At 39.6% G+C, this 72089-nt stretch overlaps 1 protein-coding gene across 1 annotated transcript; it reads right to left on the bottom strand.

Moving 5' to 3' along the window:
- Positions 1-28945: 28945 nt before the first annotated feature.
- CERK (ceramide kinase) lies at positions 28946-69095 on the bottom strand. Its single transcript, XM_071423855.1, has 13 exons — positions 68824-69095; positions 59797-59910; positions 58485-58607; positions 56427-56552; positions 55783-55846; positions 51496-51641; positions 42787-42861; positions 41170-41322; positions 40259-40364; positions 38377-38447; positions 34764-34969; positions 32581-32789; positions 28946-31671 (listed from the first exon to the last, which is right to left on the bottom strand). The coding sequence occupies exons 1-13, from the start codon at positions 68960-68962 to the stop codon at positions 31572-31574; spliced, it is 1632 nt and encodes a 543-aa protein (XP_071279956.1). The 5' UTR covers positions 68963-69095; the 3' UTR covers positions 28946-31571.
- Between the last annotated feature and the right edge of the window lie 2994 nt (positions 69096-72089).

Here is a 72089-nt window from a genome sequence, read left to right as displayed (position 1 = left end):
TTGTTGTGAATGTAAGAAAAGCTGGAAAGTGGACATGAACCTTCAAATAAAAACAGGTTTGAGATATGCAGCACTTAATGCAATTGATTTTCACAAAGCTGTGAAAAAATGTATAGGATTTTTTGCTACACAACTGAACAGTACCACAGCATGAAAATTTGATGATAGAGCAAAATAGCTGGGCAAAGTGTGGATCTGCCCCTGTTTGGTACATCACTGAGTGGTAATCACTTCACCCAGGCTGTTAGACCCAGGCTGCTAGACCCAGCCCTGCAGATTGTCAGATCTCAGAGTAGAGATTTGATCACTATTATTAACAGATAACATTTTTTTTTTTTTACAAATAAATTCCACATGAATGAACAGAGAATAGCAGGAAGGGAAGACAGTTGTTTCTACAGATGTAATTTTTAGAATGTACCTGCTGACATTTCAGTGAAAGTTTGAGGCAGTGCAGGCTTAATTTAAAGAAACAGGATGCTAAAATCCCTTTTGAGGTTGGAAGTGGTTTTGTTCATTTCATTAAGTACCAGAGCTTGTTTGGGAAGGAAGTGAAGTCTGTCCACAGTATCAGGTAATCAGGATTATCACATTCCTGGGGAGAGGATCCAGGCTGACCTGAAAGCTATTTTCCTGGTGTTTGTGTCTGCATGCACTTAAATACATATATTAGGTAGTAGGCTGGACCCGTGAGACAATCCCACAGATGTCAGTAATGAGAAGTACTTTATTGCTTTGCCACATGTCAGACCCAGCAGAGGAATCTCAGTTTTCCAAATCCCACCAGTTCCCCTGCAGGGCAGAGTTACTGCTGTGCTGGAGTCTCTGCACACTGCTGCCAATCACACGGGGGCACACAGCATGGCAGGGTTAAGCAGAGACAAAAGGCTTGAGGACCAGGGCTCCACAGCAGGGAGACACTCTGTACTCTGTAGTGAAGAGAGCCCAAAGGCTACTGGACTAGGCACTATTAGCTGCCCTACACCTGGTCCCCACCCCTGGGATGCTGCTCTGTGGTCAGTCAGCAGCTGGTCGAGTAAGGAAGATTTTACACTTCATATTTAGAGGTCTGGTTTCTCAGAGGGTGGCCAAACCCACAGAGGCTTCCTTGCCCTTCCTCTGACACCAAGTGGCTGTCACATTCTTAAGGCCAAACAAAGGCTGGACACAGGCTGGTGGACTGGGAGGAGGATGGCAAAGCCTCGTGAGGTACTGTCCTGTGCTGCTGTCCACTGCTGGGTCAGTGACATGGGCTGATCCACACTCACTGTGTGCCCATCTCACTGCAGGGGGGACACCACCACCCCTTCTGCAGGGGCTGGCAGGGCTCTCACCCACAGCAGATACCTTTCTGCAGCACAAAGAGATTACCTCTTGAAATGTTAAGCTACCAGGAAAGCACAGCTTGGACTATCCAGGCTGTATCCCATGACTCAAACAGAGACTATGGACTCCAGCACTTTGCCCTCTGCTCAGGGCAGCTCTTCTTGCCAGTGTTGACAGCATTATCTGTTGGGCATTTTTGCACCTATCTTCCCAAGCAACTGCAGCTCCAGAAGGAGGAGCTGTTTAAATGTGTGATAGCTTCATATTAGGTGCTGGGATGAGAAAGGTTACTCACAATCTAGCTGCATCCCACCCTTCTTGATCACTGCCACAACTCAGTGAAAGAGTAAATTTACATTAAAATGTAGGGTATTGATGCTGATTTCTCACCCACTGATGCTGATTTCTCTCAGCAACTTTGCCTGCTGTGTATATTTGAAATACATGGTGCATTTGATGAGATCTGGACCTTGCTCCTTGCTAGCAGCTCCAGACTCCCATGGAGTGTGGAGGGAAGCAGGGCAGTCTCAGGGTTATCAGTGCTGTGCTTGCTGGTGGAGAAGTGCACACATGGCAACAACACCAGTGATTCTGTGTGTGTGTCTGTTAATGGCTGTCACCAGCATGGTCCCTTCATAGAGTATGGAAAACTCATCTATACTGGGAAAACTGGCACAAAGAGGGCTTGCTTGCTCCCTGGTGTATTCATTCCTCGGCTTTATGGCAGGGTTGAACACTGAAAATCAAACACAGAATATTTTGAGGAGTCTTAGAAGCCTGGTAGCCAGGTTTTAACTAAAAAAATTACCCAAAAAACTAAGTTAAAGAGAAAACACTGTTAGGAAATTAATTTTTTTTGTCTCCATATCTGCAATAAGTGTGAATGAAGGCCACATCTCAGAATTAAAGGAAGATCAGTCAAGCATTCAAATTAAAATGCACAGTCAGACTACCAGAGCTAATTACAGGAAAGCTCCTGGTGGTTCCAGGTTACATGAGGAGCCTTATGAACAAAGTATTCTCCTTGCTAAACACAACCTGAAGTTTTAAAAGGGAAATAGAAGTGACTTTAATGAAAACAAAGAAGAGGAAAAAAAAGGGGGGAAGAGAGAGACTGAGAGTATAGAGTTCTCTTAAATTAATCTAGATTTGAGAAGTTACAGGTTTATTCATTTTCTGAATTAATGCTTATTATTTTCAGTATTCATCTCAGCGGATTATGAGGCTTTTCTCTACTGCTAATTTTTCTATGGTAAAGATTAGAAAGTAACCAGTATTAGAAAGAATACAAATTCCATATTAGACAAGATCTTCACAGTAGAGCAGTTTCATCCTAGTTCTCACCTGTACAGTCACCTTTTTCCCAACTTAAGACAATATTCATGTTTCTTTCATTCCAACCTTGCACAAAATGCAAGCAGTCAAACACTCACAGACTTTTCGGAGAAGGACATTTTCTTCTATTTCAAGTATTTGAACATTTTCAATGTTCATTTTAGGCACTTTTGAGTTGTAATTGATGCACTATCTTGAAGTATTTGTTCACTGATGACCACAATGCTCTTTCTGACCCATCTAGCATATAAATCTGTTTATGAAAATGTTGCTGTCAGCTGGTAATACCTGAGATTCAGTGGAAATGAGGAGTTGAGGTGCTGACAGAAGGTCTCTTCCTCCCAATGGGTGGGGAAGGGATGACACCCCTTCTCTGGGCCCTGTCACCCACAGCACACCCCATCAGTGGTGGGGATGTGTTGTGTGTGCAGCAGCATCACGTGCTGCACTGCAGACACCTACCCCTGGACACAGCAAATGTGACACAGACACAGTCATCAGATTACTTCATGCACTCTGAGAAAGAAAGCTTTTGAGTTTGATGCTGTGAAGCAACATAAAAGACTTGATATAGAACAAAACTGGTAGTGAAATGTACCCTCTCTGAACACCTGCACCAGATTTAATAACTGGGAAGTTAACAGAAAGCACAAGGAAGAGGGAATTCTGCCAAAGTAAATTCACTCAAATATGACATAAAGAAAAAAAATACTTCAATCTCTTTGATCTGTAGAAATGGTTGAATTTTTATCCCATTCAAATTAGCCAGCCCAAGTATTGAGGAACACCAGACCTTGCCAGAATGCAGCCTCACACCACATCTCTTAGGAAAAATGGTGGGGTTGCATTGCTATTGCTGCCAGCACTACATCAGCAATTGCCTGCAGTTTTCTGTCTATGGTTGTTACATACTGAGGGTGATTCTCATTAATAAGTTTATTTTGGCATTCAAAAGTAGTCAAACACCCAGAAAAAGGCTTCCTGGTAAACCCCATTCACAAGAGTCCCATTCAGGTGTTTGTCTTCTCATGTTTGGGTTCTGGCAGTTTGTGAGCAGGTATGACCCATGGGACAGTCGTGCAAAGGGCAGAGCTGTCACTGGGTTTGTTTAGTTTCAAATCTTGAAAACATGGCCTCTGTGAATCCCTCCTTTGTCTTATGAGTTATGGTCCCATGTCAACATTTTCCCCCTCTCTCTCCTTTAAAAAAAATAAAGTAAAATAAAATAAAAATTAAAGCATATTTTTATCCATTTGAGAGAATAAAAATATGTAAATCTTATTTTCCTCTTTAAACTTATCTTTATGTCCTGCCCTAGAGGTGCTTGGTTCTGTGTGGTCCAGATGCTTTCCAGAGCAGCCTGGTGCACTGTAATCTTAGAACAAGGATTCAAAATTAGCTGAAAGGCTTATGTGCTTTAATCAGACCATCTCCTGAAATTGCAGTCTCCATTCACAGTCTCACAGAAGCAGCTCAGGCCACAAGGTGACCTGCTTGCAGCTGCCATTGAGCAGCACATGGCTGATCTCAGGCACTGCTGAGGAAAGCTCCAGCCCTGCTCGCTGCCCTGACCCTGCTCATTCTGCTGGAGAAGGGCCCTGGTGGAAGAGGGAACATTGCTAACACACACAGCAGTTCTGAGGGAGCTGGAGTTTGCAGGCACTGTTTTATGTTTTGGACAGCCAATCAGCAGCTAGATGGAAACCAGGAAATAAACACTGAGGAAAGTAAAATTTTACTGAAAAGGTCTGAGGTGGAAATATTGTCAAGAGAAAGAATGGTAGGAAAAGTTAATAAAGTGATGTCTTTCAAAAGTTGGATTCTACCATGCTATTCATGAAAAGATATTATCTTTGGTTTTCATATATTTTTTCCTCACATGCTTGTTCATATTTTTTATCTCACTGCACTGAATGAAGCAAGAAGATGGATATGATACCAGCTGTGCTTAGACTACTTCAAAAAAGGCTGCTCACCTGAAGGGAAAAACAACTCTCCTTCTTTTTTGAGAACAATTTCAGTGCCCAGGTGATCCTGTGATAGGTATATGAGAATGATCTTGTATCTTTTTAGAACTCAGGTCCCAATTTGAATTTTTGCATAATTTAGTTCAAATTATTATTCTTTGTAATAATAGTAATATTATACATATTCATGAAAGTTGTTCTAATCAAAAATTACACAGAATCATCCCAGGTTATTTTTATCCTGACTGCTCTAAACCACACTGAAGTCCATAGGCTATTGGTGTGCTCACTTTTACCACCAATGTCCAGTTTTCATGCAGTTTCTCACATAGACCTATTAAGAAACTGAAATCAGACATTGGTATAAATTCATGCACATTTTTTTTTCCTGATAAAAGTGGCTTTTATTGATTGTCAGAAAAAAAATTTTCTATCAAAACATTACAAGTAGCTTCTATGGAGACCTTACTCATTTTGTTATGCAGAGAGAGCTCCTACCATGCAGTGACACTGAATGTGCTGAGTCCCAACAGAGAGACTCTTGTCTGTCACATCTGACTGTCACACAGCCATGAAAAATGTCTGGATGGTACTAGGAATATGTTTATGCATAGTTTATTTTAGGAGTGAGGGTGACAAATACATGTTCCTAAAGTGGCTGTGTGCTTTAAGGGAGGAAAATATTTCATTATCCCTTCTAACATTGCTTCTATTTTTTAAGCAAAGTGTGTGTATTTTTCATTGCAGTTGTATACATCCCAGGAAAATCTCTTAACCTTGCAGCTCTTTACAGCACTGCCCATTTAGGCTGTCAGAAACCAAACTAATTAAACTGAAAAGCTGCTCAGTTCTCTTTCTCTAGAAGGTTAGGGAAAAAGAGATACAATTACTGGTGAAAGTAGGACACTGAGCATAATTTAAAACTATGCGCAGCCTAGAAGCATTATGAATACGAAATCCTTGTTGCACAAATTACAGCTTGCATTCAGGCCTGGGCACCAGCCTTTCTAGGAAGATGATGACTAATTATAAAGAACTTTAAGAAGAATAAAATGCCTAACATGAGGGCTAGAGGGGATGATCCATGGAGAAAGCACCTACGAGCTAAAGATTTTAAGATGCCTCACATGGTATCCAAAACTGCTATAAGTGTTTACATGTGCTTGAAAAATACAAACAAGGAGGCATTAGGAGATTGTTTAGAGCACTTCTCGGGGGTATAATTGCATATAAAGGTAAGAAAGGGAGCAAAGGGAGATTTGAGTTGACTACCCAGCCAAAATTTTAACAAGGAAGTGTAATCGACTGTGAAATAGCTTCCCTAGAAAAAGTGTTACAAGTCACATCTCTGAAATGATTTAAGAGCAGACTGGACACATCACGTGGTAAGGTAATGGATGGAGAATAGAGGAGCAGCTCACAGTATATTTCCAACTTTTGGTTTAGGCAATGCCCAGTCTGGCTGCCCTCCTTGCTGCTGCTCACCACTGCTCCTGTGCAACCCTGCCCCTCCAGCTGGGAAAGGAACACACAGCCAGATATATGTAATGGTCAAAAAGGATGACTCTGTTGCTTAAATATGAGGTAGTGGAGTGCATATGGTAAGTGGTCTGCAAGGGGAACCTGTGTGCCTTGGCCAAGGCTGAGTGGTGGCAGCACAGGCCTTGCACTTCCACAAGGAGCAGTGCCCAAGAGGTGCTGAGGACCTGGTTCACCACTCACTCTGGGGCTGAGAGACATTTCCCAGCTGTGAGCTGCCCTGTTGTGCCTTCTGGTTTCTTCTTATGAACTCCCCCAGCTCTAAACATATTCATTTGGCATTACACATGCACAAAACAAACAACAAATGTGAGGAAATCAGTATAAAATTGTCAGTTTTCTGTGAATTCTCTGTGTTAATGCATTTTATGTTCCATTATGCAAAAATCTGCTGCACAGGAGGTTTCTAAGTGAAAATATATAATGAATTATCACATGGAATGCATGTTATAGAAATGCAGGTTTGTCCTTTTGAAAGGCCTGAAGAGTTTGTTACACCTGTTCTCAGCTTTTTCATCAAAAAAGCCCTTTGCACTGCAATATAGAGGACAGAAGGAGAAAAACTGGAGATTGAATGTTTTCCCCTATCAGTTCAACATGGCATTTCCAGAAACAGTGGTATTAGCAGCAGTAGGAATAAATGCATCCTTGAAATGAATGGTAATGATGGACCTAGGATTAAGACACAGAGTAAGGAGACCATGGGACAGACTTATGGCTTCCACACAGGTTGTCCAGTAAGGCAAATTTCCTATTTCCCTCCAATTTTGTGTTTTTCATCTATAGAGGAGAGATAGTAACAGACATTTGTTGTATTAGAGTGACACAAGTCACGATTCTCTAGTATTCACAATTCTTTAAAAGCCTCTGGCAATAAGGACCTCAGCAGCAAAGACTGAAGAGCAGAGGCAGCGTTGGTCAGTAGTACTGATGTGATGCTGGGCCTGTGAATCATGCTGGGAAGGAAATTTTCATCCTTGAAAGCAGCAGGATTCTCCTGGCAAGAGATGTTTAGGTGACAGAAATTTGTTCTGACTGAATTAGCTGACATGCAGCTAAAAAAGAAAAGAACAGAAAATATATTAAATACTTAGTCTTAGAATCTTAAAATAATCTTTGTCATACAAAGCAGTTATCTCCTTTCACACTAACTCTTTTGATCTGAGTATGATAAAAACATGATGTGCCAGATTTCAAACAGAACAGCCAAACAAATCAATGGCAGCCGTTGTGAAAAGCAGGCAGTATGACTGAGTTTTGTTACAAACCTGCAACCACAGAGCCTGATGAATTTTGTCTAAAGAAAGGAACACAAACCCAGCTTTCAATTCACTGATAAAAATGAACTTCCCCTCCAGCTGGCCAGCTGGAAAATATGAAGGAATGTTGAGACCTTCTCTACAGATGATCAATACTTGATTCCACTTGATAAATACGCCCAGACACTGGAAATAATTGCCTAAGCACTCCAGTGCTGTTACGTGTTTGAAAAATTAGCTATAGGAAATGTAAACCAGTGGAAGAACAAACTAGAGAGTACATTATCATTAAAAGCAGTATGTTCATGCAGATAAAGTAAAGACTGTGGGGGGGCTGGGCTGTATTTATATGTGCAAAAAGTCTGGAGACATGACTATTTAAATATTATATACTTACTTTCTACGTGTTTACTTTCCTGATATCATAACAACTTAGTAATCTTATTATCCAAAGTTAAAAACTTAGGTGCATTCTGTATGCATTTAGCACTCAAAAGCTAGCACAACAAAATAATTTCTCCCATTTCACTCTATCACTGGGAATCTGCATCAGCTGATGTTAAGAAAGCCCATATGTATTTTTGCCTCCCCCTCCCCAGAGGAAGCATGTAGGAGCAGGGTAAACAGCTAATCAATACAGCAAATGAGCTTTCTTGGGTGTGATTTGGGGCAGAGGTTGTGTTGTACAGTCTCACACAGTCCTGACCCAGGGAGACCCTTTTGGCACAGCTCTTAATGGTTCCTCAAACCCTTCCTGACTGATGAGGCTATTAGTAAAAATTAGCAAAGGGGCTGGAGGAAGAAAGTGGGTCTTGTGGAACTCCAGCCTTGTTTTTTGCTGAGTTCCCAGAGACTGATGTGCTGATGGGACAGGCAAAGCACTGGCCTGACCCCCAGGGTTCAGTATCACAGAGTGAGGCCTGGGGCCATGGGCTCCTTTCCAGGGTGGGGACATGGACACCGGGAAGCTGGACCTACCACTCAGCTGACGAGACCAATTGGCCTCTGCTGAGTTCTGTATTTGCTGCCTCTCAGTCCCTCAATACTCAATCACCAGGGCTCACACACAGATCTCATAGATGATTTATAGTGGCACATTCTGAGATGGGGAGCTGACCTACAGAGATACCTTATATTTGAATTTGTCATACACCTTCAACCATTTTATCTGCTTCTTAAACCTGACCACCTAGCTTCTACTTCAACAGCCCCCAAATAGGAACTACTCCATATAGCTAATATTTCTTCTTTTTTTATTTCAGACACAGAGTTTCTCATAAAATGGTACCTGTGTGGGCTATTAGAAAGGTAAGAATCAGTGCTACAACAGTGACAAATTTTCTTTGCCTAGGAATGTCAGAGCTTTAATGTCCCATATATACTACATTGTATATGGCTAGAAATAGAAACCTTTATGCCAATTGAAAGGAAAAATTCCCAGTCTCCCAATTCTAGAAGACTTAAAAAATCTGACCCTTAAAGTATGAATTATTTTCTAGCATATAAAACCCATTTTTGAAATGTTACAGCTAATTCTTGGCTCAAAATATCTGGACTAGTAATCATAAAAGCTCTTGGCTGTTGAAATTGGAAGATATGAAAAATATACTTTCTGGACTACCAAGGTTTCTCCTAAACTTTGTGAGTAGGTTGTTTTAATTTTGTTTTCTGGTTGATTGGTTGTTTCTCTGTAACAAGCTTATGGACTGGGTTAATTCTCTCAACTATCAGGAACGTCCTGATTTTTATCTGCCGCACATAAATAAGAGGACATTTTGCTCCTTCCCTAGAAGGCACAAAATAGCTCCACTGGATTTCCCAAATTCTTATTCTGTATAAAGCAGAATAAAAAACAGCCCATAATGCTCTTAATTCCAATTTAAATTTTTGCATTTTGAATATGGTTTGGGGTAGGCTTATCAGGAAGAAGGAGTAAAGGCAAGGGAATTTTGCTTCTCCATCAGCACCAGCACATGTCTCTTGCCCAGACAGATCACGGTGTATTTGTATTCATACAAAACTGGGCAAATGTGATCTATAGATCTGCATATCTCAATGCTTCCCAGAATTCATTAGTAAGCATTTGCAATAGGTAGCAGCTGGGATGAGTGGAAAATATTTCACAATTAGCTGATGAGGCATTGCTTGGGCATTTTCCAATGATGTGACATTTCAACTTGGCAAGGTTTCACTACCAACCTCCTTATCAGTGTGCAGCCATTTCTTGTTCTTATCGCCTTGCTCCACTTCAGGAATGCTGTTCCAGGATCTTTGAAATATGATATGTTTCCTTCCCCCACAGAACACCTTTATTGCTCTGCCCTCCTTGTGCCTGGCAGCAAAAATTAGGTCACTGTATTCTATACATTGAAGGCAAACTAATGTGACATTAAACAAAAATTCATACACAGATGAAGAAAAATGGGAGAAAATATCTGTGCACGCTGACAGAATGTTTTTGCTGTGATTTATCTGGAACAGAAACATCAAGCCAACATCAATTTACCTTGTGGTGTCATACCACAGCAGTCATCAGATCATCCTGTCTGCCTCCGCTACTTAATCAAGCATGAGTCTGAGAGAACACTGCAGTGGTGACGGCACAGACACGACTGTGTGGGGATCACAGGAGCACATCAGCCCAAGTGTGTGTGGGCAGGGATACACCCTGATACCTTTTTTGGGATGCAAACCCTTGACTGCCTCCGCTGCAGATCCATCACCTTGCCTTGGTGACAAGCATCTATCCCAGATCATTCCTCACTTCTGGAGGCAGTCTTCTGTGACAGAGGGAGGCTGTTTGCACTGGCACTCCTGCTGCACATTGCTACACTCTACATGTCTTGCCAGATATTTGTGATATGCCAAATGACAGGTGCATGTCTTAATAAGTTCTACCGGGGGCAGGAATTAGTAGATGAGGGAGCACACAGCAGTGGAAGCATCTGGTAGGAAGAAAAAAGATTGTCTTGTACTCTGTCAAGTGTAATTAGAGTTGCCAGTTGTCATTGCTGCTAGCGCTTACTTAAATAAGTTTCTCTGATGAGAAACTATCTGACAAAACTCAAACCCACGTAAACTTATGAACAACACAGTACCAAAATGGTCTTATTATTAAACTGTCATGCTGGAGTTCAATACTCTCTGAGCAGCTTCTTTTGGATATGCCATGGGTGAAGGGTGAGAGGCTTAATGCCAAAGTCACCCATTTGAAGATTTTATATAGGATTTCTAATTTAGCAGAGTGATATAAAATATACTGAAAACATAATACAAATGTAAATTACATTTACCATAATACAACAACAGTTCAGTCGCAGTTCGAATGTGATTTCCCATCACCATTCTCTTTAATATGCTCATTCCCACAATGGAGGAGGTTCCCAGTCACCAAGAAGGAATGTGTAGATAGAAGCCAGGGCCATTGCTCTCTTTGAAATGCTTTTGCTAGTTGTCTAGTTTAAATTCTGTGTGAGCCTTCTTCCATGGCTGAGCTCGACTGGTCAGTCTCAAGACACCAGCCTTACTAAAGAAGAGGTAAAGATTTCAGCAAGTTGTAAAACTGTTACATTAAAAATGCTTTCAAAATAATTTTCTTTTAACAGTAAGCTTTGGGGAGGTTGGTGATAAGTGTTCTACAGCCTAATTAAGAAGGATGAGCATTTGTTATTTTTAATTGTGTCTGACAACATATTTAATTTCCTCCTCCTGGAGTGCAGCACAGAGGGGCACTTGCAATCCACACCCCAGCATACTCTGAGGGCCTCATGCTGGGAGAGGAGCAGTGCACACCATCCAGCTGCTGCAAACAGCATCTCAGCTCTTGTTTTAGATTCTAATCCTTCCTTCTGTACTTTTAATTAATTATAAATATTTGTTACTTTGTTATTATAATAGTGTGTCATTATATAATTGCTTTGTTCCTGTCACCTGAAAGTATTTAGAAATTTTTAAAAAATGATGATGCATTTTTGTGTTTTCTTGGCTAATTTAAACTGTGCTTCTTACACAAAACAGCCCACAGCTAGGCACCTGTATGACCAATGCAGTCTATGTCCAGTCAGGAGTTTGACCTTATTTTGGGAACTATCTTATACAGTCAGTGGGACATGGAAAGCATAAATAGATACCTCTGAGCACAGGCTTTAAGGAAGGGGAACAAATGAAAAAGATGCTTTGAAAGTGATGGGGGTGGAGAAAATATGTATTAGCCAGACATGAACTCTAGTCAAGTAATAAACTCCCATAATAATCACGGAAAACAGCAGCCCTCCACTCCTCTCAATACACTTCAGGGAGCAATACTCACTGCTGGTTTGTGAGGTCAAAACATCCACATGAAATATTTTTCCAAGAACAGAAACAAAGTCATGAAAATTGATGAGCTAAAATAACATAATATACCCAAAACCAAGGAGTAAAGTCCTGACCCTTTTACCTTCAAATGGCGCAGTCCCCTCAAGACGTGGTTGAATGTGCAGGAAATAGAATTATTTGCCCAGTTTATACAAACTCACAGAATCAATGAAAGCCCATGATAATTGTAATATTTTTGAGAGAATATATTTCTGCTGTGTTCCTCCAAAGGGCAGATTTGTCCCCAGGCTAGGTAAAAGCCAGGTGGATGCTGGCATCTTCCTACAGCACGGCTGGGGCTGGCAGCACCATTGTCCAGGCTCCTGCTCTCTGAGCTGTGGGCAAGCTTTCATAGCCATTTTGTCAGGTATATTGGCAGTGAAGAAATATCACAAGCAATCTACTCTGTACGTGAATTACTTTTTAAGTAATACAAGCAAATTAATAAAATAATAAAGGTTGTCTCTTCTGGAATAAAAGACAAAGAGAAAAATGGCCTAAATGTATTGAGAGCATTATTAATTATCCATAAGCCCAGTGACTGAGTTTCATTTGCCCTAGTTAGGGCTCTCAAAGAGTGAACTTCCCCCTCTGGGTATGAGCTTACACTGAGTAATGATGCAATTGCCCCAGACAGCAGATCTAATTCCCCTGGATTGCTAATAACACCCCAGATGTCCAGACACTATTTCGAGCCACTCAGCCCCATTTAGGTCCATTTGCTGGCTCACACCCTCATGCCCGAGAGGTGACTGCAAGATGTGCCATCCATCAGCAGCAGCGCTCTCATCCCCTGCCTTTCCCAGAGGGATGCACACTCCTGCTCCCTGGTGCTGCAAGGGCACTGAATGTGCCCAGCTTGGAGGGGACAGGGGCTGGGCACACACCTGAGAGCTGTGTCACAGCCATCCCTCTCTCGGAAAGCCTGATCAAGGGATGGGGCTGCTTGACAAGCTGCCTTCCCCAGCCACAAGTGCTGCTCCAGCACGGGTCTCTGGAGAGGTCAGCAGTCCCTAGGGCACAACCCAGCCTGGGTTACTGGGATCCTGTCCATTATCCATGTTATCATTTCCATGTTTTCAGGCTTCCCCTATTTTTTGATGAGGACATGTGCACACTGTGAACTTTAACTCTCCTGGAATAAGGAGAGTTGTAAGGGAATAACTCTCCCTTTAACTCTCTTGGGGACAAGATAAGGAGAAAAATATGGAGGATATTCAGTGATTATAAAGGAAATAAAGAGTTTCCCAAACTCAGCTTCCCACTCCTCACACATACTCACCACAGAAGAGCCCAGAGAGGCAGAAATCCTCCTTGGAAGCATCCTCAGATGCATCAGAGTCACACAGGAGCTTCGTACCCCAACCCACATGCATGACTCACAAGCCTTCCCCCACTATGCTATATCATGAAATGTTCTGCCAGTACAGACCACGCTGGGCCTTTTCCCCATTTGGCAGAAGTTCCCATACATTCACCTTCCAAGACACACAAACAAGCCACCCACACAGATATGGGATCCCTCCAGGACAGAAGTTGTGGGAGATGGCTGGTTTGTCTTGCCTGCATGCATCCCCAGAAAGCAGTGAGAGCCATGCCAGAGAGTTTGGAGGAGGTGAAGAGCCAAGTACAGAGAGAGTTTATGTGGAGGGGGCTGATGGAGGAGAAGCAGTCACAGTTGTCACTCAGACTGAATCAGTGACAGTGGGCTGTGACTGACTGCCCCAGACAGGAGCCATGAGCAGAAATTTGGGTGTGTGTGCCCTACCACCAGTCACTGCAGCTGGCCAATGCTGTCAGAGTGTCCAAAGGTGGAAACAGCACCATGGGCTGGCTCACCAATCCTTTCACCCCTCAGCCTCAGGTTAATGGGATAGGAAGGAACTCAAGGTCTAATTTTGGCCTCATACTAGAGGGTATGCTAACAAATTAGTTTCTTGATGTTCTTGCAGGGCACGTTCACAATTTCCCTCAGAGAGCACACACTAACCAGTACTAGACATCAGCCTGGGCAGGCATAGAAAAGAGCCAGAGGCCAGAATAGTTCCAGCAGGTTTCACAGACATCTCAGGAGAGGTGGTGACAGCAATTCTGCTGACAGCCTGTCTAAAGGCCATTGCAAAGGCACTGCATAATGCACATGCCTTGCTTGACCTAAGATTTTTGATGCAGACCTTGTCCATGAGACCTGAAAACTAGATTGTAGATGAAAGTCATAGGATTTAACAGCCAAAGAGCCTCCTGCAATGCCCAAGTCTGCTCCTGTAGGTCCTCTGAGCAGGAACTAGTGGTAAATGCACCAGGCCAAGCATGGCAGCTTGCATTCAGGACCTGCTTCTGTCTCTGGCTCTGTGTGCCTCCAGGTCCCTCTCCTGCTCCCCAGCCCAGGTCTCCACCCTTTCCTGGCCAGCCCCACCATCGTCCTGCCCCGCATCCATAGTGCTTTCCCCACTGTAATGGATCCCTGGCTGCACTGTCAACCAGCTTATTTGCACCAATCTAATTTATTTTATTTGCCAAAAATATTTGTTGTCATTTTTATCTCAAATACTTTCTAACCCAGGTGACATAAACAAATGAGACAATGATGACTGAGATTTTAGCTGAGTACAAGATTCAAAGAAAGCAGGTGCTCTGGAAGGAGCTGTGAACCCCAGTGCTGTTGCTCTCATCTGGGTCTGAGTGGGCTCTGTGACACTGGGAGGCTCATGCTGGAGTGTGATACCATTAAAGGATGGGAGGACACAGCAACAAATGAATTTTTAGCAGAACACAAGCCATGAATGTTGACTCTAGCTGGTGACCATGTGTTTTATCTTAAACCTGTAAGAACTGAAGAAAGACCCAGATTACTACAAGTATCATTATTTTTGTTTTGTTATTGTTAACCATTCTGGATTTGGGAGTTGTTGCTTTTTTTTTCCTCCCAGATGCTGGAATGGGTAGATGGCAATAGCATGATCTTATGCATTTAATACAATTTTCTGGATTCTAGCACAAAGAATATATTAATTATTCAATAGGGCAAGAATTGAGTGTAAATGTGCCTCTGGTAATCCTGAACTATGGATTGATCTGTTTTTATACATGTTTTGCTCTTATGAGTTGCATTTTTAAGACTTTCCCTCAGTGAATCATTCATCAATATGATCCTGATTCATGACAGTAATCAGCTATCAGCACAGGGGTACACTGCCATTGATAAGGCATCTAAAGGCATCTAGCCTTCAGCTCTGTGGTCCTGTTCTCCTTGCTCCAACATCAGGGACTATACTCATTTTATATATAGATATAGATATAGATATACAAATATGTATGTGATACCTTGGCAGTGGCCACGGCCGTACATAACTTGGTCACCAAAGTTACTGACCTTACTGACCTCCTTGCTCTGGCAGGGCAGCACTGCAGCTCATGCTCCATGCCAGCTGCTGGCAGTCCTGCCAGCATTGTTACAGGTGGAGCCTACCCAAGTGCATGGGAAGCTGGCTGGTAGAAATTTGGCAGAAGGGGGAGATGGGAGTTGTGGTCTCTGGGAGATGCAAGCTGCTGGCAGTCAGTGGTGTCTCACCCCTGTACACAGCAGAAGCTCTCCACTTCCTTTGAGTTGGTAATTTCCCCATGTGCTGCTTTCCTGTCATGTCTGTGAATGCCCTAAGCACTTGTCAGCCATGCCTGAAGTACCATGTTCACTTCTGTCCCAATAATTCAAGAAAGACATGGAAAGAGGGTCCCAAGGAAGGCTATGAAGATGAGCAAAGAACTGGAGAACCTGCCCTTTGGGAAATGACTGGAGGAGTTATGTTTTTAATCCCCAGGGAAGAGAAGGCTCAGTGTGAACCTCATTAAGCATTCCAGTACTAAAAGGGTGGCTACAAAGAGGATGGATGTCCCCTTCTCTTTACAAGGCAGCTCCTGGAGTAGAGCAGAGGCAACAGGTACAAGCTGCGCCAGGAGAGCTTTTATCTCAACATAAGAAATTTTTTACAGTGAGAACACTCATTCACTGGAAAAAAAACCCCAAAGATGTGGTGAAGTCCCTGCTGCCAGAGGTTTTCAAGATGCAGTTGGGTAGGATGCCAGGTCATGTCATCCAGGCTCATTCTCCCACAAAAGGTGGACCAGATGGTCTTTTGAGGTCCCAAATCGGTGGTTATTGCCCTGTATGAAAACAGCTTTTCCAGTCAGAGTTCTCCTATCTTCATGATGGCATTGTAAGCCTGTACATCCATCTCCTGTTCCAGCTCTGAGTATAACCATGCCCCAGTTATGTATGTACTTCCTCACAAATGGCAAATGGTAGAGGAGCACTGGCCACGTGATAAGCAGCTATCTTCCTCTGAGACTGTGGGTCTGGTAAGGGCCATGGAGAATCTAGCTTAGGAGTCCTTAAGAGCAGGCATTTTTCAAACCCATGAAACCACAGACTTTTATACTTCAGGCACTTGATACAGCTGAAAGTAATTGCTCCAATGCTGAAAAACAAAATTGTTCTCTAGGGATGATAGTGTTCTTTAGTTAAAATCACAGGAAAATAAATAACTTACTTTTCTAAGAGAAAGCCAAAAATGTCATTTAGAGCAGAGCAATCATTCTTAAAAGGCAGCACTTGTCTGACACGACTACAGAAACAGCACTCTTCTCAGGAAGGAGCTTCTGTGGTTATTATTGTAATTCGTGCAGGTCCAGCTGCCTTGCCAGCAGCATGTGGAGCAGCTTTAATCACCATTTTAAACTAATGTGGCAGATATTTATGATAAAAACAGTGGTGTCAGCTGTGTCAGATGCTGTAAAAAAACCCTCAAAACAATCAGCTGTCAGATTGATTAAAAACCCACACATTTTCCTCTGAAAGTGCTGAGGTAATTTGGGGAAAAAAAATATAAAGAGCAAAATTAGTTTAATCAAACTATTTCAATGATAAATTGCAGCTGGAAAAGCCTCCTAGGGTTACAAAGAACGTGTTTATATTGTCAGGTGTGTCAAAAGGAAGATTAGACAGAGATATTTTACTGACAGGGGAGAAAAAGGGAAAATTGTTTCTCTCAGTTCTCTGCTGTTGGAGCATCCCAGAAGTGCCATATCCCACCCAACACAGCCAAGTGATGTCCCCTGACTGCTGCCTGCCCTCCTCAGACTTGCACCAATGAGAGCACTTGATTCCACAGAAAGAGTCAGGAACAGTAAGAAGTCACCCAATGTCACCTTACTCTTCTGAGCCCGCTCCTAAAACAACATCTTGGGGTGCAATGATGGGTCATGGTCTGGCACTGCCTGTCCTGCTGTGGGGCCTCACAACAGGGCCAGCCTGTGGCTGTGCCTTGCTGTGGTGTTGCATCAGCCCTCCTCTCACTGCCTTGGTCATGGCTGGCTAGGACCACACCTCTGTGCTGGGGCTGGCAGGAACAGCGAGTTTCTGAGGGCCACAGTTCCAGAGAATGCACCTCTGTGGGGAAATTAATCCTGCTGCTCTGTACTTGCTGGGCAAAATGATAAAGCCAATGTTCATCGGGTGAAGGTGGGGCTAAACCAGCTTTGTTTATGTGATGTATGCTGTCATAATCCATGCTAAAGAGTAAACACATTAGAAGGGACATGTATGAAAATGATCAGACAGCTCTGTGTATTAATCGTAAATTTGAGAAAAAAACACCTAAACTCATCTCCTTGGTTGTTTCTGTATTTTTAATGGGAAAATTAATATGGGGAAACAGAAAAATTTAACAAGCTGATCACTCAGTGCCATGTGTTAAATGTTATCATTCAGGAGTGTTGTACACAGAAGACAGCAAATATTGTAGATATGTCAGGGATGATTCAATGTTACTGAAATAACTTGAGAACATAAGCTCTCCTTACCACTGTCAGAATAGCTAGACGTGTTTGATTTAGTTCATTCTGCTGTGCCGTGTTGTTCTGCTTTTTCTGCTAACTCCACAATTCAACCTTACAATTGGGAATTCAGATAACACAGCCCTTCACTTCTGATCTTAGCTGAATACCAATGCCATAATTTTATGCTTCCTTGCTTTCTCTACTCCCTGACCTTTCATGTTTCTTGGGGGACATCTCATTTCCTCTAGCTTTCAAACACCTTAACACTTATTTCTTTATATTGGTGATACAATTAAGTACACATCCTTAATTGAGTTACAAGCAAATACATAGAATAATAACAGGGTGTTTATCTTTGTCAACCCTAGACAGGTAATTAAAAAGTCTCCTTCACACTCTTCTAGGCAAACAGAACCCTTTAAACTGATATGCCGCCTTTACATAATGTCAATAGACTGTCTTCTCCTCTCCTCTGTTTAGATGGCCTTGTGTATCCAATAGAAAATGCAAATTTGCCTTACTCAAAACTCAGCTGGAAATAAACCTAACACTCCTATTAGTCTAGTTCCTCTGGTTCGGAGTACACTGAATTAGAATAAAAAGTTACTTCATTGCTAGAGCTGACAGAGCACAATTTCAGAGGTCATACCTTGGCTGCAAAGTCTGCTCAGATTTTCAGTGCAATAATTCCTGGTATGTGCTTGGATTTAACATGTATATCAGCTAGGCAGAGCAGCAGGTTTTCATCTGTGGTAAACTGATGTGGCTCTATGAAAGGTCAAAGGAGATGATTTCCATCAGCTGAGGACATTGCTGACTGCCATTCATGTCTTGTCCCTTTGCCCTTCAGAAGAGGAGGAAACCCTCTGGCATTCAGCAAGGTACTGATGGCCAAAGGCTCTGTTGAGGAACAGCTGAATTTCAAAACATTTCTGTAAGGCTGTTGAAGAGGAATGGTCACATGCCAAAGGCTCCAAAGCACAGTCAGTTTGGATTTTGTAATCAGCATGCCACTGGCTGGGGCTTGGGCTCAGCCAGTAACCTGACCTGGGATACCTCAACTGGCAGAGGTCTGGCTTCAGCTTGGAGTTTGCTCTGCTCTCTATTCCTCCACTGCTCCCTCCAGGGACTGGCACTTCTCCTGCTACCTTTTCAGTAGATTTGTGTTCTGCTTTATCATTTTCCACTACAGGCCCCAGAGATCTTAATGCTCCTGAATTAAAAGGTGCCCATAGGAACACAGACTACACAGCCTTTTTGGCCATGGGAACAGCCATTTTCTGCTTATGGCTTCTGATGAAAGCCAGTTACAAGCATTAGGATGGATGCACTCCAATCCAATGTTGTGTGGATTATGGATTCCACTGTAAACAAGCCAGCTCATAGTAAGAAATGCAAGGAACATTTGCCCTGAAATCACTCCACCCTATTTTCTGCAAAATTGCTCTTACACATATATCATTGCTCTGCTATGGAGGAGAAAATGTGTAGAGCATAAATATTGACATTCATATTGTTCATACTTGTACATGCTAAAGAAATCATTATTTTTTTAAGGCTTTTTTTTAAGGAAAGTTAAGAGAGGGAACAAACACCTTAGCAGTGTCTCACAGCAGTTCTGTTTCCTTGGAGATATGTTTTTAATGTAGAAATAAATAAGAAAAGCTCACGGTTCACAGCAATGTGCTTCTTTTACCTAGTGTTTTAGACAGAAAAGAAGTGTGAACATGACAGTGCCTTACACCAGTGGTGACGTTATGTAGCCTCATATCAGTGGTACTTGGTTTTTAAATGCTCCCTTGGGGAACATGCACTTATTTGCAATTGAACTACACATAACAAATAATAATTTCCTATTGCTATTGTTACTCATTTATTATACATCAGTATTTCCCCTTGATAAAAGGAGTTTTGGAGAATTTTCAAATGCTCAGACAGAAAAACACTCACAAAGCCACAAACCCAAAGCTGATCAGTGAAAGCTGATAAGGTGAAAAACCCTCGGGTGCCCAAAGACATGTCCAGATGTCAAACATCTTTTCTCAGGGATGTACAAGTAAGTGAGTCCCTCATTCCAGATATATGTCTGCATCACAAAATCAAACAGAAAAGTTCTAGAAGAGAAACAACATAGAGAAGAACTTGACAGCCTGTGTGCTGGAGCAGCAGGCAGCCAGACTGAGGGAGTGCAAAGGTGGAGAAAATGAGGCCAAAGGAACAGAGAGCAGAATTATCAGGCCAGTAATACAGGTACTTGAACTCCAGAAAGGGCCAGTGAAACAAAGTAATGGGAATAGTGAAAAGTCAGGACAGCAATGAGGAAGTGGAAAAGCTGGGGGAGACCAGGAGTGCTCAGAAATACTGCTCTGGCCATAAAAGGAGCAAACAGGGCTGAGTCCAAGAGTCAGAAACTGGCAGGGAAAGAAAAACCACACCAGATCCAGTCAGGTTTGTTCCCACCTCCCATACACCACATGGTGCTGACTGGAAATGACAACATCTGGTCTGTCCTTGCAGGCTCTCTGCCTAACAGATATGGCAGCTGATTTTCTCTATTTATGACATTTGTCCACACTTGCTTGGGGCAGAGCAAAGTGAGAACTAGAACTACCTGAGACCTGGTGGAAACAAATATTTAAGCCATCTTTGATTGTGTGCCCAAGACACTTGGAACACAGGCAAATTCAGCTGAGTTGAGAAAGTTGGTATATGAACAAGGGTCCCAGATGCTAAAATTTATGATTGCACTTTTCCCCTGCTTGACGTGTTTCTATCCCTTTTTAAGGAAGACATTGTTCAAATTGTTCAGTTCCTTGAGACAAAAAGCAACTACATAGCATCTATCATTGTTTGATCACATTGGATCCTGTAAAGAAAATTAAAAGTAGAAATCACCGGTGTGAAGTGACATGCAATTTGAACCGAAATAATGTTACTGCAAATCTCATCTGTAGGAAGCCATAGGAAATGGAGTTGCCAGACTACCTTAAAAATGAGTGCTGTATTTTGAAATGTGGAGTTATTTTCAAGAGAACTAATTTTCAGTAGAGGGAGCTGCAGGATAAGGTCAGACTTAAAACTCTGAATAGCAGTCACTGCAGCAAGGTAGATTTAAAAGTATTTATGCTAACATGCAGAATTATTAAACAGTACCAGAAGGTTTTTTATCATAAAATTATTTAAACTTTAGAACTCTCCACTGCATCTTAGGGTGTGGAAAAACAAGTGACGTATATAACTGCATGTAATGGCATTGTTTGATGTTTTACTGAAAAATAATCTTCTGTTTTCCTGGATTATAGGCACTCATTTGTAATACAAAGACTCCAAAAGCAAAACAAAGCTATATTTCTTCCCTTATTGAAAGATAGTGGCAATATTTCCTATATGGTAACTGCAGACTGCACATTCAGAGATTCAATCAGTGCACATGGGAGAGCCATAGGCAGAGTTCTCTCTGCTGTCTCCATCCACTCATATTTGTATGCAAAATAATCTGCTCCTACCCAAAGGCAAAACTTGAGTGTGTGCAGTTTTCTGTGGATGTGTCATTTTCAAGGGTTATCCTTTAGACTCAGCACGCACTGAGCCTTTTTCCCCCGACACGTCTCTACCAAGGCAGGCCAGGCAGTGACATCTGAGCTCTGTGCTGTTCACAGATGTTTAGCATTGCTCAGGCTGGCAAGAGCCTTCTCTGTGCTGACACCACTGCGTCGGCAGTGTCAGCCAAGATGGAAAAACAAGATCTTGACAGGTCCTTGAACAGAGAAAAATGAGGTTACAGCAAAATATTTGATGCTATTTACAAGCCTCAAACTACATCCAAGAATGCAGGCATGTCTTCCAGTGGACTGGCATGAAGAGGCCTCAAAAATAAATACACTTTGTCACAATTATTTCAGCATGTCAAATTGCTCCCAAATATTCACAGTCAAAAATATGCTGTACCACAGGAGTGGCAGCAGTAGGGCTGCTCTTCAGTCACTCAATTCACTGTACCAGTCCTCTCCATGACACATCCGTGTCACCTGGCATATGACACAAACACAAATGACAAGGCTATGCTCTTCCACCTGAATTCTTATGCACCCCATAGGCCCTGCTGCCCTGTATAACAGGTCATGATGCAACAACCTTTCAGTGTCAGTATTTTTCCTGCTCATTAGAAGGTTTTAACAGGCTGGTACTCACAGAATCACAGAATATGCTGGGTTGGAAGGGACTCAAAAGGATCATCAAGTCCAACACCTGGCCCTGCACAGCACCATCCCTGCAAGTCACCCCATGTGCCCAAGAGCACTGTCCAAACACTACTTGAACTCTGTCAGGCTGGTGCTGTGACCACTGCCCTGGGGAGCCTGTTCCAGTGCCCAAATAACCTCTGGATGAAGAACCTCTTTCTAATATTCAACCTAAACCTCCCCCAACACAACTTCAGGCCACTCCCTCAGGTCCTGTCACTGGTCACCACAGAGAAGAGATCAGGGCCTCCTGATCCCCTCCTCTTCCCCTCGTGAGGAAGTTGTAGCTGCAGTGGGGTCTCCCCTCAGTCTCCTCCAGGCTGAACAGACCAAGTGACCTCAGCCACTCCTCATATGGCTTCCCCTCAAGGCCTAGCTGGCTGCGAGAAGAGAAAGGCAAATTAGCAAACAGGAGCTTGGAGAGAGCTTTGGGTAGGTAGAAAAGCCACCAGAGCATCTCAGAAGCCATGCTGCCCAAGCCATTACCTAAACAATGGAGCATCAGTAACCAGCTGGAGGCCACCACTCATGAGATCAGGCTTACTATGTCATCTAGGACTTGCTTCAGGACATTTCAGCCTTTGTAGTACAACATACCCACCTACAAATGCTTTCTTTGTAGATCAAGTCCTTACTTGCCAGTGCACTGGCTTCCAGGCCTCACTGCTTTCAATGAGCTGCCTGTGCTCAGCTCCTGCAGCTCCTGCAGCTCTGGTGATTGCAGTGCACAGTCACCAGTCCATTACAGACACTGTAATGTCTCTGTTGCACTGCAGTGCACAGTCACCACTCTCCATTACAGACACTGTAATGTCTGTGTTGCTCTGCAGTACACAGTCACCAGTCTCCATTACAGACATTGTAATGTCTCTGTTGTACTGCAGTGCACAGTCACCAGTCCATTACAGACATTGTAATGTGTGTGTTGCTCTGCAGTGCACAGTCACCAGTCTCCATTACAGACACTGTAATGTCTGTGTTGCTCTGCAGTGCACAGTCACCAGTCTCCATTACATTGTAATGTCTCTGTTGTACTGCAGTGCACAGTCACCAGTCCATTACAGACACTGTAATGTCTGTCTTGCACCGCAGTGCACAGTCACCTCACCAGTCCATTACAGACATTGTAATGTGTGTGTTGCTCTGCAGTGCACAGTCATCAGTCCATTACAGACACTGTAATGTCTCTGTTGCTCTGCAGTGCACAGTCATCAGTCCATTACAGACATTGTAATTAATGTCTCTGCTGCTCTGCAGTGCACAGTCACCAGTCCATTACAGACACTGTAATGTCTGTGTTGCTCTGCAGTGCACAGTCATCAGTCCATTACAGACATTGTAAATAATGTCTCTGTTGTACTGCAGTGCACAGTCACCAGTCCATTACAGACACTGTAATGTCTGTGTTGCTCTGCAGTGCACAGTCACCAGTCCATTACAGACACTGTAATGTCTGTGTTGCTCTGCAGTGCACAGTCACCAGTCCATTACAGACACTGTAATGTCTGTGTTGCTCTGCAGTGCACAGTCACCAGTCCATTACAGACACTGTAATTAATGTCTCTGCTGCTCTGCAGTGCACAGTCACCAGTCCATTAACACCATCTCTGCCCTCTGCTCTGTTTCCTAGGAGCTGTTCTGTCTGTCCCTGTTGGTTGTTGCTCCCAGTGTCACATCTGCATTCTAGAGGCAGAGCATGGCTTGTGTCAGAGCCACCAATGCTGTGCACATCCTAGCACGAGCTCCTTTGCCACCAATGCTCCACGTTGGTGCTCATGAGGGCCACAGGTCACCCCTGCTCACCCACAGCAGCTGCCCACCCATGGAGATACCCACCTCTTCCTCCTGGGTTCCCAGAACACATTTCAATGTGTATGAAAGACAACAACTGCATAGTCATCAACAATATGAACTCTTCTGCTAAAATGTCTGAGGCCCCAACTGAAATATAATACCCACCTCATTTCCTGATAGATGTCAGCTGATTACACCTTCACATGGCCCACAGCCTGTTGGTATTGTCTAAGGCATCAGTGGATGTCAGAAAGAAGGGCACAGCAGGGGTCATTATGGCCCAATGTGAGTTGCCCAATCTTTCTGAATACAGCAGAGATGCATTCCCACCTGGGTGGCTTCATGAAAAACACTAAAACCACAGTAACTGTAGTTCTTTCCACTGATACCTTGCATTAACAGCATAGGAAGGCATTTTCCACTCCACAGGCAGCTCTGGCTGTCATTACTGCAGGACGTATGCAGTGTCCTGGAACTGAAGAGAATTCAAATTCAAAAAGAGAATTTGTGCCTTTAAATGGGAATAACATTCACTCCCTTTACCACTGCCCATGCCAAGTGGAGAACACAACTCTGGTGTCTCAGTAGCTCTGTTGGAAGGTAGAAACCAGAACTCCTGGTAGAAACCAATGCAAGCAGCCACAGCCTCCCACTCCCCTTGCATGTGCAATGTGAGGTGCATTGTGTTGGGTTACTTCAGTAAGGGCAGCGTGAATCAACAACTCTTTCTTGGCCTCCTTTTTCCTCTATTTCAGCTCCAGTGAAAACACTGAACAGAGTCACTTTTGCTAATAAATTCCTGCTGTGCTTTCTTATAGCAGTGTTACAGGACAGATTTATCCCAAACCAGTGACATTTCCTCCAACAAATGAAGGCAGGGCAGGCAGCAATGGCCTTCAGTCCCAAACCTGAGCAATTGACACAGGAACAGTACAATGCTTTATTTACTGCATGGGTGAGTTTGGACTGCCAAGTCTGCATAGCCAGTGATCTTTGGATATTCCTGCTCACTGCATCCCTCTTCTGCACTGCTCCATGCATTAGTGCCTGGTGTTTCCACCACAAAAGCTTCAGGATGGACTCCCTGAGCACAGGAAGTAGCAACCTTGTGCTTCTTCCCACCTCACTTTCTTCCACTGAGTCTGTAAAGTCTTTAATGCAGCAAAAAATATAAATTCTGTTGGCTCAAAGCTTTGCCTGCACACAGAGGAGAACAAATAGTATTATCTGCTGTTCTGGTAAAAGAATATGCCTATGTTTACTCTTTCCCAACCTTACTACCAACGTGTTGAGGATTTTCTGAAAGTCTTTACTAGAAAATTACAACCACAGCAACATCCAGGTGCTCAGGTTTTGCCTGTTTTCCATAGAAAATTCAAACACTGTGAGACACAATAGAAATGAGAGGCTCCAACTATCTGAGAGCTACTTACTGGGTTGTTCTTTGATGTAGGGGCAGGGCAGCATCTACCAGCAGAGTAATCCTCAGAGCAGTTGTTTTCTGATAGGTTTTGCTGAGGGGAAATGTCTACCTTAAATGCATCCATCAGAGCTTTAAACAGCATTCTGTGAAAGCATGATATCTAGATACTAAACAGAAAATGATTTAAGACTTTATGCAACTACTCATTCTAGAGCAGCCCTGTCAGTACCAGCTCTCTTGTACAGAGCCCCTTCTTTGGTGGTAAATAAAAATCAGCTTCAAGTGGTTTTTCTTATCAATAAGTACTTGAATATTGTAGGGTTTTTCCTTCTATGTCTGAATAGTAATACTGTCTTGGCAAAGAACAGGAGACTGAGAGCCAATAGAATAGCCCAGGGAGTGAATTCCCCAAAGGCAACAAGCTGCTCTCTGTGCCCACACAGAGAGGAATGTATGTAAATGCATTTACGTACATGCTGTATATAAATACAGCAAGGGAGATCCAGCTGAGTGACCAAGAGTTTCTAACTCACAGTCAGATTTAAGAAATCTGTTTTGATAGCTAATCTGCTTTGCTGAATATCTACCACTGAAAGCTCAGAAGAAGAGATTACACAAACACGTTCTAGGAACTGCACAGGTATTTCTGCAGGGAACAATTTTCTGTGGGGACTTCCCCTGATGTTACAAGACCTATGGGACAGACCCTTAGCTGGGGTGAGTTGCTATCCCACCACCTTGACCTCAGCAGCATTCAAACACTAACCTAGCATTTCTTCTTATTGTCCAAACTCCCCTTTCCTAAAATACAGCTGCTAAATATTAACATAAAAAACAGTCTTTGGGAGATTAAATTGAACAGTTATTTCAGAATGTTTCACATTGCTACAGGAAACCATGAAGGTGCTTTTACAGTTCTCCTTTAGCAGCTCTTCTAGCTGTGCTGCTGTTATGGTAAAGTTTGTGAGTGGAAATACAGGGGGTGACACAGCATTTTTTTAGAAATATGTCTTCATAACAGTGATGAAGCTTTTATTCTCTCTACCAGTTGTAAATAGTCAAACTTCTAGCAATCTACTCAAACCTTTAGTGGTAGCTTTACTGTGCAGTTACAGTACGTGTACCCAGGCAAAGCTTTCCAGCAGAAAAAATGGGGAAAAAAAAATCTGTATTTTGTTTTATTTTTTATTTTTCTTTTTTTTTTAATATTTATTTTGTAGTTGTTCTCTTTCATCCTTTCCAGAATTCAGTTGTCATGGATTTTTAAATTTGCATCACTTCTGTTATTTGTTCAGTGTTTTTCCTTTATGAATAATTATTTTTCCATTATATTTTTCCTGTCCTACACTATTGAAATATTGAAAAAAAAAAGATTAAAAACCTGTAAATTTTATTTGTTGCTGGAGGATTTCTATAAAATAAGCCAGAAAATTGCACCTTAGGTAAAATTGCTACCAACAAGAACAAATCATCTTTTCAGTCATGCAAGAGTCACAAAGGAGCTAACATTTTTTGAAGACAACCTCATTGGAAATTTTGGTAGATACATATTAGGAATAATTTCTCAACTACAGGAAATTGACTAAAAAAATAGTTAATCCTCTCATTGCAGAGTATTTGAAAGGCATGACTGAAGAACGAATGCCCCATCCCTTCTAATTAATTGGACTAGTCATGTATTAATTAAGAACATGCATAAGCCTTTGTGAGATGTAGATCACGTGGGTAAGAGAAGTCTGGGAAGACTGCTCCTTCATTATGGACAGAACTCATTTACTGCAACTTTAACATCGGTTAGAATCTATTAAATTACTGCACTCTCCCGTTGAAAAGTTGAAATAAGAACAATGTCACTAATGAGAATAAAAATGAACTCCTATTACTCATTTACTTCACAGAGATTGAGGCAGGAATTCTAGGGAAAGGAATTCTGTGTTCAGTTCTGGGCTCCTCATTAGAAGAGGTGCTGGATCATGTCCAGAGAACGGCAACGGAGCTGGGGGACATGTCTGGAGTGCAAGTCTGGTGAGGAGCTGCTGAGGGAGCTGGGAGTGTTTATTCTGGAGAAAAGGAGGCTCAGGGGGGACCTTATTACACTCTACAACTACCTGAAAAGAGCTTGTAGCCAGGTGGGGGTCAGTCTCCTTTTCTGTAAAAAAGCAATAGAACAAGAGGAAATAGAGGAAATGGCCTTAAGTTGAGGCCAATATGAGCTTTAGAGTCAAGTTGATCTTTGAAGTCTCTTCCAATCCAAGTCCCTATGAAGTTGTGTCAGAGGAGGTTTAGACTCAGTATTAGGAAAAACTTTTTCATGGAAAGGATTATCAAGAATTGGAAAAGGCTGTCCAGGGAAGTGGCTGAGACAGCATCCCTGGAGGTAATTAAAAGACACGTAGATGTGGCCCTTAGGGACATGGTTTAGTGGTGGACTTGGCAGTGCTGGTTTAAGGATTGGACTTTATGATATTAAAGGTCTTTTCCAACCTAAATGATTCTAAGATCCTATTATTCTAATACTGGAATTGCAAGACATGTTTCTTGCAAGAGAAATTTCTGAGTCTAGATCATCCTCCTCAGGACAGTGTAAAGAATGATTGTATAGCTTAGGGGTCAAGCTAAGGACAGGGAGGCCCCTCAGCAATTACAGTCAGGGGCAAAACAAAGTCATCTTGGGGAAAATTAATATAATTTATTGCCAGTCAATACTGGAGTAAGACAGAGATATACCCAAACTGATATGCAACACCTCCTCTCCTCCCTCTCTGCTTCATTCCTATGCTCAACTTTACATCTGACTCTTCTACCTCATCCCCCTGCCTTGAGCAGTGCAGGGAGATGGAGAAGTGGGGGTTCTAGTGAGTTCAACACTTTCTTCTTTCTCCTTCCTGAGGAGGAAAGCATCCCCCACAGGCCACAGTTCCTGTGAAAAATACCCGCTCGTGTATGTGCTCCTCTCCATGGCTGCAGCCCTGCCAGGAAACTTGCTCCAGCATGGGCTCTCCATGAGTTGCAGCTTTCCTGGGGGCACATCCACCTGCTCCAGTGTGAGGTCCTCCACAGGCTGCAAGCAATGTCATCTGGTGCCTGGAGCACCTCCTTCCCCTTTTTCACTGACCTTAAATGTCTGCAGGATGTTTATTTTCCACTCACTCCTTTCACAGCTGTAAAGCAGCACTTTTTACCCTTTCTTATTTATCACATAAGTTCCAGCAACGCCAGCCCATGAGATCAGCTTTGGCCAGTGGCAGGTCCATCTTGGAGCTGGCTGGAGAAATGATTGTCAGACATGGGGACATCCTCTGCTGCCTTCATCCACAAGTCCCCTCTGCATCCCCCAAAGCCTTGCCACACAAGAACACTACATTCCAAAAGCAGAAGTGCCTGCAGTGCTGAAAAGCATGTTCTCCTTCTGTGTCCATTGTTTATCTACAATGAACATGTTTTACTTAGAATACATGCTTCATCTGTAGCAATTATTTCAACAAAACTCTAGATCCCCCCTCTATTTACCACACTATTTATACATATTTATGCATCTTAGAACACCAGTTTCTTTTCTTTCTACAGCAATTACAACTCTAAATACCTGCATTATAGTAAGTTTCATATTCAGTTTACCCTTGTAGAGTTGCTTAGTATTAGCCTCAGTCCAGCTTCACTAGTTGCTTTCCTCCATTCTCAGTGTTTGTTCACTCACACTTGCCACAAAACTGTCATCAACCCAACTGGAAGGTTATGAATTGCTCCCCTCTGTTTGATCTTCACTTTGTTTGATCTGCTCACAGTGGTTACATTAAGCATACAACTGCCAGATTTCTGTCAAAGTGAGATTTTTTTTCAAATTAAGTTGTGAAAAGAAGAACACCAATGTGCTGTTGTACAACGCAGTTTTATTTCTTTAATGAAATGCCCTAGCGTCATAAAACAGAACACATTTTCTAATCTTGAAGCCAGCAAGATTGGGAAAAAAGAAAAATCAAAGCTGGTTTTCCTATACATAATTTCCATACTAAGATTACATTCGGAGAAAAAAATCCCTAGAATTAAAATGTAACAAGACATTACTTACACAGCTCTCTTAAAAATAAACTGGACATGTCATACAACTCACATATGGTGCTTTGCTACTTTAATATGCTACAAATACAATTATTCAAATGCAACTATGCAGCTTTTCTATTACCTATGACCTTTAAATTTTATTATGTTGCAATACCTTTATTATTTACTTCACACTTCCTTACCATACTACACAATGATCTTTCATCCTTCTCTGGTGGCTTTTTCTCAGAAAGGAGACCTTCACTGTGGCTTTCTTTGGAAACACCAAGCACTCAGTTTCAGATACTCAAATATTCAAAGCATTTCAATATACATTCACTATGAGATTATGTCTCCATTTTTCAAGTAGGGGTCTCATGACTTGCTAGTAAACTAATGGAAAGAGCTGGTTAGTATTTATTCCAGTTCTCACTGATGAGAATGTGCTCTGGATAGCTGCAATGCCTCCAACTCCCTCACTGTTGGTAAGCTGAGTGTGCACCACTACCTCCTGCACAAGAATTACTGTAACTTCAAAGTCTGGGTACTCTCACAATATTCATGGATTAACCACAATAACCATAGACATTTTTTAACAAATGACACTTTCAAAACATATTCACATTTGTAGAACTGCATAATTTCATTTTCAATGGGATGTTAGATCAAAAGTACTATTTCACTTATTAAACATGGCTTTAAAAATACAGTATACGTAACACCTGTGTTAGAAGTGTCAGAAAAACATTGGATGAATCAACATTTCAACTCATTGCAGTAACAAGGAAAGCAAAGAGCAGTAGCTCTGGAAAAGTATTCAAGTATTTTCCTGAAATACTATATAACAAAATAAAGATCCTAAACTTTGTATGATTGTACTTGAGGCAAATATAATTTGCAAGTGCTTTTTTTCATATAGAGCAATATGAATAATACTTTGTAGCAAAGATATAGAACACAATTGTGACAATACACAAAACTGGAATGTAAATAACTTCAATAGAAAAAAAATAACCTGCCATTTATAATAATATTCAAGTGCTTCAGTAATGAAATGACCAATTACCATGGCTTACATTAATCACATATATGACAGACATGAAACTAACACAAACTGGATGACAGAAGTACCAATAAATATACATGAATACAGAATCATCAGCTGCTTGGACGCAAAAAAAATTCAGATGAAGTCAGTTTTAAAGAGAATGTTAAACTTAAAGAAACACTTTTAAAAAGATAGAATAGAACAGGGGCTAACTTCTGTCCTCACACAGGAATAAGCCTGTACAAGAAAAGCAAAATTTAGCCCCAACCCTGGACACAAAACATGTATATGCCACAATACACAAAACTATATACAACTTAAATAATCACTCCATAGCTCTATATGACAGTCTCATGTTTTTTATTATAAAAACAAATCAGCACAGTGAATTCATGATTTGTCAGATGCCAGTTTCTTCCCTTGGCTTCACAAAGCAAATTATTTTGTTTCCTATTTAGTTAAATTATTTTAAGGATTTTCAATCATCAAATCCTATTTCTAAACTTAACACTTCAACATCTTATTTTGCAAAGACATTTTAACACATGGAGTAGAATGTCCAGAGAATTGTGAAGAGGGAAGCTTTTAATATGTTAATATCAGATATTATTAAAACCTAAAACTTGCTGGTGTTTGAGAACTTATTTTCCTTTCCTGTGCCTTCCTGATATTATAGAAGTACTCCTGCAATTTGCTTGCAAGACTTTTCAGTTGCACTGTGTGGTATTTGGTATCATCCAAACAGTCATAAAACCTTTTATAATCCAAAAAGCATGATGCAAGGGAACCTTCAAAGACAGAATATATAGGATGAGGTGTGACCTGTATATAGTTGTGCTTTTATTTTTCAAATATCTGTACACTACTATTGTTATTACTTAAAGCCAGGAATGTGTGTTTGAATTGCATTGATAAGTTGCAAGGTATGTCAGAATTACAAAATGAAATATTTTAATTAAAAAAAAAAGTAGATGACAACACTGTTGTCCAGCATTTAAGCCACACACAATTACATAACATTCCCAGCAGAAAACATCTTCTCAGACACTGAAAATGTCTTATCTTGGTGCCAGTGGGAAGTCCAATGTTTCATAACATTTAGATATTATTGCAACACAACTACTAAATTAGCTCTCTAGAAAAGCAAAGAGAATTTATCAGTCATCATGAATACACAGATATAAGCCAATCCCATCTTTTCTAACATAACAGATTACATTGCTCCAATATATATTTTAATGATTACAATGTTTAAAAAAAAAATGACACAATACAATGTCTAAAATTATAGTGAAGCCATTAAAAAAAATCTAGAAGTTTAAAATACTTGTCAATTTGACTAAAATGCATATTTACTCAATTTCCTTGAGCTTTTATTTTTTCTTCTCCTCATTGGAGGAACAATGTCTATAGTAATTGTTCAATGCTACTCTGGCTGTGGGCAGCTTCATCTTTACAGTCTTCCTCAATTCCCCTCGCAAACAGCTTCATTAACTGGCAGTGAACCCTGAAAAATATAGAAATTAGTAAGAAATAAATGGGTTCCACATTTTTAACTTTAGTAATTTAATTCTAATAATCCATTTATTTCAAACAGCTGGACGAAGTTTCTTACTCCTGGCTACAGAAACCACGCCCTCATTTTTAGATACAATCCTTCCCTGCTCAGAGGGCTGGATGCTTTCATGTGTCCTCTTTTATGCCCCTTGTCCACACAGGAAGTTCTATAGGCACCTAGATGAGTCAATCTTTCTAAAACTCCCCTTTGGACTGCTAAGGGATTATATTTTAACACTCGTATGTAAATATTATGGATTTGGCTCCCTTTGTTCTAAAAACAACAAACAAAACAAGGAACCAAAACTAATCCAAACAACAACAACAAAAAAAAAACTAACCAAAAAACTCTTTCAAATTTCACAAACTTATTTTCTGATTTGATTATTTGCACAGCTGCAATATTCTTTCCCCATATGTGAAGACTGGAGATAAGACTGTGCTGTGTGCAAAAAAACCACAAAATATGGGACACAGTATTTTTGTCAGGAAAAGACGTTTACTTAAGCAAATAGAAAAAGCTATTGCTCAGAGTAATGAGGCATTCCACACATTTAAAAAGAATCCTTCCAACACCATCTTCACTTTCAGCACGTTAAACACATAATAACAGTTCCTAAGAAGTAAGTATGACTTCAAAGGTAGGGCCATCCATCTCAGAGTGATCATTTACAACATACATGGCTGCAGTGCTCTCTGGAAAGGATTCAAAATGGTAACAAAAATATTTAGGTTTATTATCAGAAGACTCGAATTTGCTATGCACAGGCATCTTTTTGGGATGCCTTTATAAGCATCTTCAAAATCAATGAGAAGGCTCAACGTGTTCTGCTATATAGACAGAAAAATCAATGCTTACCTCACTTCAATTGCTGAACTATCCAGAGTTTCTCCATCACAATTCCAGGTGCTATTAACAATATTACAGCAACAGGCTGGATGATCTCTGCAGAACTGGCCAAAACGTTTCTTTCCAATGTCCATGACATTGCTTTCATTGTCTTCTGAAAGCTTTGATGTAAATTGAAAACACTTAACCCGATAAACGTCTACAAATGGAAAGTCAAACTACAGGGAAAAAAAAAAGGCAAATCAGGCAATTATAATTAAATACATTTGATGTGTAAAGCCACTCAGCATTTTGTACTCCAGGAAAGTCTGTCCACTCCAATTTTCTAGAAAAGCTTACGTGAGGTATAAAGTGATACTTGGTTTTGAAAAACTGCACAAGTCAAAAAAAATAAAGCCAAAATGAAATCTTACTTCTCAATGGTCACTCTATAGTGCCTATTATAGCAAAATGGTGTAACAAAAGCTGCATGGAAGACCATCCCACCCTGGACTGCCTCCTGACTGAGGCCCTGGACTGCAAGCTGATGGAGATAAGAGACTTAGGTCTGGGCTGGGGAAGGAGAATACATTCACAGGAGGATTAGGCCCAGCATCTTCAGGGTGGAGACCACGGCCCCGGGCTATCACTTGCCAGGCTCACCAGACCCACACATCAAAGGGGGGAGGAGGAGAGGATCTGGGTGTGTGCTGAAAAAGCCTCTGGTCAGAAGCAGTGAATGCCCACCCTCTGCTGTGCAGAGGAGCTCCAGGGGCCCTCACCCTTGAAAGGCACATCCAAGGGACATCCACATGAGGGACAGCAGAGGGGGTGTCATGGCCCATCAAAGGCTGCCCTCAAAGGGGTCCCCAGACCCTGCACATGATGCAAAATAATGCAACAGATCCACAGTCTTACAGGCGACAGTGTCAAACCTGCTCCCTTCGGTGTGTCCCCACATGCCCTTCCCATTACATTCAAAGAAAATAAAAATAATTTCAACTAGTTAATTCAGCTAGAAAAAGCAGACCACTTAGATGGCTGCTCTTAAAACCGAGGCTGAAGATTTACACTACAATATTGAATAAATGCTTTAATACAGGAATCATCAATTGAAGGGACAATAAATTAGAGGATGCCTCCATCAGCCCTAAAAGCAACTTAACAGATACAGAGCTAACTATTCAGCAAGCTGTATATGGAATACAGACAGGTCATTTAGCAAAGGCCATGGAGTATATCTGTGTGTGTCTACAGGAAGGGGATGACAGGGAAGCAAATGTGAAAACCAATCTGTAGTGATGTATAGTCACTCTTTTCTTTTTGGTTTTTTTTTCCACATTTTCTTAAGCTTTCAAGAAGCGTTTCCCAAGAAGGGTTTTTATGGTAGACACTAACCTGAGATAAGGACACATGTACAACCTTGCATTTACTCTCCACTGCAAAACCAGCATATCCCAGAGAAAAATGGGATAAAAGCAATTTTTTATTGCTTTTATGCACTAGATATGACATTGGTCCATTGTTCAGGTAATTTCCAGAGATGTTAATAAAATCAGGTTGTGAAAAATATTAAATATGTGTAGTCACAGTCATAACTTGGTTTCAAGAGATATTAGGATCCAAAGCAGTGATGAATCTTCCTGTCTGACAGCTACAACACATGCAAGAAATAATTTTCAAGCTGAATGCATAAAGCTCATCCTGGTCACTAATATGTAGTAAAATACTGCTAAAAGCCTGCAGTCTACAATCAAATTGCAGTTCTGGTAACTTAATTCTAAAACATATTTTTATACAGATCTCAAAAGTGATTTATTATTCTTCACCACAGCTACTATCTACCTCAGCTACTCATGCTGTGAGTAGTTTCTCATGCTGTGAGCAGCTTTTCATGACAACTACATGATGGCACAGTTGTGATAAAATAACTTTAAATATTGCTCAAACAGCAAACACATGGAAAATGTTACAAAAATGAATTCAGATGGCAAAAATGGAATTTTGTTAAAATGCTAAAAGGCCAAGGAGTTGACTTTGGTAAAATGTTTTGAGCTGCTTTTTTTTTCCCCATGATACACATGCTGCGATTGCATCATGCAAAATGCATAAATTAAAAAAAACAAACAAACCTGCTTTATAGATATCATTTCTGTCCTATAAGAATACCAATATTTACACCTTTGATGGATACAGTCAAAAGGAATACACACCTGATCATCTTGGTTCGTGTGTCTGACAAGATACCGTAGAAAATCGAATCTGGAGCATTTCCGAACTAGGATGAGGTCTGCTGAACCATCTGCCAAATGAGCTGCTGGTGAAAGACCTTTGGGACTTCGTGGACAGGCACAGCTCATATTTACTGCATTGATGGCTAGAAATTTCCCTTTTATAACCTTCCATTCTTCTTCACCTTCTGAAACACATCAATAAAGACGTGGAGACAGGCGATCATTTGATCTATTCACAAGAACACTAAAAAGCAATCAATGGCAACTTAAAAGTCTTCCCTGGCCATATTCATGTACTGTCAATAAGTATCTAAAATAAACTACATTTAAAAATAATATTTTTAAGTATATGTTACTCATACACTAACAGAGAAAGTTGCTTTCTCCCTTCTGACTGTGACAATCTCCCATAACTGCTTGCCTGCTCTGGCATATGCATGCTAAATTCAGGATCAGTGCTATCTGGGAAAACCTGCAAAGCCATAGGAAAGGAAAAGACAGGCAAGTTACAACTCTTGTAGTATGAAAGTTCAGAGGGATTAACTTTTTAAAATTCTATTTCTGCTCTTCAACTTGTTAATCTTAAATAAACAATGATGCAAGGATTGTAGTTTAGTATTTGGCTTCTGAAGCAATATTCCTCTTCTGCCTCAATGCAGCAACTTAATGTTTTTAAAAAGTCAAAGGGAAGGGATGACTCAGGGAGCAGCACGGACCAGCAAGCAGCACAGCAGGAGGCTGCTTCCACTCTAGCTCCAAATGCCCCAAGATTAGAACTATTAACAGTTAAATGTTCCTGTGTGCAAATCTTCAGAGATTTCTGAAAAACAACACAAAGCCTCTTTTCAATACCTTGAAACTCTGTTGGAGATTACACGTAGACAATGTGTGCTGGCATTGATACTACCAGGAAGCAGAGAAATTTTCTAGAACAAAGAAGCATTGGCAGGCAATGCAGAGTTGATGCCAAAACTGTTTTTTCTTGAATATGGATAAAAATATATTAAAAATGCCTTTTTTATTTTTAGATTACATGTATTTGTCTTCCTTATTGCAATAAGAAAAAGCCAAAAAGCAGCCATAACACTGTTTTTCTCCTACCAATATAAGTGGACTCATTTCAAATGAACAATTCCACAGAAGTAATGAGTGCAGAACAGACTATGGACATGCATGCTGCTCTAAGACTGGGAAGAGTGAAGTGCCATTAGGGGTAAGATTAAGGAGCAAACAAAAAATGCTTAAGTTTGTTTATGTATACAAGGTAGATTTTGAGGAATGTTAACTGGTATGGACTTGATCTAACATGATTTAGTTCCCCACATTTTGGTTAACTTACAGTGATTTTCAAGGTGCTTTTCTGATGGGATTACAGATGATGTTTATGCTATATATTTCATGTCCTGAAATTCTGATATTCCTTACTGTCTCAGTTCTAGGAACTTCACATTTACTTTAGAGAATCATTATTACAATTGTCTAGGTTATTTTGAACCTGAAGTCTGTGATGCATTCATTTTGAATCAACATGTTCCAGGCTCTATGCATCAGGAAAAACAAAGAAAAAAATTGTTTCTGAAGTATTTTGTAGTTGTTCACTCTTTGAACTTCTCTTGTTTTCTGGAATTCATTGAAAGTTCTTACTATCCACTCTCTAGTAACAGAACAAAAACAATTTTCCAGGAAAAACCATGTAAACCATGTGACAAAAGACTTAAGGAAAACAAAAACCTTTATTATAATTTTTCCATCTAGACTATTCCCTCTACCTCCTGAGAAACAAATCAGAAATAGCAAGAAAAAAACACGGCTTTTAAATTAAATATTTTTGCTTAATTCGCCACAGTGCTTTTTAGTATTGCTTGCTTTACTGCTGATCTTTTTATGTTGCTTTCAAACATGACATTACCAAAAGAAGTAATTTAAATCAGATTCAAAATATGCATCTTTAGAGAGCTGAGACATATCTAAATGTCAGACTATAGAATGACAGTTCAGGCTGGACGCAAATGACAAGACCCTGCTCTGAGATGAAGGTAACTGAACAGAACATGAACTACTGGAACTGAAAACAATAGACATTTTCCAATACACAAACAACAAAATGCAAACATCTTCCTTTACTGATAAATTCTTTTGCTGTTTCTCTGAGAAGCATTAGTAATTTAGTCATCAGTGTGTCTAGATATGTATTAACATTTAAAGTATGCTTTTAAGGTAAAATGCTTCTTTATGTTACTGTAATAGATGGTTTTCATCTGGTATAAATCTCAGCATGTTACCCAAGAACACCTTCACTGTTCAAAGCAAGAATGAAGTCAGGGTATCAGTCACATTTTAAATGATCAACTCTTTTTATAACCATTTTGCAGTGTGTATCACTGTAACAGCACAAATTATTTGCTCAAAATATCCTACAGGAGGGCAGTCATAAGGAGTGAGTGCATAAGTGACACTCATCAGTGGCCTATTGTGTACACACACTGCATGAAATGCTGAAATCAGCATAAAGTCCTAACAGTCAACATTTACTCAGCACATGCACAGAGCTCCTGCACAATACAAAGAAATATGTTCAGCAACAACCAATCAAGCATCCTTCTAAACTGATCTGAATTACACACAAACCTGGTAGAGGCACAATGAAAGAGTTAGCCAAGACACCCTGCTGAGTGAAAAGCTTCTCTGAAGTGGAGATTTAAAATCCTTTCTATAGTGAATCAAAAGTAGCTGATTGTATTATTTCCTTACCAGTACTGCATAGATAAGAGACTAGACTGCAAAGAAAGCCAGCTACCAGAAGTAGAATGGAATAAAGTAAACAATATCCTACATAATCAGCTGCTTAATGTCACCTGCAATGTTGGTTAAAACTGTCTTGATTGCTAACTAACCTGTAGCTTTCTAGTAGCTCCTTTGCTAGATGAAAGGGAACAAAAAGGCAGATTTAAAAACCAAACCAACCAACCAACCAACCAAAAAAACCGAGCAACACACACAAACATGAAAAAATGCACATAAACCAGCGGACAAGTGTGCACAGGGGTTAGAATGGGGATGAAAGAGAAAGTAAGGACAGCCTAACTAGAGAAAGAGGACAGAAATCTCATTTATCATTTATAGTGAGTATTGGTGGGATGTTGTACAGAAATACTGAAGTCCACTAGATCAGCTACTAGTCGTGCAAGTTCACAGCCTCATAGTAGGGTGACATTTCTGCTAACAAACACAAATTTTTAATCCAGGCTAAACACTCCCAGCTCCCTCAGCTGATCCTCACAGGACTTGTGCTCCAGACCCTTCACCAGCTCTGTTGCCCTTCTCTGGACATGTTTCAGCACCTCAATTTCCTTCTTGAAGTAAGGGGTCCAAAAGTGAACACAGGATTAAAGGTGTGGCCTCACCAGTGATGAGTACAGAGAGGCAATGACACTTACAGGTGTTTTCTGTAAGCTGAAAGAAACAATGGATTATCAAGTAACTCAATGTTTATGTTTAAAAAACCAAAATACATGCACACTTGAATTGCTATCTTCTGAAAAGGAATAATTTGTGTAATACTATCACATTTTGCTTTCTTTTGATAAATTACCTTCATGTTTCAATCCATGTTCCTTGTTCTGTTCTGCCAGCTGTTTCTCACTTTGCTTGCAAATGTAACATCTGAAAACAAAAATACCATTCAATTCCTGAAAGACCTCCACTATTATTCATTTCAACTTTTTTATTTTACCCAGTCATTACAAGATCTTCCCCCACCACAACATGCACCACAGCACTGACAATCCTCATGTGGCATGAACAATCATAGCCCTGCACACAGTGCAGTTATTTAAATACAGTTCTAAAGATTACTGGATGTCAGAGGTAACAGCAGCAGAGAGCTACAAGATCACAAAGGTTGGAAGGCATCTCTGATGTGACCAATGTTGGTCTCACAGGAGAGCTCAAAGTTGGTCTTGCAGGATCAGGATGCTCAGTGTCTTATTCAGTCAGGTTTTGAGGATCTGGGAGGGTAAAGTCCAGACACCTCTGGGCACCTTGTTCCAACATCTGACTGCTCCAACACTGAAAGACATGGACATACTGGAGACACTCCATCACAAGTGTCCTTGCCATCCAAATTGCTTTTCTATCCTGGTTATTCAAGGTACACTTTCTGAGTATCAGAATGGATTATTCTTGAACTCTCAGGAGGTACCAACTAACTCTCCTATGCCTCTTTGTACTCCAGGACAGTCTCCCATGGAATCTTGCCAAGATACCCAAATAAACCGAAGTCCAAGGTTGCAATTCTACTTTTTGTCTCATTTACTTCTCTCAGAAGTTAAAACTCTATAATCTCACAGTCGCCATGGCCAAAACTGCCCTCAACCATCACATCCCCCACATCTCCACTTTTTATCTTCTGTATCAACACTGGCAGAGCAGTTGTTCTAGCCAGCCTGTCAATCACCTGCATGATCAATCTCATTACCACACCCCAGGATTCTCCTAAATTTCTTGTGCCTGGCCCTACTGCCCTTCCAGCAGTTATCAGGAAGGATAACTGATAACTGATAAGGAATGCCTGTGAGGCACCAGGCATTCCTTACTCCATTCCTGAGACCTGGATGACAGCTCTCTCCCTCTGAAGCCTCCCCTCCTCTCTGATGCATGAGGGCACCTGATGGGTCAGGATAGCTGCTCTGGCTGATACTGGAGTCTGATCTCCAGTCTGTCACAGCACTGGCACAGCAGTCTTATTGTTTCTGGATGAAGTTTGTGGCTTCTCTGTATCCTGCTGTGCTGTTTGGTGCTGTGACAAGTACTTTATGTCTGATAGCTAAATTCCTCTATATATAAAGAGGAATAATTAATGCTAGTGCTTAACTTCAAGCAAGTAAAAGCAAAGAGAAAGGAAGGAGCACTGGGAGATTAAGGCACGTCCCCTGACTAAAGAAACAAGTGAAGCATATCAGAAAGAATTAATACAGCATCATATTAGCATACAAAGAAACAGGCTAAATAGGCTAATTCCTGAGAGCACCTGTCCTCAGGACAAGCCATGGCAGCTGTTATGGTACTAAAACAACCACTAAAATTTCTAGATGCAGTTAGGATGTGAACACTTGAGAATTTCTGAATTATTATTTCCATTTGTAGAAGCTGCAAGCCATCGAGATTTTTGATTTCTTAGTAGGAACACAGCATAGTATCCTCAGCATCTTGTAACTGAGTCCTGTGCTGTTGTATTTTGCTTCACTTAAAATTGAGGGAGAAGGAGAACCAGCTAACAAAATTTTATTAGATTTTTGTTTAATGATCTGATAAAATGAGGTGTTCTTTTTAATGAGTCAGTAATTGTTTTTACAAGCTTATCTCTTTCAGAGTAAGTGTGGTGATATTAAAACCAATAGTTCTGTAACCTCTATTTATGTACAGGCCTTTTTAAATAGTTCACACCAAATATCCAGAGATAAACATTAGCCTACCCTGTTCTGCAGCTCTCTTTATCTCGTGGAGATCCATGTGTGTGTTTTGCTGGTTGATAAGCAATTGTTCCTTCATAATAGTGATGAGAAAGAAAAGTTTTGAAGCCTACATTAAAAAAAAAAGGCATTATACACCATTAAGTCATTATAAGTCCACATGGCAAATATCTCTGCATACATTCCTTGATTTTTCATCTCTTTCCTTCTCTAAGGACTGCAAAACAATAGTAGCCCTCCTCAAGCTCAGAAGTCCTTTTCTTATGATGTTTTAGACTGTAAGGAACAAGAAAATACCACAGCACCACTCCAATGTTTTAACATTTGTTGGAAGTGCCATTATTTCACTTGACAGCTTTAAAAACCAACTAAACAATTTAGTAATATATCACTGCTGAATCTTAAAATTTGCCTGCACTTAAACTTTCCTCAAGTATCTTCTTTCCCTAACACAAGATAAATCAAACAGGGCAAAAGATACTTTCCACTAGCATAGGATTTATCCAAATTTTAGGTAACAAGACTAAATCACTCATCTCTCTCTACAAGGGCAAAATTAACAATTCATTCCATCAACTGAATGTTCAAGATGGAGGAGTGCTTATCTCTCTTTAAGTGACTAAAAAGTAAGTCAAAATGATTAGGACAGAGAAGTTATTACTTTTTAGGCCATTTCCAATAGGTGGCACATGTTCAACACAAATTTACTGAGCCCACTCTCAATGTTAACCCCAAAGTTACAGAGCTTTATGTAATGTAATCCAATATACTTGGTACTACAAAGAGTTTAAAATCAAGTTCAGTCTGTTTCTGATGTTTACAAGCTTGGAAGAAGGTTGGCTTGGAGAGAATAAACCAACTATTCCAATATGCTTACATGCTGACAAAATAATGTAGTAATTAAAAAAAATTACCTGAGTAGTCATATCTCATTGGACCCATCCACCGCTTCTTCTCACTATCTTTCAATATATCTCCATAAAAACCATAACCCAGCAATGACACGGAGTATTTCAAAAATGTGTTGTTGTGATGTACAGAAGAGACATCCAGAGGCTGACAGTCACCTATGAAGATCAGAAGTTTGTCATGCCTTATTTCATTTGCAGCTGCAAGCATGATAGTAGCTTTAACACAGCAAAGTCATTAAAAATAAAAAATACATATTGCATTTATGTCAATATATGTCATAAATACATATACTTCTTACACATAAAGAAAATGAAATATAATTTTTAATACTAATTTAATTTCATACTTCAAAAGCTTTAAACACTAAGTGAGAAGAAAGGGCTCAGTATGCTAAAAACTTGTATTGAAGAATTTACAGTCCTTTACCCTGTAGCAGTAGGAGGGGATAGAGTTGAAGAACTATTTAGATTAGAAAAGGCCTTTGGGATCATCAAGTCCAAATGCTAACCCAGCCCTCTCAAGGCCACTACTCAACCATGTCCCTAAGTGCCACATTTTGTCTTTTAAGTATTGGCACCTTGTGTCAATGCTTGACAGCCCCTTTCCCTAGGCAGATCGATGCAGTATCTCCTGTACATCTCCTGGGTACTACTTACACCTCTGTGTCATATCAGAGGATATTCAAGCTGCAAGGAGCCTTTGGAGGTTCCTCATCAAGCCTTCCACTCAGACCAGGTTCAGCTATAAGCCCAGGTTACTGGGCTTATCCAGTCAAGTCCTTGAAATCCCCAAGAAGAAAGAATACACCACTTCTCTGATGTCCTCCTCATGCAAACTTTGGTGTGATGGTGGGAGTTGGGGTGGGTTTTTTTGCTTTGTTTGGTATTTTGGTGTTTGGGGTTTTTTCTGTTTCACAGGTAGGTTGGACCAGATGATCCACTGTGGTCCCTTCCAACCTGACCCATTCTGTGATTCTGGGACTTAACAACACAGCTAAAATACTGTGAGATAGTAAAGCCACATCTTTCCAATCCTAGTCCAAAGGCTTTAACTCCACAGACGCTGAACAGAGTAAACCACAGGTTAGTAAGAGAAACACATGTGTAAATCTTTGCAACACCAGATCCTAAAACTGCAGCTGTTACTGAGCAATGATATCAGAAGGCATTGTAACTCTAACTTGGCAAGGGGATACTGAATTGCCCAGGACAATTGGACAACTAGCACAAAATAGTACCATTCAAGTGTACATGCATTTCTCAAAGCTTTTATTTTTCTCTAACATAGATATACATATATATAGAGATATAGTCCAACAACTGATGCTTATTGCTATTTATTACTTTCAAAAGAATAACAGAATTCATGAAAACTTTAGCACAACATTTTTGAAATATTATGTTCCCTTGAAAACAATGAATTACTGTAGGGAAAGCAATCGATTTTTAACCTCCCAAATTTCAATCAGAGGCTTAAATCCCAGACAAAAACTTTGTATTTCAATTCAGCCATTATGTTAAAATTACATTTCACAGATATAAAGGAAGAACTAAATGAAAATGGTATTTTGGGCTACTTCCATTGTTTTTGTAACAACACAGCAAAGTGTGACCACCCACCTACAATAATATGAAGAGCTGAAGTTACTGGATCAGAAATGCCAACAGTTGAATAGCATATGCAATCTGTTGATCCTGAAAAATAAAAAGCTAGGCATCAATTTGTATCTTTGCAAAACAAGTATTATTGGCACAGTCCTCCAAATAAAAGCATGATATTCCTTTGGTTTGCTCCTTTCTGTTTTATGGAACAAAGTAAATACAGGAATATTGTATTATTATTTTTATTGTTTAAATTGTAACATCCCACCCCCCATGAATACAAGTTATTGCTCTCCACACAAAGTACAAAAATTTCACAATATAAGCAATAAATATATAGCAGTTCTAAAGGGAAGTGGGTTAATTTACATGGAAAATTTCACTATTACATTATAGCTTTTATATCAAATGAAGCAGCCATACATTGATTCTCCTCTGTTTAGGATTTCTTGCTCATTGAGATCTTATGAAAGTAAGAGAAATTGACTGGTCTGCTGTTTTTTGTGGTACTGATCTAAATTTCAGGATGTCATCTTATACAGAAACTTCTGCTCTGTTCTATTATTTGAAAATTAGTAAAAATACTTGCTTTCAGGAATTAGTTTCTAGATAGGATAACAAAATAGACAGAGATGTACCTTTACAGACTTGATGCAAAATACCTACAAGAAGAAAGTGGGGAAGCTTTAGGTTTCACCTATATGCTGTTTAGAAATTGACAACTCTCTCTCCCTGTTTCCAATAGAAAACAGGAGCCTAACATAGGGATCTGGTTTCTGCTCTGCAGCAGGGACTTGGAACTCAGATCCAGACAGACAGAAGTGTATTTGGTGCAGCACCAAACTCTGAATTTCTTACAGTTTCTCACAACCCTTCCAAGAAACTGAATTCCTTCAAAGTCAAAGGTAGATAACTGAAAAGATAAACTCTGTCCTCATACATGTTCTCAGATTTCCTACCAATGCATTGGTGGAAGAGCAGCTCAAATACAGTGTACTTGATTTCTGAGGCCTTATCAAATTGAAATAGAAACTAATAATGGAGGAATGAGCAACCATTATTTAAAAACCACTTTTAGTTCTTTTTCATTTTGGAAATAGTCAGGGCATTAGCAATTAATAATGGGAGCAAAGAAAATCCTTTCCTTTTCAGAAGATTGACATCACTTCCCCTGCATGTGAATGGCAGGACAGAAGCTTTTACCAAGTAAATATTATGCAGAAATCTACCACAGTGAACAAGCAGCAGCTTGGAGCCAGTTAAAGAGAATATAACACAACTGCAGTGTGACTAAACAGATCTTCCACTACAAGGCTGAGGTTCAAGACAGTGACAGTGTACCATTACAGGCAGATGCCATTGCAGGACAGAGGACTCCAATTTCCCTTGGTATCACAACAGATGGGGTACTCAGATGATGATCTTGTGCTACATTTAAGGTTCTATAAAAGAAAATATTAGGCGGACTTCTGAAGCTGAAGCTATACTTTACTGCCAAGTTTCATATTGTCTCCTATGCTCATGAACAGAAAATTCTGACTACTTTTGAAAAGAAAAACAATCACTGAGAGATCTGGCCTAAACTTCTACTGCTGAACGTACAAGCCTAACACTTAATCCAGCATTTCTCATTTCTTCCACATCTGTGTGCGTTCTGCTCCTACAATTACCTCAATTACATTTGTCTTGACGCAAACAGAGCTTCCAAGTGGTTTTACACACAGATGGGAGGAAAAGAGAAGAATCCATGCAAGCTACTTTTCAACATCAGAGGCCATCTTCCTGTGATCTTCTATATTCAATTAAAAGCTGATTCATCTGCTTGGCAATTACACAGAACTTATTTACATTTCTATTCATTAACTAGTAAGAAAGGTCTAAAATTAAAACTGAAGTCTGAAATTAATTCTGAGATTCTAAAATGGGAGACATACCAACAGTAAAATACTGTTGTCTTTTTCCTCTTGGAGCTGGTAGTATGGAGCAACAAAACCAGTGACCTATTTACGTGGATGTAACTACTATGGCATTCCACACACATGAAAAGAGAATGTAACTTGCCATAACACCACACCAAGCATGAACCTAGCAGTACCTGTTTAAAGGTCAAAACAATGTTAATGATGACTAAGGGTTTGAATTCTTTTGAATACTTAATCAAACAAGACTTCCAGATCTTTAGGTGGATCTTCACTAGATGTAGAACCTACAACTGCTGACACAGCACTCGGAACAGATGGACACACAAATCCACCAAAATCTGGATTACTTCACCAGTATAAGTCTGATATGAAAAGCAGGATTAGAATGTAAATACAGCTTGAATAATATCCCATGATTAATATCTTAGGATTGCCAGAGCACTCAGTTCAGACAAGAAGCTTCCCATAGAGCATGACTAATGTTAAGTGGTGGGTATTGTACACTCTGACAAAACCAACAGAAAAATTATGTACATACTCTGCCAGATTTTCTTTGGGGATTTTTAAGGCAACAGCCTGAGTGAAGGAACATAAAAGAGGTTTTTATGGATTGCAGAGAACTACAGGCAAATGTAAAGGAAGTAGTTGGACTACTTGCTAACTGGGTATTAATTAACTTAAAAAAAAAAGACAAACACATTCAGTATAAAAACTAATTATTGCATTGGTTTGTTACTAGAGAAGAAAATCAGCATGCAAAGCAATGATTAAGTTTCAGGTTAAGACACTATATGTGTGCATGTTACACTGCAGACAATATGCCAAAGCTTCTGCCCTGGTCAAGGAATATTGCCAGGAATAGCTGATGGCAGCTTCAGCTTGAGTCAAGGTACTCACACACAGGCCTCAGTGGAAGGCCTTGGAAAGCAAGACATCTGCATGTGACAAGCAGATGCTACAGAGGATCAAGAGGCTCTGCTAATCCTATTGAACAGATGCCCCCTCCTATAAGTTTAGATGCTCATCTTAATGCAGACACCCAATGTAAGCATGAAAATTTGAGTGTCAAACTGAAACTTACCTTAAGGATATTAATTTCTTTATCTAAAATGCCATCAACCATCAGTGCTACAGATTATTCTGCTTGTCCTCCAACTCCAACTCTAGCACTACAATCATCTTGCAAAGGACAGTACATTTCAACAATGGTGGCACCACACCACCATACCATAGGTAGATGCTGAATGTCTAAATTCTCCCAGCTAAAGAAAGCTTTCATCCCAGATACTTTGATATTAAGAACTCACTGAAAACATTAAATATGTAGAAGGGACAACATTTTGTGTTTGATAAAGTAGGTATAATTACTTTGAATCTTTACCACACATCACTCATTTTCCTTAAAGTTGTTTTTTATTAGGAGGTCTCATACAACCACATGGTTGTTATACAGGCAAGTTCTTCTGTGTTCTTTTCCTCCACAAGTATGAAAAATGCAATCTTTTATATAAATACATTTAATGATATAAAAATTCAGGAAATCCTTCATTTTAATTAATCAATCACAAGGAAGAACAATCAAGATATTTATTGAAGTATGAATGAGCACATACCCTGCATAAGTAAGTTTTGTTAAAGCAATAGTAAAGAAAGCAAAGTGAGGGACTGCATTACACAGAATGAACTACAGCCAAATCACCAGATTTCCCCTTTGCATGTGAACATTGCTAGATATTTGTGAGTAGACAAGTCATGCAGACAGGTACACTCAAACACCCCTTCACAAGTATAAATTGGTAACAGAACAACCAAAGTGGTTAGGCAAAAATCAGATAATTTGCTGGCTGTATGGAAGAGTTCATGCCATGGATTGGTGGACCAACAACAGACAGTCAAAGAGCTAGACTTAATAATCTGAATCATGATTAGACTACTAACTAAGGTTTCTTAAACCAAAACACACACATGGTGTGGGGTACAAATATTTATTTTTGTGCTTTTATTGATGGAAAACTAAACAAATTACAGACAACTGAAGTCTGTAAGCAGGTGACAGAAGCAAGTCAGCTAGATGTTGATCCTATCAAAAACCATGAATTTAATAAAGAAATAGAAATACTTATAGAGCTCATGAGCATTGCTCTATGTGAGATACTTTAGACAGAGGGAGATGCTCCCAAGACACCTAGAGAATCCTCAGACAAATTAGTATAAGAACAATATTTGTAGTGAAAAAAAGTAGAATAGCAACTTCAGTGGGGGTCTCATATTTGTGCAGAGCTTTTGTGAATCCATAATCCATGCAGTAATCATACAGATGAAATGTCAGGTAAGCTGCCCTAATGACAGAGTTTTTGGATCAGGCAGCATTTAATATTTTGAAAAATTCTACAAAACTACTTTTCTGAGAAGTGCTTCTTAAATGAGAAGGAGCTGGCACATTTGAAAGTAAGGAGAGAAGCTACTGCTACAGGGAGAGATGAATGGTCTGGGCTTACACCCAGGTACCTACTCAAAGTTTTGTATATCTTCCTTTACACATACAGAAACCAAGAAGTCAAGTTTTATCTGCAGAACAACAGACTGGCTTAAAGAGAAACAGTCCAGAAAGACTTTGGTGTAGGATTTTTTTGGTAGATAATTACTTCAGCGTAAGCTCAGTAACACAAGACAACAAAAAAGGTTTAAGCTAATAATGGCAGATTTTAGAGATGAAATGAACATCACAGGAGTAAGTAATATTGGCTTGCTTGTCTCCTTGGCAGGCCCACTATATTAAATGCAGTATTTAGCCCTAAGACTGTCATTTCAAGAAGTTTAATGGATTTAAAGTACTGAAGGAGGAGCATAAAACATGCACTTCAGATTTCAAAGTGGTATAGTTAACTTTTAAATGAGATGCTAACTAAATGGCAAAGATCATTAAATATTACCAGCTTTGTAGCTAAGAAGACTAAGAACAGATCACTTGGAGTAATTAAACAAAAAAAAATCGCTTTTATTGCTATGCTTTAGCATTTTAAAGATAATTTTTACACTCTAAATGACAGTGATATGAGTCCAGTCACACTTCACAACTTGACTTGAATCTATCTTTTAAACTTGTGAATGAATCCTCCATCTTTTTCCTTTATTACATTCATACAGAAGCCTGTACTGCCTTTGGCATTCTTAACTTCTACAGTGACACATCAACATTCTGATTATAATCATACTGCATCCTTCAATCCTAAACAGTACAGAGCTGACCACCAAAACCCAGTGATCTGGATACACTAGAAACCTAAAATCACCATAGCTATAAACTTTGTGTCTATACGTTACTCAATATTCCCAAGGGCTTAGATTTTCCCCTACAGTGGGTTGCAGACTTGATTTTTGCAATGAATACAGTACAACAACACAGAGTGAAGTGGGTTTGTTTTTTCCTATCTGCTAAGATCATTAAAAATATTTAATCTAGTAAGTTTTTTAAACTAAAAAAAGAACAGCAGTTGACAGCTTTGTCCTCCTATTCTATGCCAAGAACAGCATTCTATTCTGTGTAATAAGAATACCAAATTACTATGGCTTACTCCAGAGGGTGCAATTTTAATACTAAAACATGTGGATGAAACCTCAGTGTCCAAGCTGTATCAGGACTCATTCTGTGTTTTGAAGTTCTATGGAGACATATTACTAGTCTGAATGCCATGAGACCACATGGCTGAAAGTGCTTTTAAGGCTAGTAAGAAATAACTAGCTTTTAAGGCCTAGAGGAAAAAATAAGTAAACAGAGGTTTCCAGAGATACACTACAGCTTCTAAGTACTCTTAACAGCAAATCCATTTACAATGGCAAACAGTCAATTTCCACTGACAGATTTGAAGAATGGCTGCAATGAAGAGAAATTCAAAAGTTAAAACTGCCATTTGAGTAGAAGTCTTTTATCCAAGTCAACACAACCACAAGTTATTCCATAGAAATGCTCCATAATGCATAAGAATAAATTATATTGTTCAACAATAAGATACACTAAGGAAAGAGGCTGATAGGAAACTGACGCAACTATTCAAGAAAAAAATAAGAGCCAAGCAGGGACTTGCTGCAGGAAGTTAGAATCATGATAAAAAAATAGTATTCAACATTCAAAAAAAAGAGCCTGCACAATGGAATTCTGCTATGAAATAAAGCTTATCACTGAAACCCAGTCATTTAGATGAGTGTTTTAGCATTAAATCTCTTTTATTTGTAATTTCAAACCTCTGTACAATTGTCAGTCTCTGAGCAAAGACCATCTGCTGAATTTAGTTTTGTTTGAATACAGAAACTGTTTACTCACAACCACAAACCACAACCTGCCACATTTCTCTTAGCTCAATGATACCATGAACTAAGTGATAAAAAAGGTGAAAACACTGATCCACTGTCACCTTACCCCAGGCTCCTGTCATCACTGAGTAAACCATCTCTATAGGTCTTCATCTCTAAACTATGGATAGTCTTTGTTTTCAATATCTATTAATGAGTTCCTAGGATATTTTAAAAAGGCTGGTTATAAAGAAGTAGAACACAATGGATGAAGTTTTATTAGATGTATGGTTAGTATTTCATTATTACTTTTGACTTATATTTCAGGACTACTGGTTTAGTTTTTTTACAAAAAACAAGAAAGGTCCTCTTAAGAATTTAACTTATTTTTGGAACAGACTTCTTGTACTAGTGATAGAGCTAGAGTATCTGTTGGGGTCAATACATAGCCAAAACTCCATTGTATCAAGCAAAGATGAATAGAGAACAGCTTTACCATGGGCTGGAAATATATCAACCAGAAAAAAAAAATCCAAATCTTGCTGCCTTATGCTATTTCATACTCAATTTAAGGTCATTGTAATGACTAGATGTGTCGAGACTTGTTCAGTGACTTGACTACCTTTTTCAATAAATAGGCACTTTCCCATATATACAGTAATGGATCATTTTAAATACCATACAATAGACAAACAGATCAAGATATGTATTATCCTCTCCATTTCCAAACACTTAATTAATAGAACTTTAAGGTCAGCTTCCTTACACATCATTATAAAAACTTTTTGAGGGATTTGAATAATGACTTGGAGAAAATATTTGAACTATAGCACTGATTACAAGGCTCACATACCTCATGTCAGTTCTAGGAATAGAAAATACAGTATACATTCAAATAGCAAAAGGATATAGTGGACAAAACACAACAAACAAAACATTAAAATATGTAAGAGAAGTGGCTTGATACATGCTAACAAAATTAAAATGTCAATGAAGCTCATACTTTTTGGGTGCAGAAGTAATGCACCCAATGAAAAAATGCATTAGGAAAATGTTGAAAAAGCAAGGTAAATCTTTCCTGAGGACAAAGAAATTGCTCTTAATATTGAGGTTCTGGTTTTTCAATTGTATCTTCTTAGGGTCGCATATCTCCCGTAGGTAAAACCTTCTGAAACCAGTCATGTAAACAAAATACCTTTAGTTCAAGAAATTTGCCCAAGTAAGAAAAAGGATGAGAAGAAGAACACTTTGAATTCTATTCTTGTGAAGTTCATTATACATATTGAATAAATACAAAGCTTTAATAAAATCAGAATATACTTAAATATAATAGGAGGGTGAAAAACCATAAGGGGATATTCACACTGTAACTTTTAGATACCAAACATTTATTATACTGCAAGCAGAAAAGGTTAAGCCTCTTGGAAGTAACAATTCAGAATGTTTGGGTCTGGATACATTTTTCACAAAGATGAAAGGAATATAAAATTAGTCACCCCATAGCTTGAGAGTACAAATGTTGTACTTCAATTGGTATAGTTTTACAACCTGAACTAAATTTTCTCAGAAGCTTTTATTTTAATTCTAACCAGAAGCTTACAATGTTTATTTCATGGCCAGTTCTTTAATTCAAAGCTCAAGCATCAGACAAGAAAAGTGAACAGCATAGAAAAGATACTGGACTGTCCCCTGTTAAAGAGTTGAAACAGTTAATTCAGTCCTGTAAGAGAAAGCAAATATGTTAATCTGCTTTTGAAGGAATCTTTGAGGACCAAAGGGGCAGGATGAGGTAACAGCTGGGACACCAGACTGAAAACAGTAAGACTGATCCAAAGAATGCCTTTATGGTCAATAATAATAACAATAATCATATCAAGAAAGACTTCAGTTTGAAGAATGAATTCTCTCAAATGACAGCAGTCAGGACTGCCTGAAAAAGTGACTGAAATTGACAACTGTGAATGTGTAGCCCCTCTAACAAGGGGCAGAAACTGCAACTTTGTCTGGAAAACGAGAACTGTTCCTCAGTTGCAGATGCCCTGTACTTGCTGTGAGAACAAATGGAAGAAAAGAGTCCAGGAATCTTAGCATTTGTTTGGAGTTTGCCAGACCAGCAGGAAGTTCTCATTATAATTCTAACTAAATTAGTGGATTTGGAACTGGAAAAATATTTATCAGGTAAATTTCTGTTTAGTAAATTCCACTCCTTGATGTGTTTAGAAGGGCATAACTGTCAACATCTTATTTCATTTTAACACACAGTAAGACACAAAAAAAAAGTTGTTAAATTCTGAAGTTATACATCAAGATTTGATTTCCTTTACAAAATATTCTTCCTAAATAAAATTGCAGGTGATCAAAAATGTTATATGGATACAAACAGCTTTGGTTAGATGTCTTGATAGAATATCATTGCTCAGATCTTACACGTAGGCCTAAATTCATCAAGCTATGAATAAGGAAAAAATGTCAAGAATGAATGAATAAATTAAACTGAAAGTTAGCCCTTTCTTACCAGCAGGAATTATGCCAATCCTTATATTGCACTGGACTAACGATGCTTTGGGATTATTTTGGTCTATGCCAGAGTCCTTCTGCATTCTTCCAATGAGACCATGCATCACTTCACTGAACATGCCGTCCCCACCAACACAAACAACACTGCCAGGAAACACAAATTAGAATGCACACTAACAGTCAATAAACAACACAGCAAGTGTTCTACTTAGGGCATGCACTGGGCACACCAAAAATAGTTGTTCTATTATCTTCCTTCATTTGTACAGGATATAGTAGCCCACAGTCAACTAGGCAATTAACAAAAAGCAAGGAAAAAAATTCAAGCTACAAAACTGCAAATGCACCTAGATATATCTGTAACATCAGGAAAAAATGTTGGAATGCAACCTGCAAAAATCTTTATCTTCTACTACTGTGTGCAGACAAACAAATATTAGTGGAAATTCACTATACAAATAAAACACTGAACGGGACTGTACATACAGCTCTTGAAGTACACAAAATGGAAATAGGGTACCTTTACTAAAAAGGGAAAAGTTAACATTTGCCACTTTAGGCAGAAGTGTAGTTTACACTAATTAATAGGAATGTACATTAGATGAAAGCCAAAATCCAGAGAAGTGCATGCCTGCATCTTCTTTTGAACATGCTCAGATCCCACCAAATTGACAGAAGTCATTTATATCTACATAACCATTCATAATGAGACAGAGTTCTAAATGTTACCAGATGCAAAACTTTGTTTCACAAATTTAATTCAGGTCAGAGCTGGTACAGCAGCTGCACAGATCCTGAATATGTTAAAGCTCAGCAGAGAGTCCACAGCCAAGCAAAAACTAGGAAGTAAAAAGACTCTTTTACAGCAGTATGCATTTTATGAACAACAATCAAACACACTCAGCAAGCACAAACATTCTTTAACTAAACAAACTAATTCAAATACACTTTAAAGGAACACATGAGAAATCCAGAGTTAGCTCCTAGCACACAAGTCTAGGAATGTGTACTGTTATCTATAGCAATAATTTCCAACTCATAAACTAATACTCTCTGATATCATCAATAACAGATATTGCAGAATGAGCAAGACAAATTAATCTAATTTTCAAGTATAGATGATTTTAATTTTAGTTATTATTGCATTTTCAGCAGATGGAAAGCTGTCATTTTTTTTCCATTAAACAATGGAAACAAAAAACAGTCATTTTTTTCCATTAACAGTGAGTACAGTCTTAAAAACATCAACTCTCCAACTCTAAGTTAAGACCTAGGAGACTGAGAGAGAAGGAATAAAAGGATATTTGTTTTCAATTTTTTTTTCTCTTCCAATAGTTTAACTACACTATTCCTGAATTTTAGCCCAATGTTTCTCTGCAGACTCAAAAAAAATGGGCTAAAGAAACAAAAATTTCCATGTCAGTTCAAGGGCAGTGTTGTCTCAGTAGTAGTCTGCTCAAAGCTCCATACAGCCTTGCCTTTAACACTTCCAGGGATGGGGAATCCATGACTTCTCTGGGCAGTCTATTCCAGTGCCTCCCCACTCTCACAGCAAGGAGTTTCTTCCTTAAACCTAATCTAAACATTCCCTCATTCAGTTTAAAACTGTTCCTTCTTGTCCTATTGTTCTATGCCCTTGTAAAATGTCCCTCTCCAGCCCTCTTTTAAGTCCCCTTGAGGTACTGAAACTGCTCTAAAGTCTCCCTGGAGCATTCCCTTCTTCAGGCTGAACAAGCTCAGCTCTCCCAACCTGTCTTCATAGGAGAGGTGCTCCAGCCCTTTGATCATCTATAACAAATACTATATCCAGACTCAGAGGGGACAGTTATATGAATGTCTATACCTATCAAAGGTAAATTTGATAAAAACGTCACATATGCAATAACAGCACAACCAAATTCACAGCAAATATCAGATGACCAATGTACAAGTCAGACCTAAAATGCACATGTGAAGGCCCCTGGTGAAGAATGTCTGAAAGAAGCATCTTAAAGCCAACGAGTAACAATCACTCTATTTTACTGGAGGGAGAGCATTTCACTTTTTAGATAGATGACAACAGCAAACAACAGCTGCTGCTAGAGGAGTTCAGAAGCCAGCCCACAAGTAAATTGAGTTTTTAAGAACTACAGGCCCTTCTAATCTCAGCCATTCTATGAACTAACTCCAAAAGTAGGGAAAAAACCCCAACCAGAAACAATTTTACAAAGGCTTTGGAACAGACATATGCATAAGAAACCACAGTGTTATGTGTCACTGCTTCCAAACATGGCTATTACCTGCATGATATTGCAGCATGTTCTAATTGATGCACAAAACCCTGCTATGTTGTAACCAAGTGAATATTTTAAGTAACTGTGCTTAAAGAAAACCTGTTCTATCATTGAGCTATTAGGTGACTACCTTCACTGTAAGAAATTACTATAAGGCAAAATAGGAATACCTTATTCCAGTAAGGTAAAATAGGAAGAAAAAAACAGGGAACACACATGAGATATTTGAATCAGCTGTCTAAAGTAAAACATTTGAAAAGAAGTAAACCAATTATCATTAAGAATCCTGTATCTACTTGCAGAATTCCATGTATGCTTTGCCAAATAGGGAATATGGAGATGAAATGAAGAAATTCATCACTGAATGAAAGGAAAGCCACACATCAGAACCAGTCTACAGGGACAGCTGAACATCAATTAGATGCAGGAATCCAAAGAACCTTTTACTCTTAGGTGAGGAAAGTGAAACCTGAAGAAACACACATTTATGTGCTTCAACCATTTTTTAAATTTTCACGATAACCACTTAATCTGCTATTTAAAAAGTAGTTTTAATTCAGGAAGTCCTTCCTAACATCACTGTTGACCACAGAAAAAGAGTTGTACATGAGGGACAAAAGTTAGGCTTGGAAAGATAGGCTGCAGATCCCAAGCAAACTGCCACTCAGGCCTAATCCAGGAATAGAAGAATCCTAAGAGTCTAAAAAGATGCAGTGCTCTGGCCTCTATTGGTCATCTTGGAATGTTAGAGAGAGACCAAAAAAAAAAAACCAAACAAAAACGCCCACAAAACAAAACAAACAAAAAAAACCCAAAGGAAAAAATAATTCTACAACATGAGACTTTGAATCTGCCAAAAGCACTTCAGATACTACCACAATTGGTCACTGCCACTTCCTGTAAAAAACAATTTGCTAGGGGTGGACATGGGCTCCTTTGCCTCCCATTCTGCTCCGTATTGAGATTTCGCCAAGCATAAGTACACTTATTTCAAATCACAGATCAAATTAAAAGGAAAAATAACAACTAACTAGGTTTTTCTGGGATCAGTGTTTTCCTCCTTTGAACTTCTGAAAAATTAAGAAAAATCACAGCATAAACAAAACTGTTTATTTGAAGGCAAGTAATTTTAAAGCAGGTGAAGTCTGGGAACTCAGCCTATGAATGTCATTTCTTACTAACAGTCTTTCCCAACATCATGCCTTTACTCAAAATAGGCAATGTATATAGCAAAGTACCACAGCAAAAGTACTCTGAAAAGACTTAATGTGTTTTCTTTTTGCAATTTACCAGTTTAAATGTACCTGTTAACAGGCACAAAAAAGAATTCTAAAATACTGTACTTATGAGCACTTATCTGCATACATTTTCATGTTTTTTCAGACATGTAACTTGTTTCATGTCATGGACTGGAAACTGAAATTACCATAGCATTTATTAAAATATTCTGGTTCTACAGCAGACTCAGTAATGGAATGTAAGATCACCATTCAGTCAGATCTTCTTTTAAAACAGTAACTTCGAAAAAGAAGAAATGCAAATAAATGCAGCCACGATGTAGGCACTATTGAACAGTCATATACAGCAAGAGGAACCACCTGAAACATTTCTGAACAGTCCATGTTTTTACACACAGGCTGAATGCTACTAGTGCAGTGTTCTGAACTCATATATGTCAAGCCCACTAAACATTTCTGGGTAGCTTTTGAGCTATAACAGAATGCTCAACTGAGCAGAATTAATCTAACATTCATCTTTTGAACACAAATCTCATGCAAACATTGTTATACTATGCTCGAATATATTGTGTTGAACAAGTTTACTGAAACAGTTTACTTTTCTTTTTATAATCCTAAATGTGGATCTCCTACAAAAAGGAACATGCCTCAGGACTTTCAGCTGTTGCAATAAATGTATTAGTAATGAAGGCTACCCTTTTAAATCAGAGACAGAAACAGACCAATTACATAATTACTGACTCAAAAATAATAAAGGCAAGTAAAGTTACTTACCCATCATATTTATAAATATTAACTTCAAATAAGTTGTCCTTAGCATGGTTAGCATGTTCAGTTACTGTGAAGAAATAAACACATTACAATTTATTATTAAAAACTATAATAAAGCTATATATAATATAGAATTATAAAAATAAATTCATTAATAACCATGATTCTATTACTAATGTGACTTTAAAATAGCCTGTCCATAAGATGTGTCTCAAAAGATTTTTGCCAGGGAAAGAATTAAAGGAGACATCCACAGTACATACAGAAAAAATATTTCAGTAAAATTTGTGCAAATGATCAATTAGCTTTAACAGTGAAACTGAAAAAAAACAGTTTCACTGTTAAAGCTCATAGTAAAAGGGTAAATCAAAAAAAAGATTTACCCTTTTACTATGAGCTTAAATATCTCAAGAGCACAAGAAGTTTTATTTTAGTAAGTAGGAAGCCAATAGAAGGCTGCCATTTACACTGTATTTAGAAAACTACTAATGCTACTACTACCTATGCTGTATTTAGATAACATTCTCTACCATTTTCTTTCATTTCCTTAGTGAGAAAAGGTAACTAACAGAAAGAACTTCAGCTACTCAGGATTGTTTTAGAGTTCATACTGTGCATATTAAGAAATTAAAGTACTCATTACTCACTAACAACATCAGTGGATATAGAAGCCAGACTGAAGAGTGGAGCAACTTTCTGTTCATAAATCCTCTTGCCTTGTCTTTTTCCTCCATAGGGATTAATATACACAAGCAGCTGCTTTGGTCTAGACTCTGCAGTAAGGAAAAACATAGTGCACTGCTTTTGTACACAAACCAAAAAATTCATCAAGTCATACAAACCCAAACCTATTAACATCAAAGCAAACACAGCATAATAGACTTGTAACTCTTTAACAAAGAGCTATAAAAGCCTGCTTCATCTGCTCTCTTTATTATACTGGTATCAACAGTATTGAACAAATTGTTAATAAGACAGCAGATGAAATTCAGAATAATTTCTTTTGACTCCCTATCTCACATTCTTACTTGTCATTCTTGCAGTACCTTCCCACTACACAAGATACTCTAATTACATGAGTATTATGGGCATAGAAGACAAAAAGGGCAGCAACAGCAAAGTCACTTGTAAGTGAAGCATACATAAAAATACTTTTACATAAATTTATTTAAACTTTTTTTTAATAACATGGTTAAAATCCATTTCCTTTCTGTGATCAAGTCACACTAAGAATGCCTCACAAAAGTACATGCTGCACAGCAAGTGCTTGTGCTACAGTGTCAGTTGCCCTAAAGTGTTACCCCTTCTCCTCTCCAAAAGCACCTTTGATTTTACTACCTCAAATTTGTCCAAACAGTTATGGATTTACACTAGTAGAGTCAATTAAAACAACTATTACACCTCTGTATTAACAGAGATACAAAACAGTAATGCTTGCTGCACCTGGGAGACCTCCTTTTTCATGGAGCAGACAAAAACATTAACATACTTCCTCAAATGGCATTCTAGATTATTAGTTTAAAAGGAAAAAATATCAGATTATTACATCAGCACACTTTTACAACAAATCCACCCAAGCTAGATAGACTGAGTGGTTTAAATCTGCCATACACTCAAAGCACTCTTCTGCCCATCTGAGAAAATATTCCCTTTCTTGAAAGAATTTGTTACCAATAAAATGAAGGCCACATTTCTCACAGGTGTACTGAATGGGTGCACAAACCCCATTTTTTGGAAAAGACAGATGTTCCTTGTGTAATGTATACAAAACAAAAACATTTAGAATGCTTCGACTGCCTGTTCAGAACAGTTTTTCTAAAATACTCATTTTTACTCTTAAGCTTTAAGTATTTGCTTAAGTCCCACTGTAGGTGTACTTGTATCCAACCCCTTCTCCAGCTCTGTATCTCAGATGGGCCTCAGACCTACCCTGTAGAGAGCTCATCCCTAATCCCATCTCCAGCTGTTCCACTCCAGCCTCCCTGGCTGGACCCAATTGCTTTATCTCACCTGGGCTGTAAATTGGACCTGTATCTATCCCCATCCTTGCTCTGCCCACCCTGCTCAGATACAGTGGGACCCTGGTGAGCAAGGTGACCCTCTGCTGTGATCACCCTTGAGCTCCTTTCTGTCAGTTTCTCTGCTCCTGCTGCTTCCTGACATCTATCAATGTATCTCTTTGGAATAACTCCTTCAAAATTACTTTTAGCCTCCCATGAAGTAGATGTCCAAGAGTCTCAGAAATTATTAATGGGAACTCTTACTACATAAGACACATTTTCTTGATGACAGAGTCTGGAAGGGGGAAACATACCCATAAATCTTCCAATTGCTACAGTCCTTGACCTCAAATCTCTAGAGTACCTTAAATCCCTGAGCTTACATCTACCCATTACTTTTTCCAAAGCTACAGTCATTTAAACCCTCTGCTAAGCTTCCAATGTGTCTTTATTTTGTGAAAATAATTTATGTCTGGGTAAAATTATATGACACAAACAGTCCTGACTGATTAAAGCACTCAGTACAACTTAGGGAATACATAAGATAAAATAGTGATAAGGAAAGACTTCAACTCTTGGCTTCCTCAAATTTTGAGCAAAAGCTGCTCTTAAGAGCTCAAAAAAGCAGATATATCAAAATAACATTGATTGATATACAAGCCTCCAGAATGATGGTGCAAATGTTGATAGTTTATTCAAACTTACTCTGCATTTCAAGTAGTTCCTTCAGCGCCTGTGTCCACTGATTACATAAGTGCTCATCAACACACCAGAACGTCGCAGCACTGCACCGCCAGCGGTGATTTCGGGCTTTCTTCACATAATGCACTATTGAAATTTATAAAAAAACAAACAAAACCCAAAACCATTATGAGATGGTTCTGTGAAATGAACAATGCATTTCAGAAAGATCTCCAAAATACTGACCTGTAATTAACCTCCACTACACACTTCTATAAATGACAGAAGCATTCAGAGTATGACCAGCATATTTGTAGAGAGCCCAAATGAAAACATAAATGAAAACACTTGCTAACAAGCAGACATCCAAACAAAGACTTCTTTTAAAAGAAGCCATGTCTCATCAACTAATTATAGACATACTTGTTCAGAAGTTCACTGAGCTTACCTATTATCTGTAATAAAGTCTGCAAAATCTACATAAAAAGCCACAAGCTTAAGAAGATAAGCCATGCTGACATCAACTCTCATGTAACCAACAGGGTGAATTTATTCTATAAAGCTGAAATTTGAGAAAAAAGTATTTTGTTTTAAGACCTTATACTTACACTTCATATACAGTATCTCAAATCACTCTTACTGGAGAACTAAAGGTGGGGAAAGTACAGCATAAAATTCTGGCATGACATCTTTTCAGCACAGAAGTCATCACCCTTTTCCTAAATCAGACACATATTTCTGGCACTTTGTTTTAAGAATGCAGTCAATAATACAAAGTAACTTTAATGCATACATCCTGATGGTTAGGGCAATTTAAGAACATTTAGGACTCATTCTTTCACCCTCTCTTGATTTTCTGGTAAAGAAGTAGAAAGCAGGTGTCCTGCAGCAGAGTCATTCAGCAGCAAAAAGACTCCAGGGTGAACACTCAGACATTAGTTCGAACTTCATTAAAAAACAGCTAAACACAGCATGTGATCTTAAAGGAAGAGTTTTATATAAAAAAGGATCTTTAAATATAAACCAACAGATTTTTGGTGGGGTTTCTTTTGTTTGTTTTTTGTGGAACTTTTGCTTGGGTTTATTTCAGTTTGGGATTTTGCTGGGGATTTTTTTAAAATTTGTTTAGGGGGAGATCTTTTATGGTGGTTTTTTTGGTTGTTGTTTTTGTTTTCGTTCTCTTTGGGTTTTTTTTTTGTTTTTTAGATGTGGAGTTTTTTTAAACACATCATTTCTGTTAAAAAAACCCCAAAACTCTGACAACTCCTTTTGAGTCTGCCTTAAACTATCTTCACAGAATAGCAAGCACAAGCATCCAGAGACTGATTTGCCTTACCTGTGAAAGCATGTAGCTTTGCCATTTTTTGCCATCTGCCAATGTTACGTTGTTTCTTGTTAAACTCAGTTTCTTCTACAGCAATGATCTCAGAGATGGGTACAAAACAATTTTCTGTATGAACACAAGATCTTACAGGTTAGAATCTTCAAACATCACCTGAATGATTATTTCTATACCTAATATGATACAGACATATGATTAGAGCAATTGCTCAATAAGCACAGCCAAGAGCATAACTAGAAATTTTCTGAATATTTTCAATTTTCTTTTGTCTTTAGTCAAAGCACATAATCCATGACCACCCACCAACTACCTGAAATAGTATTTTAAATGCCTATGATTTCTCAGAAAATAAGGTATTTCATGTATAAAAATATTTTTGCATGAAGCCAAAATCCAGCAACATTGATTTCAGAGTAATTAAACTGCCCCTCCTATGAGGCCTAGTCCAGATACTTCACAGTGAACAGCACAAGCTATTTCAAAGAATGTGCAAATAAATCTAGTGCACAGACTACAAAGGGTATTTGTTATTCTCAAGTAGTATTTGTCTTATGAAAGAAGGGCATTCATATGAATTCTTAAGATTTTAAATCCCACCAAGGTTTTAAAGTTTAGTATCTCTTAAGAAGAGAATTCTAGATGTTATGTTTATGTACTGTGAAATATTTTCCTCGCATCAACTTCAAACCTGTTTTTCAGAATTAAAGGGCCTCTTGTATGAAATAATTCCTCCAACCTCATTCTCTTTTCTCCTATAGTTCCTAAACGTCATCTCAGACTTCTTAACTCCTGCCAAATTAAAGACTTTTTCTCATTTCCATTACTGATTTCAACACTGTTCTGTTGTTACTTCATCTCAAAAAAGTGAAACTTAAAATGCATGCCTTGTATTTATGTACAAGCAAGTACTCTCTGTATGCATACACCTGTATAAAAGATTTATATTATTATAATAATATAGTCTTATGTAAATAATCTCTTATAGAATAAGAATTATAATATACTTGCTTCTCTCATATGTACAAAGGGAGTGATACCAAGATATTCGACACATAAAATACAGACAATAATACCATTGTTACCAGGGTTTATTCTACATTTCATTTTCCTCACTATCTTGCAGCAGTACAGTGGAAGTGGTGAGGAATGTAAAATGAGTGAAAAGTTTCCCTGACCTCTTTGCAGTGATTATTGCAATTCATTTGCCACTAATTCACTTTGGTTATTTTTTTCCATCCTATTTAATTGGTTTAGTCAAAAGAGTGTTTACATATCATCACATGTATTGACAATTTGTGGACTACTCACTCAAGGGGTTTTGGTATTTGAGTGATTTGTACCCATTTTGTAATTTTATCTTCCCTGAATTTTTTAGCATAATTCAAAAGAAATGTAGCCTTCAAACTTTACTTTGAGATCATTTAGGAATCTGGCTGTTTTTCACAGCTTATAATAATGATATTTACTATACTCAAGGCACAATAGGGAAGTGCAGCAGTCACATAATGTTGTTATAAAGATCCAAGAGCAGAGATAAACTCTGAGATGTATGATACTATATGTACTTACTGTATATACACACCTGCAAGACTATATCTAGTAACAGTAACAGCTATTTGGTCTTCCTAATAGATACAAGATCTGCTAATATTATTAACCTATACATTTATCCAAGGAAAAAGAAATACAGGACAGAGATGGAACAATAAAGGAAAGGAAGTACATTCTTCAATCTTTCTTTTCCAGAACTGCTTTTATTTATTTTTCTACTGGCTCTGCCACAGATCCATATGTCAAAATATAAAAGAAAGCTTGTTGTATCTATGAAGATTGCATTTAAATGGTAATTTGTTTTGTTACTCCTCAAAGATATGCTATAAAACTTAGAAACTATATATAGATCAAAATTTAAATGACAGTGCCCTAAATAACATTTTTGGAAATAGTTGTACATAGTGCATACTTATTAGTATGTATGCTGGGAGCAGCAAGTGAAGTAATTATCTTATTAGGTATTTTTTATATAATAAAGCTGTCCAACTGAACAGATAGCAAATTGATTTTGAAGTACTTCCAAATCTGTACCACTGAAAGCATTTCTTTGGAGTATATACTTCAGCACACATTACACAGCGTCTATTAACCTTGAAACCACTTATAAGCTCTCCTAATTCAGTGTTCCCCCTCTGATAGTTGCATCACTGTTTTGATTTTCCAGCAAATCTCTTCAGAGACATGGCAAAAAAACCCAAAAAGTAAATATTTTTAATTTATATGTATATTTTTTTTATCTTATGGCACCAGAGTTACAAATCTAAAAAACAAATTCCTGAAAAATGGAAGGGCAAAAAAACCAAAGGAACAAAAGTGAAGAACAGATTCCACTCTCCATCTGTAAACCTTTGGCTTTGGTGAAAGTCTGGCAAGTTTCTGTTCCAGCCATACCAGCTCTGCCAATTATACCCCTCAGTACTACATAGCACCATAAAAGCACCAAGCAACTCCACTGTCCTGACAGCACACTCCAATCTTAAGCAGTCAAAAATCACACACTACTGAACCCAGTAACTGCAGATGGCCAGAAAGATGCAGAGCTGTCTCAAATAACATGTGTATTCAGAACATTCCCTACTGCTTGTAACAACAAATTCCAATGTGCTTGAATAGAACTCAAGAATTTTTATCAGGCCAAATATTTCTTATCACTATTTGACTTAGTGCTACACAGAATATTGTTTCATCTCATGGCAAACCAACTACTTAGTCCCGCCCCGCCCCCTTTTCCCCAAAAGGAGGAAGCTTTCAATGTGAAGCAGAGACCTTCAGTATGAGTACAACAGTCCAGTTCCTAAGAACACAATGCCCTCACCTGCCATTTAGTCACCAAAACCTGCCCCATAAAATATAGTACTAACCCAGCCTCTCTTGAAGCCTCTTGAAGCTTCACGTATTATATAGCTTCACTAATTATAGTCCTTTCCCACAGCTACTTTTGTAGCATTTACCCTATTATCAAGTAGCATGAGACATTTATTTCACTGACATAGCATAAAGGTGTTCACTCAAAGGTCTTCACCTTTATGTGTTTCTCCCAAAACATGGAAAATCTTATTGCCACATTAACAAAACAAACACACACACACAAAAAAAGTTACTTACACCAGTAGTACAAGATCAACATTAATGAAAAAATGTTGAAATATGGACTCAGACAATATCAAACAAAGAACTTTACTTGGCTCAGTCCAATCTATTCAACCAAGCAGCACACAACAGCTTCTAGACAAAATTTTCAGCATGGTAAATGGTTAGCATATTAGAGACAGAGAGCTGACCATCCACAGAAAGTGGATGAAAGGGCATGGCAGAAAAAGGAGTAAGAAGTTAAAAAGCCAAACAAAATACACAGTAAACAGGTGACAGTCTTCTCAGCACTCTGGCTGTGCCAGTCATTACTCATTCTGGGTCACAGTGCTCTTAATCTTAACATTCTTCCTAAAAGCAAACTGATAAATCAGCAGAACACTGGATTAGATGCACACTTCTTTTCCCACATTAAGCAAGTGGGAGAGGGGAAAAAAACACCCCACAGAAACAAAAGCAAGGTAAGCACATTAGCAGTGGGCTTTCTTGGTGCAAAATGCAGCCAGCAATTGGGAAGTGTGTTTTTCTGCGTTAAGAAAAGATTTTTGGTGTGTCATGGCTGTCTGCCACTCCCACAGAACACTTCCTGGGTTTATAAGCACTCACTCAGAACTCCAGTCAAGACTTGTTCATTCATCACTGCCAGCTACAAACAGCTACAAGTTTGGCTACAGACCAAACTTCCCCCTCACAAACGTGTCAGCTCAAGGCAACCTAGACCCATGCACAAGCACAAATATGTTGCTGATCACAGCATTTGGTTTATTCTTAAAACTTAGCTGAGACCCACGGATGCAGCAGCATTTAGAATTTATTTAAACTATTAGCATATTCTCATGACTTAAAAATATCAACAAGGAAAAGGCTGGGATACAGGTTTAAAGAAAAAGTGTATTTTCAGTCACTTGGAAAACTAACTTGCTGTTAGAGCCCACATGAAGGGTCAAGCTTTTCGGTTTAAGATTTGCTTCACCTAAAAGCAAGATAACAGGAATACTTTCTATCAGAAGGTACATGGTATTATACCAATCATGCACTATAGAAAGCTGTGTTTAATAAACACTAGAATAAGAGAAGTTAGGATATTGAGCAGAATTACTGACAATTCACATCCTAAAGGAGGGGCAAGAAAAAAGGTATCACAACTGATTTAAATCCTGTGGAGGAGTCACAAACATCCAAAGATCTTGATTCCACCATGCACAGCCATGTATAAGGAAACTTCCTTCTTTTATTTTAAAGTAAATCTTCAAGTACTTGGTAAGCCAAGAGACCAGTTTCTACTGTGATCACACACTACTTCACATCACACAAATCTGAATCAAAGCACAGCAATTTGAACTTGGGTCAACTTGAATATTTAAATCATACTATTGAATGTCTTCCCACTGCTTCTTCTGCATTTCCAAATATAATCTTTCCTGCTTAACTATGAATATTTCAACAATAAAGTAGAGAGTAAGATGCACTTATTTACCTTAAGGGGGGGAAACAACACAGCAAAAAGGTGTATACTAAAGAATGTGCATTGTTTAATGGAGTGTATTTGAATAATGTATCTCCCAGAAAAAAACACATTCCAAAGAGGCAATGCCTGCTGCAGCACTGCTCCCCACATCCTACCTGTCTAATGCAGTCGTGGCATTGCCTACAGAGAAACATGGTTCACATTTCTGCACACGCCTGCTGCCAGATGGGAATGACTGATGACAAATGATCCCGACTAAGGATGTGCCAACACTCGGCAAGCACCAGGTGCTGGACAGACCTTGCTGCCAAGCTGGCCCACCCTCTGCTAAGTACCCTGTTTATCAAGCTGAGCTTTCTTTAGAATCCACCAGAATGACAGCACTGCTGTGAATGCTAGCACTGAGGCTTCCTCAGGTGGTTGTTTTGGAAAGGACACATGGAAGAGAATTCTGAAATACAAAGGCTAAAAGAAAGCACACATTGTAAGTGAATGCATAGAGCTGAGGGTCTAGTTTGGTCATTCCCTTCATGTTTGTACTTTAGCAAAAAAAGAAAAAAATCCTAGAAAAATGACAGGAGAATCTCATTCTGCATTTGTAATGCTTTTAGTACCAGGCACAATAAAACCTCAGCCAATGCTTCTGAAATACCTCTAAGTATATATGTACAATATACACTCTGCTATGAATTTGTTACAAAAAGTTTTATCATGTGTTACTTGAGAAAAACCTGACTGTGCCATCAACATGAGGGAAATAATAAAATAATTTAGCTGACCAGCTTTGCATATGCTATTTATGATTCATGACTGAATCTCATGGAAAAATGTAACAAGGTTGAAAAATATAGCTCATCAGAAAAATTTAAGATGAAGGCATCCCTAGGGGAAAAAATGCATAGCTGAAAGCAACAGAGAAACATATGAAAATACAGGTCAAAGCTTTTCATGTAAGTTCAAACATGTCTAACCATCAAAGAACAGGAAACAGGAACCTGATTACGCTGAAGAGAGAACTTGAAAGTATGATGTTGTTAAACAAAGTCTAACAGTAGGAAACTGTATTTCAGAATTTAAAAATATACCATGACTTGAACAAACATTTGATGTTTTTGTTGTTGTTGGTATCTTCCAAATAACAGCTTTAAAAAGAATTGTCCTGAATTAATACTTCTGCATTTTGACAGAGTAGGATTTAAATACATACACACACACACACACATATATATATATATACACATACATACATGTATGCATATAAATATCACTGTACGGAGATGTGAAAACAGAAGAATCTCCCCATACTCTCTAAAACTACATCTACTTTCCTGGACAACAAGACAAAGTCTGTGTTGTTTCCTATCTGTTTCTGATTTTGGATGCAACAGGCAAAGGTAAACATTTTAACACTTCTATAATACACCTAGCTATAGCTCTAGTTCTGCACATGTCAGGGTCTGAAAACCTTTAAAAAACATATACCAAACAATTTTCATTTATATACCAAAATTCAAGACAGTAATAAATGCTCTGAAAATAAGCAGCCTGAGTTTTTACAGTTTAAAGACAACTGGTTCACTGTAATAGCTACCTACTAAACAAGAAATATAGCACTTTTATACTCCATAATTTAGTCTGTATTTAGACACAATGTAGTCATGTAGTCAAAGGCTAAATGGTAGAAAGATACCAATCTTGGTCAAGCAACTCTTCTGAAATTATAGGCTTCTAACTAACCACCCTCCATATTATTAAGTTTATTTATATATTGTCATGTATGCTGCTCATATTTCCAAAATAATTGTAGAGAGCACAATGAATCATCATTGGTCTTAAAAAGAGCTTGGAGACAACAGGGCAGCAATAATACAAAACTGTGATGAAATTAAAGCTCAAATGCAGGGAACACATGAATTAATTAATGTGTTGAGAAGGTACATTATTGAGCACTACATTAAGCCCATTGTATTGAGCCCTACATAAATTATACCTGTGCCTCCAGAACACTTAGGCATTTCTTTTTCTTCTCTTTTCCCTTGTCATTTCACGTGATGTTTTCCAAAATATTGTGAATAGCTGTGCTACAAGACAGTGGCTGCAGTCTAACCACACTTGCCACCATAGCATTTCCAGCTGGGTGCTACTCCAGAAACTGCCTCATCTGTAACTCATATTTAACTCTAATTTACTGTGTCCCACTCTCCTTCCACCACTCCCAGAATTCTGACATTGGGAACATGCTTCAGGGCAGGTGCATACACTTGGTTTGGTCTACCAGGAGCAAGTCAAGAAAACTTACAATTTAAAAAGTAGTAAGAATTCACAACTGCAAGCAGCTGTAAACTTTAGAGTGCTCATGAGTGAGCTAGTGTCAATCTATGGCACTCGTGCTTGGTCTAAAGGAATTCATCAGACAGGAGAATGGCACCTCCCTTGAACTTGCTCTAGCCAACACAACAGTCTGTGACTGTTGTGATGTGACTTTAGAGACAATAGTGACTTTGCAAAGGCATTTTTAGAAGGATTTTACACAATTCCACCAAATTATCTCCAAAGTAAGAGCTAGGTTACCTAGTGGGAGCAATTATCCTGAAAGGCCTAAAAACTTTCTATTTTAAATTTAAGATCCAGCTACCTTTATCTAGACCAATTTTATAACATTTTGAAAAGTATAAAGCCTATTTTTCACAACAATGTTTCAAGTTCAGCAGAATCAAAGAATCAATTTGTCCTTAAAGTCTAAAGTTCCTTTAACTGAGAAAAGTTCAGGAATTTTTGATTACTTTTTTCATCAGTATTATTGATGAACATTAGATTATGTCAACCTACTTGCACAATAGCAAGGGAAGGATAACAAACTCTATTTTTGTATTATGAATAAGAGGGGTTGTACTTAAAACATAACCAAATCTCAGTTATGTAAACTGTCGCACCAAATTCTTACAATTCTTGAGTTCTCTTTCTCCTTTTTCCCTCACCTTCTTGAAAATAGCCTCAGGCCAATAAGATACTATGATAAAATCTGAAAAATACTTAACGAAGGTACATTATAAGAATAGAAGAACTATTTAACTTCTTAAGTTTGGGGACTTGCCAGGGATTAGAAACATCTATATTCAAACCTTTCTCAGATAAAGCTTCTAGTCAGCCTTTCTATTATTAGTGTCTGTCTCAGATTCTGCAACCTCTAAAATGGAGATGACAGCAGTTTTCAACTCTAGAGCAGCTGCTGTGAAAAAAAGGACATTACATATTTTCAAATGTTCCCATGCCATGTTAATATGGCTACATTAACAATGGGAATAATTACTATATAAAACCACTGAAGTCAAAGACCCTGAAAAAATACCTCTCAAAAGTACAGAAGAAAGTTTGATATGCAAACATCCTCACAAGTTAATCTGATTTTTTTTCAGGTATTTTCATTGGTGACTTCTCAGACTGGCAGTGTTGTCCATTTACACTATGCTAACTGCACAAAAGGGCAACTGTAGAAATCATTGTTACCACACTGCAAACTAGTAGCCTGTATTAAATATTTCCAAACCAGTAAATCTCAGAAGTTAAACTTTCTTTGTAAAATTTCCACTAAGTCCCTGAGAAAGTTAAGAGTTTTTTCAAAAGCTCAAAAAAACCCCAACCCAAACAACAAAAGTAGTCATTGCCTGAGACACTGCCTCAGCATGAAACCAAAAGTCTTGTTGTAACTAAAAGAACCAAAACTGCTTTTAAGATTTTGTAAGTCTCTGATGTACTGCTATGATTACTTTAAATACATTACAAACTACGCGCTTCTCCGTACTGGCGGCGCCAAGAAACAATGGGGTTCAGCCGAACAAATCTGTGTTGTGCCCGGCCAGCTGCGGGGACAGGTGTGTGTGTCCCCGGTGCCATCAGCGGCACGCTGGGCACGGATGCTGGCCCGGGCTGCTCCGCGACACGCGGGACGCGCTGCGCTCGCTCGCAGGGGCTGCGGCTCAGCGAGAGCAGCTCTCGGCTTTGTTTGGGAAGGCACAGCCCGATCAGCGCCCAGCACAGCCGGGGCTGCCGAGCACGGTCCCGTCCGCATCTCCCCGCTCCGAGCACCCTGTCTGGCCCCGCGTAGGACCGGGCCAGCCTCCCCCTGTCGGACTCTGAACCCGGAGGCGCCGCACAGGCGCCCGAGGGCAGGAAGCGCTCACGCTGGCGGAGCTCTCCGGATGCTCAGCGAGCCCCGGGCGCGGAGACTCCGCCGCGGGCGCCGGGGCAGCGGTGGCCGCAGGCCGCCCCCGCCGACACCCGCGCCGCGGCAGCGGGGACGCCGAGGACGCCCTTCCTTCCCCCGCCGCCGAGAGCAGGCGCCTCCCGGGCGGCCCCGGCCCGCCCCAGGCCGCGGCAGGTGCGCCCCGGCCCCCGCCCGCCCCACTCACCGCCGGCGCGGCGCGGCGGGCGGGGGTCGCGCCAGGCCAGCCGCCCCCGCTCCTCGTCTAAGGTGACCTCCCAGGAGCGCCGCCCCAGCCCCAGCGAGGACACGAGCCGGGGCCGGCGGCCGCCGGGGAGCCGCTCCATGGCCGCCGAGAGCCCGGCCCGCCGCAGCCGCTACCGCATGGCCCGGCGGAGCGGGCGGGCGCCGCGGGGCGAGCCCAGCAGCTGCTAACGGCGCCCCCGGCCCGCCGCTACCCCGGCTGGCCCGGGCGGGGCGGGCCCGGCGTCAGCGCTACGCCAGCGCCGCGGGGCGGGGCCGCGGCTCCCGGGCCGGCGGCGGCTCCTGGGTCGGGGCCCGGGGCCGGGACGCCGGGGACGCCTTGTCTTCTCGGCCCGCCTTGTCTTCTCGGCCCGATGGAGAGGGACACGTGCCCTACAGCCCACCCCAAGCCCCCAGCTCCGGGCAGAGAGACCAGGGCTGACACCCCAGTGTACGGGCTTGGATTGCTTTCGTGGGGTTTTTTGCGGGGCGACGAAGCACCCATGTCAGTGAGGGTGGTCTCTTCCCTCTTTCCCTTTAGACAGTGGACGTGCAATGAGTGCATACAAATGTCTGGTGATGCAAATCTCTCCATCTAACTTCACTTCCCTTTACATAAAAACGTTTTGGGTTTGCCTTAAATATAGGGAGAGTAATTCACTATAATTGAGCTCTTAATTCTTTGCTGCCTTCCCCCCTTGGTGTTGCTGAAGTGTATAACCATCAGCATCCTACCAAAATACAGGCCAGACAGAGCAGCAACCAGCCTTCCTCCAAATCTGAGTGCTTCCTACAGAGTTTAGTGGAAAACATCTCTGGTCTTGTTCTTACCTGGGTCCAGCCCCAGGGCCAGCACTCCAACTGCCTTTGCTCAGGCTGAAAAAGCTTTTACACTTCAGCTCTGCTCTGAACCTTATATATGCATATTTCACTCACATTTGACAAGAGGGAATGACTTTACACATTCGCATGGGGGAATATACCAAGTGGGAATAACTTTAAATTGAAAGAGGGTAGGTTTAGATTAGATATTAGGAAGAAATTCCTTACTGTGGAGAAGGTGAGACATTGTAACAGGTTGCCCAGAGAAGCTGTGCATGCCTGGTTCCTGAAAGTGTTCAAGGCCATGTTGGATGGGGCTCTGAATAAGCCCATCTAGTGAAAGGTGTCCCTGCCCATGGCAGGGGGTTGGAAATAGGTGATCTTTAATGTCCCATCCAACCTATTCCATTCTGTGATTCTGTGATTTCATCTTCTGAAAACAAATGAGCTAGGCACCGTCATCCAAGTTACATGTTGAAGATAGTCTTCCTGTACAACAAATACTAATTGTCATCTATCTCAGTCATTCCAATAGTCTTTCCTCTGGCCTTAAAAGACATGATATTACCTTTATTGGTGAACAAACCTAGGTATGCCACACTTCCACAGTTTCGAGGAATACTTTGTCATTGTTTTGTTCTTTACATTTTTAATCTGTCCCTCCACAAACACCTGTAAAACTCTTTAAAGTTTGTTGCAAAAATCCATTGTGAACAATAGTCTGCCAAATACAGTTCTGAGCAGTCATTAATATCTCACAGGTTCCTTGTATTTTGCCACCTATGTCATCTCTTATCATCCATCTTGCTCTTGGGTGGTGTAGTGGGTTGACCCTGTTTGGATACCAGGCATCCACAAAAGCCTATTGCTCCCCTCTGTAGCTGGAAAGGGAGAGAAAATGTAACAAAGTGTTCATGATTGAGATAAGGACAGAGAGAGATCACTCACCAAACACTCTCACAGGCAAAACACACTCAAATTAGAGTTAATAATTGAATTTATTACTAAGAAAATTAGAGCAGGATAAGTGAAATAAAGTAAGACGTTAAAACCACCTTCCTCCACCCCTCCCTCCTTCCCAGTTGTATCCTTCCCCTGCAGAGGCAGGGAAATGGGGCATGGGGCTCACTCAGTCCATCACACATTGCTTCTGCCGCTGCAGGGAGAGTCTTTCCCCTCCTCCCACAGGAAGCTTTTGTTGTTGAACCCTTCAGACATGGTCCAAGATTGAATGGATCACTAATACAAAGCTGTTATCTTAAAAATATTACAAAGGGGTTCTTATTTATCATTTCTCCAATGGGCAAAGTAGATCTAATCTTTTATAGCCTACAGTCACCAAAATCAATATTCTTGCACTGTGATCCATGTTAGCTGATGAAGTAAAAAGTTCATTCCTTTTACCATTCCTGCCTATGATGGTTTCCTTTTATTCTTATTAATTTGAAAAATCCTTTTCCTTACTTAAGGCTGAAGTCTTGAACTGTAAAATACAGAACTGATAAAATATTCTCTGGTTTGTTAGAAGCCTACTAAAGTGTACTAGCACCATTAGCAGGAATAGCATCCACATTTCTTACTTGTTTAGATTAGAAAAAGCCACTTCTTTCTTCCTTGCACACTGTTTTAGTGTTTTGTTCACAGAATCACAGAATGGTTAAGATTGGAAGAGATGACAGTGGTCATCGGGTTCAACCTTCCTACTCACTCAGGGCCATCCCAGAGCACATTGCATAGAATTGCACCAAAATAGTTCTTGAAAACCTCTGGTGAGGGAAGCTCTCTGGGCAGCCTGTTCCAGTCCATGGTCAGCTTGACAGTAAAGAAGTTCTTCCTCATGTTCAGGTGGAACTTCCTCTGCATCGGTTTCTGCCTGTTGCCTCTTGTCCCATTGCTTGGCATTACTGAGCAGAGCCTGCCTCCATCTTCTTGACACCCACCCTTCAGATACTTATATACATTTATGAGGTCTGCTCTTATTCTTGTCTTCTCAAGACTGAAAAGGCCCCTCTTCCTCAGCCTTTCCTCATAAGAGAGATTCTCCAGGCCCTTAATCATCTTTGTTGCCCTCCACTTGGCCTGCTCCAGGAGCAGCATGTCTGTCTTGCGTTGAGGAGCCCAAGATTTGGGATACTCCATGCTGCTACAGGAATGTCTTATGTCTTGCAGGAATTCTTACCTTTGCTTTGTTGGGTCTGCTCTGGTACTCTCTGGTAGATCCCTGAATATCAACCTGTGCATCTGTCTCTAAAAAGTAAAGGTCAAATTTGAGCCAACATATTTTTATTTTCAGTCAGTTTTAGTACTTTATGTTTTTCTTCCCTGGTTGTAACAGAGAAATAATTTCTAAAGGACGACTGATTTAGTAGACTAAAGCACACACATCAATTATGCTTTACTACTTATTAC

The sequence above is a fragment of the Agelaius tricolor genome, unplaced genomic scaffold, assembly GCF_023055355.1.
Source record: "Agelaius tricolor isolate 1412-34295 unplaced genomic scaffold, bAgeTri1.0.p SCAF_3, whole genome shotgun sequence".
Lineage (NCBI taxonomy): Eukaryota > Metazoa > Chordata > Aves > Passeriformes > Icteridae > Agelaius > Agelaius tricolor.
This window is presented reverse-complemented; position numbering and strand designations above follow the sequence as displayed.

What these genes read in the sequence shown, in the direction of transcription:
- CERK (XM_071423855.1), bottom strand. Translation starts at nt 68,962, where the DNA reads ATGGAGCGGCTCCCCGGCGGCCGCCGGCCCCGGCTCGTGTCCTCGCTG. An exon ending in GATTGGCATAATTCCTGCTG is followed by an intron (nt 42,862 to 51,495) that starts GTAAGAAAGGGC and finishes TTTATTTTTCAG; the next exon opens with GATCAACAGATTGCATATGC. An exon ending in AGCTCTTCATATTATTGTAG is followed by an intron (nt 41,323 to 42,786) that starts GTGGGTGGTCAC and finishes TGATCTTCATAG; the next exon opens with GTGACTGTCAGCCTCTGGAT.